This window comes from Miscanthus floridulus, chromosome 15 (genome assembly GCF_019320115.1).
Source record: "Miscanthus floridulus cultivar M001 chromosome 15, ASM1932011v1, whole genome shotgun sequence".
Lineage (NCBI taxonomy): Eukaryota > Viridiplantae > Streptophyta > Magnoliopsida > Poales > Poaceae > Miscanthus > Miscanthus floridulus.
The window spans coordinates 27,300,987-27,372,582 of NC_089594.1; the positions used below are offsets into that span (position 1 = coordinate 27,300,987).

Genomic DNA, 71,596 nt, shown 5'->3' on the forward strand with positions numbered 1-71,596 from the left:
ATACGCGTGGAGAAACATATTGTGTGGATCAAGAGAAATACGCGTACTTGAAACGAATTACAAACGAAAGTGTCGGCGTTTTTGACCGGCAGATACTCGGTTCTTGACGGAACTCGCTTGGTGCGAAGAGCAACACAGTAGGGAGACAAGATTTATCCAGGTTCAGGGCCCACGGGAAGCGAGTAACAGCGCCCTACGTCCAGCAGTTCTACTTGTTTGTATTATGATCTCGTCGGGATGGCAAGATGACAGTTTACAATAGGGCTATGCCTATGAGAACTTTGATAATCCGATGGGATCCTAGCCTACTGGCCCCCGCTATTTATATATAGGATAGCTTGGGGTACAAGACAAAGTAGCCTAAACTATCAGGACTTCTCTTGCCGCTGGGCTTTGTTTCCTTGAATAGGCCGCCGCATCCTGGTTTGACTCCTTTAGCTGAGAGTCGGTAGTAGGAAATCCTCGTAGTCGGGTACCCCAGGTTATATGGCACCGTCATGGCCACCAAGCTTATCTGCCAACGGGACTCGGTAACTTTTCTATTCTCGGGCCTTTTGGATCTAGGTGCTTGGAGTCGGTTCTTGGAGAAAAGAGCCCGTGCTCGCACCGTGATCAAGAGGCCGGTCGGATAGAAGTCAAAGAGTCTCGTAGTTGGGTGATGAGGTGTAAAAGATTTGAAGGCCATACCCGGGGATCGATGTTATATGCCTCGGGATCTTTCGAGATCGGGCATTTTATAGTTATTGACACTTATGTAATTAAGTCTGGTTTTCAGGAACTTTGTGATCGGTCACCTTGAAATCAGGTGCTTGCAATCTAGTTCTCTAGATATGGAAAGGTTTATCCATGGAATTCCACGTGATCGGGCACCTCGCAATCGGGCACTTCGCGATCTGAGGAATTTTTTGGTCGGAAGCTGCTTGTCAGCCCTCGAGCTCTGGTTCGAGCTATGGCAATGGCCGAGCCCCCGAACGTGGTTGAGATGATGCCGATTAAGCCGAAGCAAATGGTCGAGGTGTAGTATCTAGCTCTGGACCAGAGGAAACCAAGGATGAGAACGATCTGACGAAGCCAAGCGAACGGAACAAGACAGGAGAACGAGGACGGGAGGAGCATACCCGCCACCAGCCATCGGCGTCCACTAGCTGGGCACGGATGATTCCTGCCTCCACCTCGATGGTGTCAAGCGTGGCTCGAGTAGCCTCGAGGTCCTCCCGGAGCCACGCAACCTCCCGGGCCAGGACAACGAACAACGGCCTGGGGGACAGGGCCGACGACACTGCGGGTGGTGCGGCGCAAGAAGGACGCCGCCCATGATAGGAGGATGACAAATCGCCCTCCTCGAACAGGCAATGCCTAACCGACCTATCCTCATCTGACTCGTCGCCAGCAGGCCGTCGTCCAGGCTCCATGAGAAAACAGCGAAAGGAAGGAAGAGAAGGCAAAGTGGGCAACCGCTCTGAGGGAGATGGCGGAGAACGGAGGCTTGCGGCGACTTATAAAGGGCTTGGAGGAAGCCCGAACGGCGCCGGCGTCGAGCCCCAGGCAGTAAATGCCCCGTCAGACGTCCAGTCACCTCCCCGCGTCGTGCGATCCCTGAGGGTGGCGCTCTGTCTTGTCCCTCCTTGGCAAGGGACGCCGCCCCTACGCCTCGGTGGAAACGGGAAACTTATGGCGCCCTGCAGCCCGCCAAGGCCCAACGACACCTGGCCTAGCCCAAGCGGCAGCCTCAGCGATCGCCTGGAGCTCCAACGGAGAAGGGACGCCGTAGGCGGGGCCTGGGCCCGATGGCCAAGCGATGGGGCCTCATGGGCGCTCTATCCCGCAAAGCTGAGTCCATCTTGGGAAGGGCCCACAGTTCCCAGGGCAGACCCGGGGGCTGCAAATGCGCATGGGCCTGACACCAAGACTAGACGGCCTGGAAGCCTGTTTGGGCCCGTGCGAAAACAACGGCCTGTCAGCAATTAGCCTAACGATGGCACGCTGGGCCCTAGAACCAGCCTGGCAAGGACAGGCCACGGACATGCCCGACAGGCCTGTCGACGTAGGAGAACGCATAAGGCGGTGGTCACAGGGAAAGTACACCCTCCGAGCCTGGCCCGCGCCGCGCGCGAGGGCTCGAGGGCTAGAGGCCACAGGAGCATTGTGAAATGCGACTGCCATGACCCCAAGCGAGGCCACCGGAGAGAAACCTACAGGGAGGATGATAACTCGCCAGCAGATTACAAGCCCCCAGGCGACTACCCTGAAATCACTCGGGGGCTACTGTCGGGAACAAATAAAACGGCACCAGACAAAGTGGCCCAGACCGCTTGTCTAAAACGGCCCACTGTGGGGGGGGGGGGGGGGGCACAGCCCGAGTCTAGCTATAGGCTTCCACGAAGAGGGTCTAAGGCTTGCCCACAATGGCCCGGGCGGGGTTCCTAGCCTGGCCGACATGGGGGAGGTGAGTCTCATTGCGGCCGACCCCTGAGGGGTGGACGGACCCTGATGCTCGAAGGTCGGGACCGCTCCCCATCACGCCTAACAATGGGCGTAAGAACTCCGATTCGCCCGACTCCCTAGAACGACATGCCATTGTGGTTTGTACCTCAGGCAAATCGGGGGTCGGGAGAGTGGAGTTATGGGCCCAGGTGCGTCCATTTCGCTCCCTCTAGGCCTCGCTAAAGTACGATTCGTACCACAGACCCGTTCCGCCACCAACAACCCAGACCTCCCTAAAATTACCCACAGGAGTACCACGTCGTGTTAAGATGACACGTGTGCTACAGTGTCGCCCGGGTCGGCGCCGCGATGCTCATGTCCTGTACGACGCCCGACCGGGAGACCATGGAGGGCGTCGCAAGACACGCCGCGCGACACGGCGAGACGACATGCAGCGGTCGGACGCGCGGCATGCCGCTTTTGCTAATGGAGTAGCGGCACGACGACGTGAGAGAACGCCCTCTAACCGTGGCGCTCGGGTTAACAAGGCACCACATAGAAGAGAAGCATCGCCGCCACGGAAGCTCCCTCTTCTTCTTTCTCGGCCCTTCACCATGTACCCCAAGGCTCTCCTCTTGAGCTATAAAAGGGAGGCCTTGGGACCCTTCTTGGGCACGTTCTTCTGGACTACCATAGTTCTGAAGCACAACCATCACGCTTACTCACACACACGCGCACACATTGTCAGAATTATTTGCTCTGGCAATACTGTGGCAACGTGGTCGCGAAGATAAAATCAGATGGTAGCACATGAGACAAGGATTTGTACTGGTTCGGGGTACGACGTGTGCTAATCCCTAATCCAATCGCGCTATTGCTGATTTTTTATGTTCGTGTACTTGGTTAAGGGGCTATCGCCTGTCGAAGCCCTCGTGGGCTCCCTCCTATGTGGCCTCTTGGGCCGATAGCGTGGTCATGTCGTATATCCAGACGGTCATGGTACCCCTGGTCCATATATCCGACAGTAGCTCTGTAGGACTTAATGACAAGCTAGCTGCTAGCTGCAATGAGTAGTCATAAGTTGCCTCGGGTGCCGAGGAATCAGTACAGCACATTTGATCAGCCAGTGTGGCCGCTCTCGGGTTCCGAGAGTTGTTCCTCGGGTTCCGAGGGGTGGTCTCAAGCGTCGAGAAGTGTTTATTGCCGTGTTGGCAGTTGGGAGCTTGGTCCCGAACATCTCTCATCGGGAAACGTGGTTTCCTGAGCATGACCTTTGAGATGCAGTGGATGTTATCCGGGTGGTTCACCGTATTCGAGAGCTGGTCTTGATTTATTCTAGCGTGCTTTCGATGTCGCGCGTCATTGAGTCCTAATTACAGAACGATTTATGAGTGCAGGGTAGCTGGTACCGCCTCTATGTACGTCATGATACTATACCAACGAAGTTGACCCGAGTGGGTGGTTCATCATTGAGCGTGTCACGTTTTTCATCCTGACCCGGGCCTCGTTTAGATTGCGAAAAAATTTCAACCCGATGAATAGTACCACTTTCGTCTTATTTGACAAATATTGTCCAATCGTGGACCAACTAGGCTCAAAAGATTCATCTCATGATTTCCAACTAAACTGTGTAATTAGTTATTTTTTTTACCTACATTTAATACTTCATGCAAGCGGCTAAAAATTGATGTGATGGAGAAAGTGAAAAAACTTGGAATTTGGGTGGTATCTAAACAAGGCCCCGTTAAGTAACGAGCCCAAAATTTTCACGATCGCATCAATGGACTAGGCGGGCACTTGTCCCGAGTCCTTAGACCAATCATGCAATGTGCTGAGCCGGGAAGCATCGCGGGCGGATAAACTGACGCATGAGCCATCCATGTGCATTAGCGTATTGTTACCCTTTGAGGTGCTAACGGATAAGACAGGTGAGCGTCTGACTTCACTGGCAGGAAGCAGTAGAGGACTCCCCCCTTGACCATGATGTGGGCACGTCATAAAACTCTTTTCCCAAGTTCCAAGAGTTCGTACTTTGGTTAGGTATCGTTTAGTTGCCTCCTAAAATATCAAATTTTTTAAAATTCTTCGTCAAATCGAATATTTAGATGTATATACGAAGTATTAAATATAAATAAAAAATAAAATTAATTACACAGTTTAGACGAAATCCACGAGACGAATCTTTTAAGCCTAATTACACTATGATTAGACACTAATTACCAAATAACAACAAAACTACTACAGTACCATTTTGCCAAAAAAAAATTCGGCATCTAAACAGGCCCTTACACCAACTCGGCCAACTATTTTTCTGTTTTCCCACGATGGGGCACACGTCCTCTGGAGGTCAAGGTACTTCGATCCCATTCGAGCACCGGCGAATTTATGTACTCCTCGGTCCCAAAACATCTGTTGCTTTTGTTTCTCGTGAAATAACTTTGATAAAATATATATTACAAAATATTAGTATTTATGGTATATAATTAGTATCATTGGAAAGATCTTTGAATCTAGTTTTTTAATAAATTTATTTGGAGATACAAATGTTGTACGTATTTTTTACAAATCGAGTCAAACTTATGACACGAAAATCAAAAACGATAGATAATATGGGACGGAGAGAGTAGCACTTGCGTGCCAGAGGTTTTAGGATTGTACTTGCGACCTCCCCAAGCCCTCTCCTCACTCGGGGCGGCAGAGCCGGTGACAAACTTAGTGCCACCGCATACACCTGCCTGTTAATGGTGAACGGTACCGTGCACTAGGATGGAAACGGATCGGATTCGCATGGAATCGGATCCGAATGTCACCTTTTACCATATTTTAATTCGAATACGAATATGGATTTGGATATTTTCGAATACGAATACAAAACGGATGTCTCGGATTCGGATTTCTATTCGGATATTTACTCAAGTCAACTCAAAATGTATATTGTTAAATTTAACATACATGAATAAAATTTTACTACTAAGTACATCGTTAACCAAAGTGAATTAAATGAAAGTACACTTCTAATAATCTCTAATAGCGAAGTAAACTAAATTATAATGGATAATATTGAATAAAATAATAGATCAAGTGAAGAAATTCAAATAAAATGGTAGAAAACAAATAGCCATTTTACTTTACCATTAGTATTGGAATTATAAAATTATCACACAAGTAGAGATAAAGCATTTGTGTATATAACATAGAAATGGATAGCACATAAAAATAATAAAGTTATCAATAAATATTTAATAATTAAATATATCAATTAGTCAATCAATATTATATTTATATAAATATTTATTATGAAATTATAAATTTATATAAAATAATTTACATCAATAAATAAATAAAGTAAAGTATTAAAATAATTTAAAAGAACTAATATATTAGGATTAAACTAAATTAGAAAAGTACTAAAATTAATTTAATCTTTATGTATCATTAATAATTTAAAATTAATACTAAAGTTATTTATAGATATAGTATTAAATAGGTTCCATGCATTATTAGAAATAATAAAATTAAATAATTGTTCACTTGTTATAGAGAGAAAACTTTTAAGTAGGTTCATGATACCTTATTTTCTTTACGGATACGGATATTGTCGGATATTGTCGAATATGGATCTGGAATCGGATAGAAAAAAACACTGAAAAACGAATTCGGATACATCCACTTTGGCTTCCATTTTAAAACGGATACGAATACGGATATCCATATATACAATTCGAACGAATACGAATGCGGATAATTCGGATATCCATTTCCATATTTCCATCCTTAGTCCGTGCACACGATCAGGGTCCGCATTGTGCGTCGGTTCTTGTTCGAAGTTGGACCGTCGGGTCCCGCACTTAGCGTGGATGGGTTCCTTCTCAATGAAGGTTTGGTTTAGATTAGGGTTAGGAATCAGTATTTAACACTGTAGCACTTTTGTTTGTATTTGATAATTATTGTCTAATCATGATCTAGGCTCAAAAGATTCATCTAATTTACAATCAAACTGTATAATTAGTTTTTTTTATCTACATTTAATACTCCTTGCATGTGTCTAGAGATTTAACGTGACGAAGAGAGAGTAAAAAAACTTACTATCTAAACAAGGCCGAAGTATTGGCATGGGTTTCGGCGGCTCATTTTCCCATGATTCTTGGGAAGCGTCCTTCTTGGAGATCGTGGAACATGGCCGGGCCTTAACTCGCACCACCACTCAGAGAGATTGCGGAGAGCCCAACCGGCATAGCGCGTCCTCCACCTATAAAACAGAGGAGGGAGTCAGAAAGTGTTTGCAATCGAAATCTTTCGTGTGCTCACCTTTGCCGCTTGAAGAAGCGCTTCCTCACTTCCCTCGCCTTCCATGGCCGGAGAGAAGCGTGCGAGGGACGACGGAGAGGATAGGGCCGCCGAAGAGCCTGTGTCCAGGAGGTCCCTCCTCGCCGGGATTATCACCTATACTGTAAGCTTTTGCATTTATGCTTCTTCCAAGTTCTTGTATGGTAGGATCTGATCTGTCAGTTGTCGCAGTGCAATCTCGGCGCATCGTTTCCACCCATGTACCCGGAATTGCTCGCGTCCTGTGCTTGTCCTTCGCCTGGATCAGAGGCCGGGCCATCCATTCCTGCGCGCCGTGGCGAGGATGCAGATGGTGGCGGGAGAGACGTCCTTTCCTATGTACAGGAGTTGGACGTGACCCGCGAGGCTCTCGAGGAAGGTCGCCGGGAGGTGATGGAGCTCCGGGAGAGTATCGCGGCGGCTGAGGCGGCATTTGGGGTTGCAAGCGGTGACGCCGACGGGGCCAAGGCCGCAGCTGCGGCGGCGAAGGTGGAACTCGCTGGTGAGTCGGGATCCATCCCGGGTCAAATCTTGGTAGAAATTATTCGCTTCCATCATTTGACGAAGGGATCGCCAAGGAAGTGGCAGGTTTGAGCCGAGCCAATGAAGACTCGGCGAGGCACCTCGCGGAGGCGGTTGTCCATCGGGACAAGGCGGCTGTGTGGAACCGTACAGCCACACAGCTGGCTGAGGCAAGCGCGGCTCGCTACAGGGTGCTAGAAGTGGCGGCTCGCGCGACCATGGGGCTGATGCACCCATCGGGAGCCAACCTTCATGCCCGTCTTCAGGACCTTCCTCGACGGATGCGGAAGGTCGCCAGGCATGGCGTCCGTCATGGCACCCCTTTGTGGAGGAGATGCCCGAGGACGTGGACGTCGAGCAGGTTATTGCTGGGTTCAGCGGCCACGCCGACGCCATCGTCGGGGTGGTTAGTGTAGAGCAGGTAATAGAGGACGCCCCACGGCAGGGATGAGCTCTGAAAAATGCTTTTGTAAAAGAACTCTCTTTTGTACAATGAATAAATTCTGCAAATCCGGTGAGGATTTTGGTGGTCTTCCTTGGTAGGTGGCCGATGTGTGTGTGTGGGTATTTAATGTACCCCCGGACGCTTTGATAGGTTAGTTTAACGTATCATTGCGTTGAGTACGCCTTTGCACCACATCACATTCGGTATTATTGGTTCCCTGTTTATCCGCGGTTGTTCTGTTTCTGCTTTTCAGATTCACTGATCTGCTAGGGGGAGAGTGTTTGGTTAGGCTGGCTATTCCAAATCTCTTCCTCCCGATCGACTCGGGTAGCCCTCGACAATTCGTAATTCGGACTTGGTGATCCACTTGGGGGAGAGTTTTTGGCCAAGCCGGCTGTGCCAAATCTCTTCCTCCCGATCGATTCGGGTAACCCCCGACAATCCGTAGCGGAGAGTTTTTGGCCCGGCCAGCTGTGCCAAATCTCTTCCTCCTGATTGATTCGGGTAGGCCCAGACAATTCGCAGCATGCGATCTTTCTCATTGTTTTCCTCTTTCTCGTGTTACGAGTAGAGTTGCAAGGCTCTGGGCCTTTAGATTTTTATTGCGGGGTTAGAGTCAGCGAGAATCTGGGCCCTGAGCACACCATAGCGGGATCTCCTCTTTGTACTCTGGTGCCCCTAGCAGGCCAGTTCTGGCATTTATATATCTACTTCTCAGCGTATTTTCCCGATTTGCTCGACTATCAAGCGGGGTCTGGTTACTGCTGACCTCTCACTTTGTTTTTGTGGCTCATGAGCGGATGCGCTCGATGTTAAGCATTTGTGTGCTTCGTGTGGTCGCTGATGTCGCCTTGTCTTACACTGGTACAGAGACGGGCTTTACTCCCGGTGGGGAACCCCCTCTAGTCCCGGTTCCCCACCCGGGAGCAAGCATCCGGGACTAAAGGGGGTCCTTTAGTCCCGGGTCAGGAACCGGGACTAAAGGGGGACCTTTAGTCCCGGTGGGTAACACCAACCGGGACTAAAGGTGCCTCCTGACATGCCACGAGGGTGCCCACCCTTTAGTCCCGGTTGGTAACCCCAACCGGGACTAAAGGTTTTTTTTCCTTTTTTTGTTTCTATTTCTATTTTTCTTTTTTTTCTATTTTCACGCTGCTACCAGGTTTTTTTGTTTCTATTTCTATTTTCCTATTTTTTCCTATTTTTAATTGATGATTCGTTTTGGTTTTTGAATACGCATTCTACGCTGCTAGAATATACGTACGTTTATAATGTTCAACATTTTATATAAACTATAGTACGAAGGACCTTTAGTCAACGATCAGCGGTACAATCCTGTTCAAGTTCGTGCTGCTTGGTTCGAGAGCTGAGCTTTTAAGTTAGCTTTCACTCTTCTGAGCAAGCGAGGTGGTGCTAATAGGTGGGACTGGCCAGCAATTCCAGCATATTGCGTACTGGGCCGGCCCATCGAGGCTCCTGTAAACGCCCGGGACTAAAAGACCTTTAGTCCCGGCTCGTAATACCAGCCGGGACTAATTGATTTGGTTGTGTTCAGTTGCATCGGACCAGCCGGGACTAAAGGTCTTCGTTTTCAGTGTCAGCAATAAATGCAAGCAGGTAAATGCAAGCCAGGACTAAAGCTCGTAAATGCAAGCAGGTACAAGTAAAGCACCGGGACTAAAAGTTCAGTGCTGGTCATCAGCTCGTAAATGCAAGAAGGTACGAGTAAAGCACCGGGACTAAAAGTTTAGTGCTGGTCATCAGCTCATAAAGCACGGCAATAAATGCACTAAAACTTACTTGTTTCAAAAGACTGCTTAGAGCTTTAGAGCTGTCCCTAGTAAAGTGCCGATTGCATTCATAAAGCACGGCAATAAGTGCCGGTTGCATTTATGGTCATCAGCTCATAATGCAAGAAGGTACAAGTAAAGCACCGGGAGTAGAGCTTTAGAGCTTAGAGCTTAGAGCTTAGAGCATGGCAATAAATGTAACCGGGACAGCACGCTGTCAGTCCTGGCTCAAAAGACTGCCGGTTACAGTTTCAAGCTTTAGTCCCGGTTGGTGTTACCAACCGAGACTAAAGGGTCCTTTAGTCCGGGTTGATGTTACCCGGTTGGTATTATCAACCGGGACTAAAGGTTGGAGGACTTTTAGTCCCGGTTGGTGGCTCCAACCGGGAGTAAAGGTCCACCTTTAGTTCCGGTTGGTGTCTCCAACCGGGACTAAAGGTCCACTGCCACTGTGCCGAGCGCAGTAGCTGTTGGGCAGGGACCTTTAGTCCCGGTTGGAGACACCAACCGGGACTAAAGGTTTCTCTAGTCCCGGGCGCAAAAAATGCCGGGACTAAAGCCAAATTTCGAAGTGGATCAAAAGTCGTTTCTCTACTAGTGTTATGCTTTTCGCCATTGCTGGTGCCCTCTGGCCTTAGTGTCAGCTTAGGATCCAAGCCCTTGGGGGTTTAGTCTGTGTTATTACACTACCATTCCCGCTCTGATTCGTCTAGGATTTTGTCGGCTGATCTAGGTCTCACGCGGGCATGTTAACGGCAAAAAGGAAAAACATGCATGTGCTTGACATCAGGTGTCACGATTGAAGCCCCCGAGTGTGTTATCGGATACACACCGGGTGGTGTGACGGAGATGATTGGCTATGCATTCCAGCCCCCGAATGTAACTTATAGCATTAAGTAAAAATGGGAATTGCACATATGACTACATATAAATGGTGACTGCAAATGATGGAGTATAGTATTATGATGATATGATACAGAGCTGGACCTTTAGTTTCCCGAAGTTACGGGCAGTGGCTGCCCTCGATTGTGGTTCGCCAGGATGTGCGTGCTTCCTCGGATCTTGTTTCTATCGATCCACGTTGGAGTCGGGTACGTCATCCTGTTGAGATTGTCCATCTTGTTCCTTCGGTTGAGGTCGCCTGTATCTTCTCCGCGTCCCTGACACGTCGCCTTCAGAGTGGGACGGTGATCGTCCTTGCCGGTCCCTTGTGGTCCGTAGCCTGATTGTGAGGCGAATCAGAGGCGTCCTCGTCGAGGATGCTGACGCCATGGCTTGCTCCTTCGAGTGCCTGACGCTTATCGCTGTTCGGATCGCTGCTGACCGATGCGAGCCGGGAATCCCGGAACATTGATGTGTTTGGTATGACCGAAGGTTTATGCTCATGCGTCGAGATCTAAATCCCACAGATCTCTTTCCTGATGAGGCACGGGGCGGTGCTAGCTGTTCGAGCGTTCGGGGTTTGTAGGCGAGATATGGCCGATCCTCGAGTCCACAGATTTATAATGGGCGTGGCGCCCTTTTCCCGCCGTTGGGGATCGCGAGTTTCACGAGTGGCAGTTTGCTTTGTCATGTTCGACGATGCTTCAGCCATGAGTGGCTCCCGAGTAATCGGGTGATCGCTGGCTTGGAGATCTGAAGGAGTATCCTTCTGGCTCTGGCCAGACTTGTGTTGCTTTGCTCATTCTGTAGGTGTCGGAGTTCGTGACCTAGCTACCTCGTCAGAGACAGCGTCGTAGTCGTTGTCAGGACCTGAGCTCTCAAGCAGATGATCGCAGACATAAAGAAAGCGACGTAAAGCCTCCGGGTCAATGAGACCGGATACATCGACGTCATCCCACTAGTCATGCTGGTGGGGAGGAGAGTCCGCATCGACGTAGATAGTCGAGTCCGGCACTTGCTGTTCCTCCATAGGAGGCGCGGTGGGTTCCACCGTAGTCTGATCGCGACGAGTATCCGTCGTAGTAGTCGATCTCGTCGGAGATCGGGGTGGAGATGAAGGAGGTGTAGGATCATGAGACACATAATCCGTAACCTGGCGGATATGAAACGTGGCGATGTGGCCATGCCCGTATTCCTTACCGGGTTCGGTGAAGGGGTGGGCGTAGCGTTTGAGGTGATTGATGAGGCAGGATCCTCCTGCGTCTACAGCCTCTTCCAGTCCGGCGGCGAAAGCACGGGTCTGAGAAGGTTGTTCTCCCTCCTCGGATGGATCGGGCTCCTGCAAGCACAGATCCCCGAACCAATCGGCAACGAAGTTGAGCTTGCCGACGGTGACCTTCTCGCCCGGCGGTACTCCTCGTGGTTCCTCGCCGAAGTTGAAGACGACTCCCGTCTGAAACACAAGTTAGATCTGTACGCGAAAAGCCCCTACCTGGTGCGCCAACTGTCGGAATTATTTGCTTCGGCAATACCGCGTCAACGTGATCGCAAAGATGGAATCAGATGGTAGTACACGAGACACAAGGATTTATACTGGTTCGGGGCACGGCGTGTGCTAATCCCTAGTCCAGTCACGCTGTTGCTGATCTTTGATGTTCGTGTACTCGATTACAGGGGCTGTTGCTCCTAGCTACGTGGTAGATGTATAGAATGAATGAACAGGTTGGGATCCTGGGCCCGAGGTCCCTGCTCTCCTTTATATAGGCGGAGGGGAGCAGGGTTACAAGGAGGGCGATCGGGTTTGTTGGAGTGTTTCCTATTTTGTTGCGCATAAGGTGCAACCGATTGATCCTAGCTATCGTCCAGATATGCCGATCATGGATGCTGGTAGCGTGCTGTGCTCGTCGCGTTGGTCGCCTACCGAAGCCCTCGTGGGCTCCCTCCTCGGTGGCCTCTTGGGCCGATAGCGTGGTCATGTCGTATATCCAGGCGGTGACGATACCTCTTGGGCCGATAGCGTGGTCATGTAGTTCTCTAGCTCTCGCCCTTGTTTGTAACCTCCCCTTTGCAAACCTAACTAGGGCGGGTAGCACACTGCGCCGCGACTGGAAGTAGGGACGTTCTGCTCAAACCAGTATAATCTTTTGTGCCCACCTTAGCTCAACATCCGAGCCTAAACGCGCAATCACTAAGTTTACTAGATGGCCAGTTGCGAAAACACCGACACTTCTCTTCTTGATGAACGCACCTGGCAATTTGAGACCAAGGAGTTGAGAAGTGGGGCGAGCCTGTTGGCTAGAAGCTTTGCGAAGAGTTTTGTGAAGCTGTGGATGAGACTGATGGGCCTGTAGTCTGTTATCCTTAATGCATCTTGTTTTTTTTTTTGGAGAAGAACGATGTTCACCGAGTTCATCAGCTCGAAGCCTTGGGAGTTCATTTCAAATAGTTTGTTTATGGCAGCCGTGACGTCCACTTTGATAGTTTCCCAGCAAGCTTTGAAAAAAGCTCCAGTGAAACCATCCGGGCTTTTGTCCGACGGCATCGTGTTGATCGTTTCCTGGATTTCCTCCTCTGTGAAGGGCACTTCTAGCTCTCCAAGGTTCCGCGGCGTCTATCCAAGAGACTTGTTTTGAATTATCCTGACCATATCAATGGGAAATTGTCTCTCGGTTACCAGTTTTGTTTCAGCACAAGACCTTCATCGAGAGAATATATGATGAACAACTTTCGACAAATGGAACTCAGATGTTTTACCAAAAACTTAGAAAATCGATGACTGAGTGAACATGAATCGACTATAGGTGGTTATGCTGCTGTATGAAGCAGCTCTTGTTTCTGCTGTAGCTATTGAATTCAGTGCTGAGCCTGAAAATATGGAACATGTGCTAAAGCTAGAATGAGGGATGAAAGAAAAATGTTAACCTAGAAATCATGCCCTGATTTTTTTTAACATTTGCCAGTTACCATCCGGGTAAATAATTGGCGAGGAATTGTCAGGTGGACAAACTTGTGACATCGTGTAACGTTTGCTTCTTATTCTATTTTTTATAAGGAAAAGGGGGACATTGGACACCATCTCGAGTATCTTGTACCATGGCTGATAAGCCGGGTTGATAAATTAGCGATATCAAACACGTGACCAGAGTATCAAACACGTGACAAGTCTCCCGATTGTTCCAATGTGCGCCCCACCAAGAGCTTGCACATCTTTGTCAGAATGGGTTTTGATAACAGTATACGCACTACAAGTCTACAGCCATAGAATTTTACTAAATACTAGGTAAAATCCCCACACGTTGCAGTGAGAATTTGCTGAATAAATAACTAATGTTGTATATCATGTTTAGCTGATACGTATTTCATGTGTGGCAATTTATAATAGTGGAGGTATAATGAGCAATACAAATATAAAAATGAGCTTTTAGTAATGACCCATTTTGTCGGCTAAGTCGTTGTATTATAAGAGTAAATAGAAAATTAGGTAGTTCTGTTCTATACACAGCCAAAGAAAAATCAAGAAAAAGATAAACATAAAAAAGAGTACATAAAAAGCTTCCTTCTTGACATATGTATATTAAGAACTAGGTGAATTCCCCGCGTGTTGCTGCGGGAATCACGGTTAAAATTATACTATTTATATTTACTAATATATGAATGAATAAATATCATAATACATGTTAGTGGATGATTTTTAGCATTTTAATGTAGACAACTATAAATATACATAAGTAAATGGGTGGTTTGCTATGTGAATAGCTTGAATGAAGATATAATGGCATGTGCTAGTGGATGCTGATGTGGACATTTTGCATGAAATGATAGTTACATGTGCTAGATAGTGGGATCTTCTGGTGGATGCTGATGGGGTTTTGCTTTATAAGAGATATAGATTTATTAACACGTACTGATAAGTCAAGCATTAATAATAGAGGCTCATAATGTACTCTCTTTTTTTTTCCAAAAAGAAGTGTATGGATGTAGAAGGCTGAAATCTACTAATAATAAAAAGGCAAAATTTCTGTGATAATTTTGTTTCCGCCGCTTGGCTCGGATCCGTGTCGGTGTCTACGTACAGTCCATGTTTGCCGGTCCTAATGAGATAAGGAGTAGGGAAGAGAAAAGAATAAATATAGGGTTCCAGATGTAAAGATGTCAGAGAGAAAGAAAAGGTAGAAGGGCTTTAATAGTTTTTGAAATAGATCACGGTTCCTGATGCAAAATATCCAGATTTGAGTGGACCTCTCCTGGTGGGCTTTTTATCTACCCGGACTGAATCCTTATAGTTGGGCCGGCTTCATTGTAGGCTGCACCAAGCCCATGCAAAACTTTTTTTTCTTTTGTTTTTAGATCTTATAAAAATCAGAAAAATACCAAACCAGTTTTATTAGCTTTATAAAAATGCGATCTATACATAGATGTTATGAATTTTGTTACGTTGTGACCGAGAATATGCCAAAGACAGACCCGAAATTCGTGAAGGTAGCCGAGAAGTACGAGGAGGATGTCCTCATTGTTGGTGTTCACGAAGCTTTCACTAACTTTCCGCTATCCGGTTCTTGCCTAAGGCAAGCCTCGATACAATTAAGCCCATGTACTCCTACTTTTCAAAACTTATTATTATTATTTTTGTTGGCGTATTAAGTTTTGAGGAAAAAGATATATACCATCGTAGTTTTGATTATAAACAAAACAAATTTTTATTAAAATATGGATTAGTCAATGGTACAAATAATTATTTCATAACCGGAATCTTGGGTAGATTATTGTCTAATGAAATCTAAACAAATGTATTTATCTAATTCCTAATGAGGGCTGCCGTGTGAAACATCAAGAGAGGTCTCCCGTCATAATCATTGGCGGACAGACTAATCCTTTACACATCGACAAAAAAGTTACGGAGATTGATATGAAGCGTCAAAAAAGCTACAAAGGTCGATATTGAGTCATAAGAACACATGGGTAGTATTAAAAAATTAAAGTTATGATATATTTATATCTAAATAATTATATACGCTTTGCAACGGAAGTACAAATATACCAAGGAGTATTTTAATTCGAAAAACATTTAATATGACATTGTTATTTATTGTCAGCATTAACTTATATTTTAGATGTGACGGTCATCCTAAAATAAATTATAAAAGTATAAAACATAAGTAGATATGTACCATTTACGTTATTATTTTGCATAAATGTTTAATAGTTTTTTCCTCCCGTTGTAACGCACGGGCATATTTGCTAGTGATAAGACAAAAAATATGCATGATCACGGCCTTCATATTATTTGGCCAGTTCGTTTGTAGTCTCACCTTGAAAATATGCGAAATCCAAATTAGTTATAATAAGCTAGCGAGCGACGCATGCCGGTGACAATTGTTAATCATTTGCCATGACCCAACCAGAAGCAACCTTATCTCTTTAATAATATTTCCGCGATCCTTTCCTTATCCATTTGGCATTTGCCGTCTTGTTTCCCACGGCCGGGTGCTCCCTCAGATCATGAGCAAACCAGCATCGGTGGAGCACGGCATCTATATGTGGATAGTATGCAGCGGCCATTGGACCGCCTGGTAGCGAAGTTAGTTCTCGCACCGGCGACTACGTATGGCGAGGAGATCGCGTTGGCAAGCCTCTGCGACAGGCAGTGATCTCTCACAAAATGGTGGAGTGGAGTTGATGAGGTTGCTTCCTACGCTCCCCCAGAACCTGATGTCTTCTGCTGCAATGGCGAAGGAGGACCTGGGGCCTGGCGCCGGCGAGCTTGTGCGACAGCTGACAGGGAGGGCGCGTGGCAGGGGATCTCACGGCACGGTGGAGCCGCTGCTGCTTCCTTCCCTCCCTAGGCCTAGAGCCTAATGTCTTCCATTCCGACAGCAACGGAGGACCTGCTGGGTGTGGGCGTATGGCGCACGGCCGAAGGACCTGGGTACGGGCGTATGGTGCACGGACGCTGATAGATGAGGCCCAAGGGGAATTTAAAGGATCTGATAGGAAGGAGAAAACGACGACGCTTGAGCAGCCTGCTGAATGGGCGGCACAATTGGAAGAAGAAACGACAATTATTTGTCACCATGTTCAATGGAATGGAACCGTAAAAGGCCTGTTACTTGATGCTGCGTTTTGCTGTTCGGTTTCTTTTGTATTAGCTGATGACGTGGATTACTGTGGTGTTAGATAGAACTTGCAGTGGGTATGAACTATATATAGGTATAATGCACTGGCGGAGCCACACTAGGGCCATACTGGGCGCCGGCCCCCCCTTGCCCCGGGATAGATTCGCATGCATGCACACTTGAAAGTTGCAACTACCGCACAACATCTACATGCATTCATCTAGGCCACAACTAAACTTGCATTAGCTATTTTTTTTATTCTAGCTTCCATCCTGATGATGCTAGGAGTATATTTCAACGCACTATTACAAAACTTCATTAGCATTTGTGTTTGCCCCCCCCCCCCCCCCCCCCCCCCCCCCCCCCCCCGAATTCTAACCTGGTTCTGCACTGTTCATGTGGATTAAAATCTACAACTCTGGTGGAGCTCAATCTTTGCTAGAGTAAGGACGCGTTTGGGTGGCACTTTTGTGCCCACTCTGTTGCTAGAGCTGGAGCACTCCGGGTGAAGCCATTTTTCGTGGATGCGCATCCATATGAGGAAATGGCTTGTACAACTTGGTGGCCATAAGTGCTTGTCCACACAAGGGTGTTTGGTGCGGTTTCTGGGTGTTTGGTGCGGTTTCGCATGCTCCAACATCGAAGAGGTGTGGAAGCCACACCAAACAAACTAGACATACACTCTGAACTAACCTAACAACAATCACATCGATCGGATATATAGATCAAATAATGAAGTAAATAGTTTCAGAACCAAGTGTAAACTTGAAACAAGATTAATCTATGTACTTAAAAGTAGGATGCAAATTAAATAAAAATGAAAAGACACTGTTACACAAATAAATGCTTTTTACATTTGTCTTCAAATTTTTTGAGGACAGTACAGCTAAAACCATTTCTAAATAGGACGATTACCATGTAGGTTTGCGTATGTGTGTTTATAAGAGTGATTGTACGTGCGTGTTGAGCACCTACTCGTGTATGGGTGTGATTCGCAAAATATTTTGTGTGGTGTGATTGTCTCAGAAAAGGACTTAGAGATACTGGCATTTTCAGGGGCAGCTCCTGCGGGCCCACATGTCAGACTCTCGACATGATCGGAACCTCCCCGAATCCGTTTCCTGGCGCGAGTGGCGAGCGTGCGCAGAAGCCAGCCAAGCGATGCCGCTCCTCTTCCCCGCCACGCCGCCTCTGCCACTGTGCAGCGCCGCGCGCGCCTCACACCGCGCCACGGCCACCTTGTCATCCGCGGCCAGGAGCTCGTCGTCCTCCTCGGCCTCGTTCGACGCGGCCGCCTTCGAGGCCGAGCGGCTCCGCCTGGACGCCGCGGCGCGGGCCGGGATGGAGTCCGCCGCGGCGGCGGCGGAGGCGGACCCGCGGACCTGGAAGTGGGCGATACGGAAGCGGGTGTGGGACGCGCTCGAGGCCGAGGGCGTCGCGCGGGACCCACGCCCCGTCCACCACCGCATCCCCAACTTCGACGGCGCACCCGCCGCTACAGACGCGGTACGCGCGCTCGCCCTCGCCCTCTTGCCCGCCCGCCCGTTCTGCGACCTCCTACCTACGCCGACCAGCCACGGCGCAATCTTCGGCTCTAGTTTGATGTAGGCTCTGATTGGCGGCCCACCTTTCCTGTGGTCTGAAATTATGCCGAGTGCAGATATGCAGATTAGGCTGTTAGTGGTAACCTTATGTGAAATTATGTCAATGCATATTGTGTTTCAGTTACAGCGTTATGTGGAACCCTGCATTGCATTTGACCAAGCCGTTGCTTTGTTTTTAATGGATGTAATTAGATCAGGCACCTAAATGGAGTGTTTGGTTTGTGGGAGTGGGATCACTCCATGCTTCATGACGCGGTGCATCATGAGTTCATCCTATGAATTTTGGTGGAATCAACCCATTCCTCATGCATATGCTAATTATTAGCTGGTGAGGAATGAGATGGTGATGGATCAAACCATTCCATTCCACAAACCAAGCAAAAAAAAACTGAGGAGTAAGAAGAAGATGGACCACCTCATTCCTCAAACCAAACCAAAGTTCGGCTAGGCGGCGACTACTCGGCGACTACGCGCGCCTAGTCGCTGGGCGAAGCCCGTCGCCGCGACTAGGGGCATAGTCGCGCATTGCGGCGCCATTCGTAGAAGGGAGAAAGGGCGGGGGGAAATAGCGGGCGCGCGGGAGAAACAGGAGCGCGCAGAGAGAGCTGGCATGTGCGGGAGAAATACAGCATAGAGAGAGGAGCGCGCGGGAGATCTGGAAGGGGAGACGGTGGCGGCTGTCGATCTGAGAGCACTGACCAGAGAGGAAGGGGAAGCAGAGGAGAGGGAGAGGAAGGGGAAGCAGAGGGGCGGAGGAAAGAGCAGAGCAGCACATTAGGAGGGGAGGGAAGCAGAGCAGGGCATCCGAAGAGGGGCGGAGGGAAGCAGAGCAGCCACTCGTGCCGTCGTGCGGAGGCAGAATAGCAGTTTGGAGCGGCGGCGCTGATGGGGGTCAGGATAGGGACTTCGATGAAGCCACACCAGGAGGGGAAGGAGCACATGGGCTGCCTAGTGGGCTGGGCGAGCCCACTTCTTACTCGGCTCCTTTCTTTTTCTTTTTTCCTTTCCTTTTTTCTTCATTTACTGCTCTAAGCTGCTGTTTATATTTTTTAATTAATTTCTTAAGGCGTTGCCTCGCCTCACGCTTTAATCGCTTAAGCGTAAGGCGGTAGTCTATATATATATATATATATATACATACATAATATATATATATAATTTATGGCTATATTGCCAAAACGCCTAGGAGCGCCTAGGACCGAGTACTCCCGACTAGGCGCTAGGCAATGGGTCAGCGCCTAAATTCCGCCTAGCACCTAGCTGAACTTTGGACACAACGCGCATAAGTATATCTTTTGAGCTGCGTAACATAATCATACAACATCAACAGTTAGCAAGGGAATCATGGACAATATTGTTTTACTAATATAGAATGCTTACGTAAAGATCCCCTGCAATGTGTTTCCTGTAGCGACAACCACTGAATTAACCTGAAACTCTCGCATTTTTTGTGCTGCTACACACACAGGATCTGTAGGCGAAACAATTGCTACTCTGCGAGATAGCATAGTAAGCTCAATGTCCTTTCTATTGCTAATTATTGAAAGAAAATAGTCAGAGAAAATCAATGATATACTTTGTATTCTCTGTAACGATGGTTGACAAAGAAGGTTTGAACATCCTCTCCCTTAGAGTTTCAATGAGAGCAGAAGGAACTGTAACCACAGAAAATTACTAACTTTAAATGATTTGTAACATGATACAACGTAAAAATGGTTTTTAAAATGTAATTACAACAATCAAGATATATAATATTGTTAGACAGAGGGTGCCACAGCCCCAATGGGCCTGTACATCCTATTGGGCCTAGTGCCTATAGATTGATTGATATCTATTAGGCAAGGATCCCTGCTGGTTCTGTTTCTATAAACCTAGGTCATCCTTGCCTATATATGTGTAACCTCATATCCCTGATAATCAATCTACTATCTTGTGTCTAATCTCACAAATATAAACATTTAATAGTAGAGCAGAATATGATATACCTAGCGCATTGGTATGATATGAAGTTCACTTGGATTAGAATGATAAGGCGTTAGCATGATTACTATTTCATAAAATATACCTTATAGATTAAATCAATTTACTCATATGACCCAAATGGTTTTTGAATTGAGAATTTTGAGATATTATATGTAATGCAGAAACCTGAAAAGTTGCCTCCTAATTGACGTTCGACCCCTTCAACAGCAGCTGCTATTGCACTTCCTTGTTCTGCAGCCTTTTCCAGTCTTGATATTGCGTCATAAAGGCATTTTGCAATGTCCAGCATAGCAATAACCTCACCATTCTCTACAACAGGAAGGTGTCTAAATTTCCCTAAAATATGAGAGAACAAATTGGAAAAGCTGATGTTAGTGAAGAAGGAAGCACATATCAAACTAAGTGTTGACTAAGGGTTTCTGTGCAAGGACATGAGAACAACCAGCTTACACAGTATATACACATATATTATCATTGAAATCATGACAGAAACTCAGCAACGTGACAAACAAATCCTAGAAATTTAACCATACCAATGAAGAAATATTCATTTGCTACTGAGATATTGAGGACTGTGATACAATACAGCTCCCAAAAAATTGTACTCCCTCCAGGTTGGTAAACGAAGTCGTTTTGGACAGTGACACGGTCTCCAAAGCATAACTTTGACTTCTTATTTTTATTAAAGTATTTATTGAAAAGTGGTATATGTATATGTTTGTGAAAGTATTTTTCAAGGCAAATCTATTCATGTGGTTTTCACATTTTCAAACTCAACAACTTAAAAGTTATACATGATTTATATTCCCAATGTTTGACCCAAACTTTGTCCAAAACGACTTCTTTTACCAACCTGGAGGGAGTATTGTCATTGCACTTACAAAACTAGCAAGTTCAGCTGGATTGACAATGACTTATTAAATTGTATACATCACATGATACAATACAATTTTTTTTTTCTTTTCCAACACAAGATTACGTTTAAGACAGGAAAAAAAAGCATAGTGTTACAGCAAAATATATGAGTTACACAAGAACTTCAGGAAGTAGCCTATACTGTTACGAAAAATCTACACGGATGGTTAGTGCAGTACAGTACATATATCAGAGAACAGCCCATGGCACAGTTTAGTGAAAATCACAAGCTGGCTTTCCCTACTTTGTTCCCATATTGTCCGTACAAACATTTACTTAATAAACTCTATCAAAGGAAAAGCCAGAATCACTAGACATACCTTGAACCATCTTCTGCAAAGCCTCAATGGCAGGCGTGTCAGACATCACATAAATAGGATTCCGTGTCATGATCTTGGAAATGATGGTTTGCTCCACCCTAAGCCCCTCAGCAATCACCCTTGTAGCTATATCCTGCACCCCAATTTGAAATACAAACAAAAATGAACAAGTCATATTGAAAGCAGCAAAAATAGGCCATCGTCTGCTTGGTTAAAAAGCAAATTACAACTTACAAGGTTATTTACTTCAAATTACTGAGTAGAAATTATAGAACATAAAGATAATGTTCTAGTCTTCTAGATGCCTAACAAAAGTGCAGTGCAAACCATCATCATATAACCTGGACTGCTTCGATAGTTTTAGGCATAAACCAACTACTAAACAAGTACAACAGCACCCTTCTGTCCCTCTTCCATTTACGCAAAGGGAAAAATATGCATTGGTAAAAGAAAATTCCAATGAGTCGTCCAAGTTTGGTAAAAGAAAAGGCTGATCAAAATCTCCAAATAAAATGGAATTTTTGCTTTGAATGAAACTGGCAATTGCTAAGCTCCAAACCAAGAATGTAATCCAAACACAGATTTTCCCCAGGAAGATATGTACTATGTAGCATCTTGGACTCCTGTTACATCAAATTCAAAAAATCCCACCCATTTCCTCAGCTCTCGATCGCTATAAAAGCACACTGGAACACATGTAACCATCAAACTGAACCAGAAAATTACGAAAAAGAGGAAGTCACCTTGTCGGTGACTATGCCGGAGAGGAGGCCATGGGGGTCGGTGAGCAGCACGGCGTCGACCCGCCTCGCAGCCATCCGCCGGCACGCATCCGACACCGTCGCCCCCTCCGGTATCGTCAGTGCCTTAGACAGCCGCAACTTCTTCACTGTCCTCTCCCCCCTGGGCAAGCAAGCCCAAACCAATTTAAAAGAATCCAACCTTTGGCGGTCCCGGCTCGAACCGAGGTGACGAAATGGAAGGAGAAGATTGCCCAAAGCTTGCCGCGCGCTTACGTGAGCTGGTGGGGGGAGGCGGGCTTGGATGCGGCCTTCCCGTTCCCATTCCCGTTGGCGGCGGCGGCGGCGGCGGCCGAGGGGTCGTCAGACTTGCGAGAAGAAGCTGATGGCGGGCGGCTCCTAGTGCGGCGGCCAGGCGGCGCCGCGGAAGCGGCTGAGCTCATGGCGAAATTTGCGGCGGAGCTCCTGGGGGCTAGGGAGTAGGGACGCGGCGGCGGCCGGCGAGGCAGGAGCAGAAGGTGCGGTGGTGATTCTGCTCCGTTTCAACTGGCGGTCTCTGGTGCTCCTTCGATAGCGTGTGGGAGTTTTGCGTTTCAGCCTTACCAATGGTTTTGGTGTCTCCGTGCTTTGTCTTGTTTTCACTATTTTCGTCTAATTTAATTGAAACTCGGTTTTCATGAGATAAGATTGAGAAGAAACATTGGGCCTGTTTGCTGGAGACCCTGGCAAAGCTGCCTGGTCCAGGCAGCACATCCAGGCCATCGATTTTGTTGTCTGCCTGGGGTCTAGATTGCTACCTGGCCGCAGTTGCCTGGCGCCACCATCCAAACACACTCTGCAATGCTTGAACATAATATTTTAACGTCATGTTATGTTAACCATAATTAGATATGTTTTTTTTTTCATAAAGTGTTCTGAGGGATAGCACAAATTTGTACTTAGCGAGGCAAAATGGAGGAGGAAGAAAGATAAGGCAGTGACACACTTTAAATTATACTAGTATATTCCAAGGTATGGTGAATTCTTGTCTTTAAAAATGGTGTTTTGAAACCTTTAAAGTTTATAAGGTGCCAAGATAGAGAACTTTATCTACAAGGGCGATGTGGTTTTGTAGTAGTTTTCTAAGTTGAAAATCTCTCTGCTAGCACAATACGAGTAAGCAATAGTGTTTTTTTACGGAGGAAAACCCTGTTTTTTATAAAGCCAATAATAAATAATAGTGTTATTCACTAGAAAGAATGTTCTAATAAAATGGTTGTTACTAACACTAACACCAACCCAAGTCATTTGTAGATTTGTCGTCTCAAAATAGTCTAGGGCTCTAGGCATACGTTTTAAGTACCAAATGGGCCAAGGTAAGAAGTTGGTTTTCGTTTAAATACTTTATAGCACAGACGGCATCCTTTGTGTTTGAGAGTTGTGAATGGAAAGGGCGAATCCAGGTATCTCGGTCAAACAGCGATAGCGCGACAGATACAGGGCCTAATCGAAACATTTGCCAACCAACCACTACTAACAAAAAAAAAATAATTGCGCAGGCAAACAGCCATTAAACGCGCCATTGATTCCCAAAAGCCTCGTGAACCACGTGCTCCGCACGGAAGCAACGGCCGTGCCCCCTTCCCACCGTCCGTCCCACAACGCCGCGTGGGCCCCGCCGCCCAGGCTCGCGCGTCCACTCACGTGACGGTGCTATTGCTTTTGCTTGCTGTGTCAGTCAGCAAGCGACAGGCAGGAGAGGATGGGACAAAAAAACCTTCACGGCCAAGCGACGACACGACAAGGGAGCAGGAGGAGCACGGGGCGATCCACTCGCCGTCGCACGATGATGGGTCGAGCTTGAGTTCGGATGGAGAGACATCAGGTCAGCCGCCTGGCGGCGGAGGCGGATAATCTACTGCGTTGCTGTTTGCTCCTTTATTTAAACCCGTCTTCAACTTTGCTCGAATGTCGATTTCACTCGCAAAATCGATAAAACAGATTCTTTTTTTTAAAAAAAAATCTCCTCCAACTTTCAACCGCGAGAGAGGTCAATCGGTCTACGTCAACAATTCAGGGTCCAATACATTTAATAAAGAAAATCGGTAAATACATTTTTTTTCTCCAAATAAAATCCATTGTTTTAAAAAACTATGCAATTAAAAATCATAAATTTAAATGTTCTTTAGAAAAATTGTTTTAGCTCGAAAAAATATGAAACAAGTTTAAGATCTTCTCTAAGATAAGGCTCTTCTTTCTTTGTGTTTTTTTAGTACATGCTCTCTTTTTTGTTATAATTATTAACCTAGACTATATAGGAGTTTAAGTGACTTTGATAATAAGCTCACTCCACAAAGTCTTATGTGACCACCTCATGCTTGATCTTTTTTAGTATCCACAGAGTGTTACAATTTTGTGCTAATACTCTCTTCGCTCTGAATATATCAATTCATAAAGTTGTCTTAAATCAAAATTAATTGATGAGTTCCTTACACAAGCTATAACAAAGTTTTGTTCATATGATTACATAGGTTGGCGCGGCTCACTATGGGGCGAAGGAGAGGTAAGATGGCGATGGGGACAGAGGACGGGGGCGGCGTTCCTCAGGGTGGCATGGTGCTCCTTGAGGTGACGGGGATGAAGACGGCGGTGCTCGTGGCTGGCGGGAAGGGGGCAGGGCTCCTCAAGGCGATGGGAATGAAGACGGTGGTGCCAATGGCTGATAGGGATGGAGAAGTTGGTAGTGCTCAATAGTGACAAATAATGGAGTGGGATGAAGTGTAGGTGGCTAGGAGATAATGCTAGAGGCGGGGAGATGATTTTTTTGTAATATAGAGAGGCACTTCACCGACAGATGACAACTAAGCCCGGCAGTGATCCAAGATTATTACCTTCGGTTTGATTTTGACATGGCAGTGATAATAGAGCATTATTGTCGGGTTGTGAACCGGCAGTGACCTTGCATCTGTCCAGATCTTTGGATGCACCTACCCAGAGTGCATGCATGAATCGTAAAACATCTGATCCAACTACCGTCCACCATAACCATATAGTAAATAGGGCACGCCAATTGCGGTGAAGTATAAGGTAGAGAGTACAATGGCCATTGTTATAAGCTTCCTCCTTAGAAGACATGCGAAGAATCCTTCTGTCTCTAGCATAGGAGCGACTGCGTCGAAGGTGCGAGAAGAATGCTTGTGAAGATAAGGCCATGTCGAAACCAAAGCGTGCTGGGAGCGACGCATCGCAAGAACTGCCCCAGTTGGTTGTTGGTCTGCTCTGTAGTTTTGGATGGTTGTCGGGTTGTCCTTGACCCAACAGAAAATTTATTTTAATCTTTGTTTCTCATGAAAAATTTAAGGTTTTGTTACATAAATCCCTATTTATTAAAGTCATTTAAAAAAATTATAGCAAGCATATACACCTAAAATAGGCTTCCATTCAAATTTTTAATTTTTTGGCTTCTTTTTGGTGTTATTAAAATTAGTTGGTGGTAATCTGGACACAAAAAGGTAAAATTATCCTTGTACAACATTTGATTTTTTTTTCATCTATCTCCATAACAAATGATTTTTTAAGGAATCCATAACAAATGATTGAATAGACCATATGGTCTTAAATATAACTATTATGTAATTTTTTAAATTTTATTGGGGTACATGCAGTTTAATTTTGAATTTCTTTTGATAGGCACACACACAGAAGTTAATTTGAACTATAAAAACATAGTGTATTATTGCAAAAGTTTCTAAAACTCACGGATATCACATATGTCGTCTATTGCATGTGAAGAAACTTATAGGGTAGATAAAACAAAAGTTTTATATGATAAGAAAGACCTTCAGATTACATATATAATAACAAAGATCCTACAAGAAAGAGGTACAACAGTATTTCCCCACTAGGCCAGTGTTAGCATCGAAGTCTACGAATTCATTATAACATAGCGACCCCACGAACATTTTTCGAGCACCCGGGTGAGGTCTCAGGGGTGCGCAAGAGCATGTTGGAGCGACAGACGAGTCATTAGGGCTACGAGCCGTGATGACCCAGTGTCCATATGGCTCAGATGTCACACTGCCCAACAACTAACCAGATCACGCTAGCATTGCTCCTAGCGCACCTTGGCTTCGGCGTTCCTCTATCTTCATGAACATTCTTCTAGTATCTCTCGTACACGATCTTGACTACAAAGAGAAGATATTTGTGGAAGGCTTTCACCAGAAAGAGAGTTCCTCTCCAACATAGAGCACATATTGAGACTACCAATACTGCAGCAATGAGCTATTATTGTTAATGGATTCATGTGAAACTGCAAGCATGGGACCTTAACTGTTCGTGGGGTGGGGGATCTATATGTGTTTGAATGGATGTTGAAACAACGATGGTAGCTGAACGAGCATGGAGAATAAGTAATAGCCTGATAGGTAGTTAGGTGGATCCCTAACACTGTCAGGTCAATCCAAAACCCGACAGTAATATGTCATTATATCGCTGCCGGGTCGTCATGATCTAGTATTGACATATCACTGCCAGGTTATAGCTCCACTGGACAGTAATAGGTGTCTTCACTATTAGGTCTCTAGGATCCGCAATCATTTGCTGAATTCTAGTTCTATGACCCGACGTGAAGCGGGATCACTGTTGGCTTCATCGTATCCGGTAGTGATGAGCCGTCATGGATTGTCCGTTAGTAGTGCAAGATGATAGAAGATACATGGGAGGAGACAAAGACCCTTATCAGATTGTATCACAACTTTCCTATGCCTCTCTCTCTTTTTTTTTTACAGTGAACCAGTAATATGGCATGCCATGTAGCTGTGTCTCACAAACGACCGACTATAGCAAAAAAATTGGCGATACAAAAAGGTGCCACCTACGAAGTTCATAACAGCGTGCAAGCACATAGTCACATCAGCAACTCTTCGGAGTACCAGTTCATATAAAGGCATTTCCAGCCTTCGTACCCTCTTGTTTGTGCTTGTCCATATTCAGGTGCATCGATTCACACACATGTAGATCCGGGCTACAGCACCGGTCTTGACTTTGGAATCCATGCATCTATATATAAGAGAAAAAATATAACTAAAAATTCAAACTCATTCATTTCTAATCAATTCCAGCACCTTTTCTCCAGTCTAGCATCACCTTATTTGTTGCTTTTCTGGGTCTACCACTGTGTCCATATTATTCTTACGTGCACGTATACAAGTGAGGCGATCATTCATTAGAATCATGTGCATCTTGTGTCGATTTGATATAATCCATTCTGATCTTCTTCAGTGTCACCACCGCATTGCTCATTGCCGTCCTGTGCTCAGGCGACTCAGACGAGCAGAGCAAGCCCAACTGAAACACTGCCACAAGAAAGCCATCCAGATTACTGGAACAACAAGAGCCATCATGACCATGTAGTAGGCCATCATCCACCACGTCAACAAGATGTCTGGGAAATGCTTGATGGACCCACTGCCTGATGCTCAATCCTCCCACAAACATACCGTCGGTGGGCCTCTTCCCTGTGAACACTTCAAGGGGCATGATCCCGTAGCTGAACACGTCGCTCATCCGTGATGCCTTTCCAAGAGAACCGTACTCTGCAAATCAAGAAATCACAGGTATATATAAAAGTTGTAGCACGATTAATTAACAAAAATGATTTAATTAGTAGAGTACAACAACAGCAACAAGTACCTGGTGCCATGTACCCAACTGTTCCAGGCATGCTTGCAGAGATCATGGAGCTATCACCACCAAGCAGCAACCTCGCAATCCCAAAATCCGCCACATGTGCAGTCATGTGCTCATCAAATAGCACGTTGCTAGGCTTCAAATCGCAGTGTAGAACCACCTCACAGTGCTCATGGTGTAGATACTCCATTGCCATCGACACATCAAGCATGATGTTCAGCCTCTCGAGAAACCCCAAATGCATTCATCCTTCAGAGTGCAGGAGCGCCTCTAAGCTCCCATTGGGCATGTACTGAAGCACCAGGGCCCTGAAGTCTAGGTTAGAACAAGTGTTGAGTATTTTTATCAGGTTGCGATGCCGAGCCATCCGAAGCACACGGCACTCGGCATCGAAGCTTGTAATGGCTTGATCCAAATGCATGTGTATAACTTTTACGGCAACCACCAAACCATCACTCAGCTGGCCTTTATAAACTTTCCCAAAGCTTCCAGAGCCCAACATGTTGCCATCACTGAAATTTTCAGTGGCACGAACCAGCTCATGGTAGGAGACTAACGGATGGTTATTGATCATGACATCAGCCATACCAGCAGAACTCCCTTGACGATGCTTCCTGGCTTTCTTGGTCACCATTACACATAGGCACGAAGCGAGAGCTCCAACAGCTATGGCAATTGCAGTTGGAAGCAAATATTTTAGCAAGTGACGGTTGCGTCTGGGAGATTTGGTTCGGCATGGTGGAAACCCTAAGCGGGAAGCGCCGCCACATAGTCCGGAGTTCCCCACCAAGGACTCTAGTGTGATGTTTGAGAATACACCTCTTTCTGGTATATGACCTTGCAGCTTATTGTAGGACAAATTTAAGCTAGAGAGGATGGAAAAATTGGCCAAGTACTCCGGGATGGTGCCAGAAATATTGTTATGGGACAGGTCCAGAGTATGTAAGCTAGTTAGTTTGTTCAATGAGTTGGGAATCGTGCCATTGAATGAATTGACTGATAGGTTCAAGTACATTATCATCTGAATTTTCCCTATTGAATCTGGGAGACTTCCCCCAAAGGCGATTGATTGAGAGATCACTACTGGAAACAGAGACTTTGCCGAGTGCAAAATTCTTTGTCGAGTGTCAAAAATCGGGCACTCGGCAAAGACCTTCTTTGCCGAGTACTGCACTCGGCAAAGAATTGCACTCGGCAAAGAGTTCTTTGCCGAGTGCCGGGCACTCGGTAAACACGGGCACTCGGCAAAGGACTTCTTTGCCGAGTGCCAGACTCTCGGCAAAATGTCTACACTCGGCATAGGCTGCCCGCGAAACGGCGTTCGGTCACGGCCTTCTTTGCCGAGCGCCTACTGTTAGGCACTCGGCAAAGATTTGAATTTTTTTTTAAAAAAAATTCTTTGCCGAGTGTCCCAGATCTGGCACTCGGCAAAGATTTAATTTTTTTTTAAAAAAAATTCTTTACCGAGCGTCTCAGATCTGACGCTCGGCAAATAAATTTTTTTTTTAAAAAAATACTTTGCCAAGTGCTAGATCCGAAACACTCGGCAAAAATTTTTTTTTTAAAAAAATAAATCTTTGCCGAGTGCCTCCTCATCCGGCACTCGGCAAAGGGGGCGGGTAGGGCACTTAGACACAGCCCCGCGCCGCGCGCCGCACAGACAGACAGAGCCGAGCCCCCGCGCCGCCGCTCCAGGCCGTCCCCGCGCCGCCGTCCGCCAAGGCCGGCCCGCCCCCGCGCCGCGCGCCGCCCTTCCCTTCCCCGTGCGTCGCCCGCGCTGCCCCTCCCTCTCTTCCCCGGCCACCCCTCCCTCTCTTCCACGGCGCCGGCCCCTCCCTCTCTTCCCCGGCGGCGCCTCCCTCTCCTCCCACGCTGCCGCCTCTCCCTTTCTCTTCCCCTCCCGCGACCACACGAGGAGCGTCCCTCTGCCGCGGCGTTCGCATGGCCTCGTCGGACGGCTCTGCCGGGGCACCGCCCAGCGCTACCGTCGATGTGCCCGGCACCGCGCCCCCCGTCCTCGTCGTGGGCGCCCCGGGACTCCCCGAGGCGGACTTCAGGTCAGTTCCCCTTCTCCAGTTCTCTCTGATGGAAAGCTCGCTCATGCGATTTGCTGGCCGCGGGCTCTGATAAGCGCAGGAATGCGGTGGAGTCGTCGCTGTTCAAGCAGTGGCTGCGGAACCTGCAGTCGGAGAAGGGCGTCCTCACCTACGGGAGGCTGAGCCTCACGCGGGTCCTCATCCAGGTGATGTGCATTTGTGCAGCTGGCTCGGTCGAATTGATTGATTGTATGACATTGCTCAATTTGCTCTCGTTTGCGTCTGGATTTGCGATGCAGGGGGTTGACACGTTCGGGAAACGGGTGGGCTTTCTCAAGTTCAAAGCTGACATCGTGGACGAGGAAACCAAAACCAAGGTGATTGGTTGGAATGTTCCTGCTGGTATTGTTGTACATTTGATTGGATCCTAGAATGGTCATTTAGGACTAACAATGATGGTCTACGGAGTCCAAATTTCTCATCAGAGTTTGATTGATAGTGATGTGAGGTGTTTCTCCTAGTAAACATATGCATATGTGATTGTACTTTTCCTGTCTTTTCCCCTTTACAATTGATAATGTATTGCTGTACTGGTGAGGAGCTAATGAATAGAGATAGATGGGTGCAGCAAATGAGTAGAATAGATGGGTGCTTAGGGTGGATGTGGCCCAGCCTTTGCTTATGCTGAATATATAGGCTGAAGCACACTTTAGAAGTGTATTTTCAATTTTGTGATGACTTTGCTTTTCAGCCTTGACTATGGCACTGAATGTTACGTGTACCATGATAGTCTGAAGTATGTTTTCCATTGTGTGCTTATTAAAATCTTTGTGTGATATACTGATATCTTTCCTGCATCCGCTGATGATTTTTTCGCCTTTAAATCGATTTGCGGGGTCTCTACTCTCTAGCACTAGCAGGATGATGGTTTAGTTCTTACCATCTTTTGACAGTATATATAGGTTCCAGGAATTGTCTTTGCAAGAGGGCCCGCGGTTGCTGTGTTGATTATTTTGGAGTCTAAGGGGGAAACATATGCTGTGCTTACTGAGCAGGTATAGTGTATCATGATTTAGAGCACATGGTTTGATTCAGTAAGCAAATTCACCTATTGACTGCCATCAAAATTGTAGGTTAGAGTTCCTGTTGGAAAATTCCTGTTGGAGCTGCCAGCTGGGATGCTAGATGATGAAAAAGGTGATTTTGTTGGCACTGCAGTCCGTGAGGTTAGTATCTTGGCTTCTGAATACAGCATGAACTGAAATTAGCCAGCCTTGCATTGATCCTGTTTTTGCCTGGTTTTGATTCAGAATTTCAGATTGCACAAGCCGTAATGCATTTCTGTTGTGGTCAGAATTTTAGATGAATCTGTTAAGTACCAATTGTTGTATACAATATTCTTGTGGCGCTTATCCTCAATTGCTGTCCGGTGGAAGAAGAGACTGGTATAAAGCTGAATATAGAGGACATGGTTGATCTTACGGCACTGCTGGACCCTGCTACCGGAGGTCGAATATGCTGCCATCACCGGTAACTGGCCAACATTTCCCTTAGTTTGCTACTGTCTTCCAAAACTTCTGTTCACCTGGTTAAACTTAATCACTATTTCCACGGCGCCAGCCCCTCCCTCTCTTCTGCTGCGCAGGTCGACCAGAGCGAGGCAGCACAACGTTCGGATCGGTGGACCTGAATGGGCTAGGTAGACAGAGAATGCAACTTCCCTGGAACCTGTCCAGTGTTCACGTTCTCATGGTGCAAAGAAAAAGCAAAGCTGCTGGATATGCCGAGAATTTTTTTTTCTTGGAAAAATAGGTTTGCCGAGTGTAATTCTAAAAACACTCGGCAAAGAATTTTTTTTTTAAAAAAAATTCAAACTTTGCCGAGCGCCGGCCAGGGGGCACTCGGCAAAGAATTTTTAGAAAAAAATAAAACATCTTTGCCGAGGGCCAGATAGAGGGCACTCGGCAAATAATTTTTTTTTAAAAAAATAAAAAATCTTTGCCGAGTGCTGTGACCATGGCACTTGGCAAAGAATTTTTTTTTAAAAAAAAAATTCAAACTTTGCCGAGTGCCGGCCAGAGGGCACTCGGCAAAGAATTTTTTTTAAAAAAAAAATTCAAACTTTGCCGAGCGCCGGACAGGGGCACTCGGCAAATATTTTTTTTAAAAAAAAAAAAAATCTTTGCCGAGTGCCTGAAGGGTTGGCACTCGGCAAAGAATTTTTTTAAAAAAAATAAAAAATCTTTGCCGAGTGCCTGCAGGGTTGGCACTCGGCAAAGTGACCGTCAACGGGGCCGGCGCTGTAACGGTCGCTTTTCTTTGCCGAGTGTCCCCGAGGCACTCGGCAAAGCCTTTGCCGAGTGCCCGATAAAAGACACTCGGCAAAGAGGGCTTTGCCGATCAATTTTTTGCCGTGTGTTCTTTGCCGAGTGCCGCACTCGGCAAAGGCTTTGCTGAGTGCAATTTGGCCTTTGCCGTGCACTCGGCAAAGAACCTAAATCCAGTAGTGGATCAATGGAATCAATCTGCTTCAAATACCCTATATCAACCGGTAATGTACCACTCAACAAGTTTTGAGATAGATCTAGCTAGAGTAGGCTATCAAGATGGAATAAGCTCAGCGGTACAGTCGATGTTAACTGGTTATCAGATGAGACTAGGTACTCTAACTTGGTGAGGTTACCAATGTCCTTGGGCATGGAGCCAGAGAATTCGTTGCTTTGAAGGTATACCATCACTACGTTAGCTAGCATTCCAATATTTGAGGGGATGGAGCCAGAGAATCTATTCCCACTTAGTTGGAGCAATTGGAGACTATTCATTGTCATGATTGGCTCTGGAATGGAACTATGGAATCGATTGACCGAAAGATCTAGATCAAGCAAAGAAGTTAAATTCGAAATGGCAGCTGGAAACTCACCAGTCAACTTGTTGTCACATGCAATGAAGTATTGCAACTTGGTTGATAGGTTCCCCACATAACCTGGAAGGCTCCCGGTGAAATAATTCCCCTGAATTTCAAGGTCCAACAGATTTCTGCAGTTGGAAAGAGCAGACAAGAACTCTAGATCCCCTTGCAGGCGGTTAAATGAGAGAATGAGGGTCGTCAAAGAGTTCATGTCACCCACGGTTGCTGGTACTGATCCAGCCAACCGGTTCCCGTCCAAAAGCAGGAATGCTAATCCAGGCATGTTGCCGACGGAAGCAGAGATAGGACCTGTCAGCCGGTTGTCGGAGAGATGCAGCTCGTAGAGCTGGCTCAGTTGTCCTAGCTCCTGTGGGATGGATCCTGTCAGGTTGCACAGCGCCAGGTCAAGGAAACCTAGCTTGGTGAGGTTGCCAAGTGCAGCAGGGATTGGATCAGCAACGAGGCGATTAGAGCCAAAAGAGATGAGTTGGAGATCTGTCAGATCGGCCAGCCATGGTGGTATGACATCCTCGAACAAATTTTCAGGTACTGCAAGAACCTGAAGGTACCGACACGCTGCTAGCCCAGTTGGAATTTTACTTTTGAAACTATTAGACGAGACTGAGAACCACTGCAGAAGTGGCAGGTTGAAACTTTGGTTGCCCGGGGTTGGTCCGGTCAAGCCGTTCGCGCCTAGAGCAACAAGACTCAGTGTAGAAATGTTGTAGATGCCTGGCGGCACCGGCCCCGTAAGATTGTTCACTTGCAGGTTCAGGTATTGGAGCATTGGTAAGGAACCGATGCAACCAGGTATCGGCCCTGAAAGGCTGTTGTTGCCGATGTTGAGATAAGTTAGCAAATGTGTGTTGTTGAATAGATGAACCGGAATTGGGCCAGTGAGACCATTCCGACGGAGATTGATGCTGCCAAGGCTGTGCAGCCCCTGCAGCTCTGTCGGAATTGGACCGGACAGCTGGTTGAACTCGAGATCGAGAATTTGGAGCCTCGTGAGGTTTCCTACAGTGTCCGGGATGCCACCAGACAGAGCATTGTAGCCAAGATCAAGGAGCTTGAGGCGACGCAGCCTTCCGATCTCGCCCGGGATTGCACCGGCGAGGCTGGTGTTGGTGAGGTTGAGCACGGAGAGGAAAGAGAGGTTACCGAGGTGAGGGCTGAGCACTCCCTGGAGGGCAACACCCGGCAACTCCACGGCGGTCACGCGCCGCCGGCGCCTGCCGCACGAGACACCAACCCAGTAGCAGAACGGCGTGCCGGTGGTCCAGTTCCTGCCAAGGACGTCGAGAGGATCCGAGAGCTGGGCCTTGAAAGCCAGCAGTGCAGCGACGTCGGAGGTGCTCCCGCTCAGATGACCTGGAGATGGAGATGCAGCAGCACCATGCACAGCGGGCAAGGCGATCAACAGAACGATGGGTATGCAAGCTAGAAACCCAAGCGCCATGGTTTTGGGACTTCAGTTCTGGCCTGGGTGCCAAGCACCGGCAACAAGGCCAAGCGAGCTTTAATTTACTTCACTCAAGGCCATGTACCTGAATGCAAAAGCAACTGCTGCTTTCAATGGCGAAGACTACTGGTCAGCAAGTGTGCATGAAACACTGACTCGAACAATAAACAGTTTCACCTTTGACAACAGAGGCCACCACAGCAAACACTAGTCAAAAAGAGTAGATTGTAGCTACTGTGGCATGCACTTACTACATGATATGGAGATCAAAGTTGGCTTGGGGAAATGCGTATCCCATTTCCACGGGCATAATAAATTAATGATATGAGATGGCAGGCAGCGGCGGGGCCAGGATCTCGCAGTAGGGTATTCCATGTGAAAAAAAAATTACAATGCAAATATGCACAAGTGCTAGATTTCTCCTACAATCGGGCTGTTCGGCTGATGCTTTTTGTGGCTGATAAGCCGGCTGATGCTATTTTGTTGCGAGAGAATGTACCATGACGGATAAAACCGGGCTGATATGCTAGTGGTATCACACTTCTTTTTCATGTACATTACAATTTACAAACAGAATGCAAAAAAAATAAAATTATTTCTAGAATTTCATCACGAAACTAAACAAAGTAGCATGCAGTAGCATGGACAAAAAAAATTGTTTAAATTGCAGCACACACATAGGCACATAGTGCTTTTCTCTAAATTTGGTCAATTAAGATTGTGATTCATTCTAAATTAGAGAAGAAAACGGGATCTTCACCGGGTGCAAGGATCTCGAGGGACTTGTGCCTGGCTTCCTTCAACGCTTGGTCGCCGGCCGCCTGCGAGAGTCGACCGCCAAGGGGCCGAGTCGAGGGAGCCGGCCGCTGCAGTCCGTGATGCGCTGCTCGGCTGCTGCTGGCTACCGGCCGCAGCACCGCAGTCCGCAGCAGCATCCGTCCTTCCGGATGCAGATGTGCCGCCGCTCAGGCCACTGCCGCCGCTAGCTTGGGATGCTGCAGTACGAGAGGTGCTGAACAAGCTGGCAAGAAGCAAAGGGAACAACGCCGGCAACTGGGGCTGTTTCTTGTGGCCTCGTGGGCTGCTCATCCATGGACCGTGGGCTTTTGGTCCAAGACAATGGGATGTACATGTATACTATGTATATTTTTTCAGATTCTAAAAAAATTGTATATTTATTTTCGAGTTAAATGCATGGATGGTCCATCAACTTGCGCTCTAGTTTCACTTAGGTCTATCAACTCTGAAAGTGAGTTTTTAGGCCCATAATCTTTGTTAGTGGCGCATTCCTAACCCATACCCCCTTTGTTTCAATTTTTTAACTGACGTGGCACCTCCGGGTCCAGGTGCACGCCGCACACACGCATGCGGGTGCATGCATGGCTCTCGGCGCACACTGTTTAGCCGCAGCTGTTGGTCGGAATTCACCTAGTCTCCTTGCACACTGTTTAGCCGCAGCTGCTGCACCCGGAGTCGGCGTCCGCCACCTCGGCCGCGGTTGCCGCGCTCCTCGCCGACCTCGGCTCGCCCACGTCGCACACACGTAGGTCTCCCCCGCGCAGCTGTACGGCAGTGAGCGCCGGCGCTCGTCATCCTGCTCCCTCTCTCTCCAATCCTTCATGTTGATTCACCGCCGCTGCCGAGCACTTGGGATACGGCGCGTTGCTTTGTCTAGCCAGTGGCCACACCCTGCACCGGGCTCGTCGTGTCGGGCATCTGCCGGAGGAGACAGCCGCGAGAAAGAGCTACTACACCAGGAGCAGCTCCTCCTCCCAGATGCGGAGGAGGGCAGAGTGCTGATGTGCCACACAGGAGCGGCTGCAGCGGGCGGCCAGACTCGCGAGTAGGAGCGGCATCGTCGTCTCTCACCTGGATCGGCTAGAGCTCACCGGCACTTCGCCATGCTGCCCATCGGCCGTCCGCGCCAAGCCCTGCTCTGCGCTCAACACCCTCCGCGCTCGCATCCCACCACGGAGGCCTCCGCTCACGCTCCTCCAACTCCCTAGTCGCACCGCTCCAAGATCTCGTGTCGGTTGCCGCCACGAGCGACGCGCCGTGCCACGACGGCCGCTCCATGTGGGGCGACTGGGCGAGCGTCATGGCCACGCGTCGCTGGGCAGCCATGGCGGCCACGGCGTCTCGCCCCCACCGGCGAGCGCCATGCCGGGCCACCATGCTGGCCACACCATCACGAGCGAGCGCTGCTCTGTCTTGGGCTCAATCATTCTTGCCTTCTTCTCCGGCCAACAAGGGCGGCTCGACAGACACGGCACGGCGGCGCTTGGGACGAGCGAGGTGGTGCGCTCTGGTACAGGCAGTAGCGGAGACCCTCATGCCGTTCGTCTTCTTTCTGCTGGTGGTGAGCAGTAGCGCGTCTAGGTGTTGCCGCCGCCGCGAGCAGGAACGGCCGCGCCGGCGGTGTGGCACGAGCGGCTGTGGGGCCGCCCGGCAGCGTGGTAGTGCGCGACGTCGGCGGCGGGAATCGGCGTGGGCATATGGATGTTGACGTGGCATTTGGAGACGGCCTCGTTCCCGAAACAGACGATGCCGGTGGCTTCGTGGCCATTGAACCGGACGTCGTCGCTGCACCCGAAGACGAAGCTGTCAAAGCGAGCATGCGCACGATGATATCGGCATGGCGCTGGACTCGGGCTTCAAGCCCCGAGAAGCTGCGGCAGTTGAGGGCAGCACCAAAAATTCTCTCGTTCCACTTTATTGCGTTGTGTTTGTGTTCGTCGAGTTCTCCATCCGTGAGCTCGCCGGCGACGTCGAATTCTAGACCGGGGCATCGCTCGGTTCCAACACCCACGGAGTACTGCGCCAGCGGGCCGGACCCGTACCAGCAAGCCACCGTCGGATGATAGACTCGTCTCGTCCGGAGCAAGAGCAAGGAGACTAGGTGAATTCCGACCAACAGCTGTGGCTAAACAGTGTGCGCCGAGAGCCATACATGTAGCTGCATGCGTGTGTGCGGCGTCCACCTAGACCAGAGGTGCCACGTCAGTTAAAAAATTGAATATGGGTTATGAATGCGCCACTAACCAGGATTATGGACCCAAAAACCCACTTTCAGAGTTGATGAACCACCCATGCATTTAACTCTTTATTTTCATTACTAGCAAAATCTTGGGTATTGCATGGAATACAGGGGAATACCCCTGGCATTGCCCATGATGGAAGGTGGGCCACATGATTATATATGAGGACCATAACAGAATCTTAGAGCAACTTCAAGAGCCTCTATGTACCCTTTCTTATTGATAGAAATAGAGATTTTGATGAAAAATATCCTTAGAAAGTATAATGTATACTTGTTTTTATCTGAAAGGATCAAGATGCCCAAGAGGGGGGGGGGTTGAATTGGGCTAATTCTAAATTTTTTCGCAATAAACAAGTCCTATGGTTAGCCCAATTAACCCCTTGTGCCTAGAGAAGTGTTTCTATTGATTTAACGCACAAAAGTGTAGCAACCTAGTTCCAATCCTACTCTAGCATGGCAATTCTAGGAATGTAAATGACAAGAATTGAATTGCTCAAAGTAAATGCTCAAAGTAAAGAGAGAAGAGGAAACGCGGCGATGTTTTGCCGAGGTATTGGAGAGTCGCCACTCCCCACTAGTCCTCATTGGAGCACCCGCGCAAGGGTGTAGCTCCCCCTTGATCCGCGCAAGGATCAAGTGCTCTCTACGGGTTGATTCTTCGACACTCCGTCGCGGTGAATCACCCACAACCGCTCACAATGTGAGTTGGGTCATCCACAAGCTCGGCCGGATGATCACCAAGCTCCCAATCAAGCTCCCAATCACCACCAAGCCGTCTAGGTGATGGTGATCACCAAGAGTAACAAGCACGAACTCTCACTTGACCACGACAAGCCTAATGAGAAGGGTGGATGCACACTTTGCTACTCTTGATCTCACTAATGAAGGCTCTCTTTGGGATTCTCAAATCTCAATCACCTCACTAGGACCTTGCTCTTCTTAGCACTCACAAACGTGTTTCTCAGCTGTTGGAATGAGCAAAAGTGACTCCACACACGAGTGGAGCTTCTATTTATAACAAGGGCTGAAAAACGAACCGTTATATGCCTCTGCGGGGTGACCGGACGCTCCGGTCAGATCAACCCGCACACCAGTGTTTAAGTGTTGATCGGACGCTGGCAGGGTCCGATCACCACTGACCGGACACGTCCGGTCATAAATATCCCTTACTGGAACCTTACTGGAGTCGACCGGACGCTGGCCCTCAGCGTCCGGTCACTCGACCACTCAGCGTCCGGTCGCACCAAACATAATCTCCTTGGTCAAATGAACTGACCGGACCCTACGGCCAGCGTTCGGTCGCACCAGAGCCAGCGTCCGGTCAGTGTTTGACCCTCCATTCACTTCCAACTCTCGATCATATGTGAATGAAGTTTGCTCCATTGGATCTAAGGGCTATTTTGGAGCTACCTAGCACTAGACTTAGCAAGTGTGCACCACACCTAACTCACTAGACTCACCTAGGTCAAGCTACCCATCCATACCCCCCTTAATAGTACGGCCAAAGGAAAAACAAAGTCCTAAACTACTCTAAGTGTCTCTCCAACTCCAATCAACACTTAGAACTAGTCATCCTTAACCTTGTCGTCATCCTTTGAAAACCGAAATGATTTCCATCGTAGGGGCATGACATCCATGATTGCCCAATTGATCTTCATTACCATGACCTAACTTATTTGCCTCTGCAAAACACACGTTAGTCATAGTAATCTTGTATTGTCATTAATCACCGAAACCCAACTAGGGGCCTAGATGCTTTTAATCTCCCCCTTTTTGGTGATTGATGACAATACCACCTCGAGTATGTGAAAGAGTTGAGGTTTTTATCATGCTTGGATCATATAAGCTTTTGTCAATAAGAACAAAGGTGTTAGTCAAGCTTATATGAACCAAGCCAGCATGATGTACTCAAAAGATATGAAATAAACATGAGTACAAGTAATAAAGCTCATTTGCATCGGAGTATAGACGTGGAAGCAAGACAAATGAGCATAACACAAGTGATATGACATATAAATAGTTATGAGATAGCACACATGTCATATATCACAATCACGTAGATATCACTATCACATAGGTATAGTTTAATGCATAAAGGTAAACGCACGAATGCATAATAGTAATAGTGTATCACACAAATAAAACTCCCAAATGTATATAACAGACTAATAGCTAGCTAGGCTCCCCCTAAAAGTCGCTCCCCCTGAATCTACATAGTCAAACCCTCTCCCCCTTTGGCGTCAAACACCAAAACCTAAGGGTCGGTCGGTGGGGATGCAGTGGACGAGTCGGGCGCTGAAGTACAAGGAGCAAGCTAGAACTGGGCGCCATCATCATCTGACCTTAAGCTCTGTACTGACTGACCCTCTATGGCTAGAAGCGTTGCTGAAGCGGTCTGGGTCTGAGCTGGGGCAGGTGCTGCCTATGATGCTACTAGTATGTCTGTCGTAAGATCTAAAGATGCGATAGAAGAAGGGAGCCTCTGAGTAGTCATGGCGACGGGAGCTGCTATAGAAGGACCTAGGGCATGCATATGTGGCAGTGTAGGCATCCTTGTCAACTTGCTAAAAGATGCTCCAAGACTCCTGGAGACTGACGTGTCAGGCACAAATAGCGAGGATGACTAATCCGGTGTGAAGCCCGTCTAAAATGGTGTGAACTGCAGGGCTACCACTGGCAAGGATAACCACTGGGACACCTATACTATGGGAGAAGCAAACTAAGCTAGAGGCTATCCCTGACTCTGAAGCCCACTAGGTTGTATCGCTAGAGTCATCGAAGTGGTACCATGCTAACCAAGCTGGGGCGAAGGCTATGGCGGTGGGGCCCCAATGACTGTCACTACATGCTGCATGAATCCCAAAAGCTGCTGCTACGTGAGTAACTGCTGCTGATGCATCTGCTGTTGTTGCTGCTAGAGGACCTGCTGCTGTCGCTGGAACTCATCCTGACGAGCCTGAAACTATGCAAAGTTGGCAGCGGTCTCCTGAGCCTATCTAGCCTAATCCTGCTGCATCCGCTCAAGAATAGCAATCAAAGCGAGGTCTGTCTGTGGTGCTGGTGGAGCAGAGCTGGAACTACCGGCCTCTGCATGATGTCTGCGTGGAGGCATCTGAGGAATAGACAGATAGTCATCATCTGAACTGTCACTAGACTCGCTCCTCTCCTGCTGAGCCTCAAGCTGCTCCTCCTCAATAGCTGCTATGCCTCTAATGATCTCATCCTACTGAGCTACAGACTCTGGTATATCAGGATGATGGTGAGGCTGACTAGGTGCCTGTGGCGTGCTATGCCTGGTCCTTTGTGCCATGTTATAAGTAGGAAACTTGGTGGTGGCACCTCTGTACTCTGCAACCATCTCTGGTGACCTAACTATCAGTGCCTTGAGGATAATGAAAGTGATCTAGTGAGCATAGGGTAGCTACTTGCGACCCTTGAAGCCCTCAGCTATCGTGTCCTCCATCTCAGACAGAAGAAGATCCCAAATATCAAACACTGTCTGCTGCATCAGGGCGTTGAGGAGCCATAGCTAGATACGAGTCGAGAGGAACACTGTCTGCTGCATCAGGGCGTTGAGGAGCCATAGCTAGATACAAGTCAAGTCCTCTCGGTATCCCATTCTAGGAAGCAGTGTCCTCCTCATAATAGCCTCTAGTACTCGAGCAGTCGAAGTAAGATCACTGGGGTTCATGCGTGAGCCCTCGCCAAAAGGCTCCTTGAAGTAGTGTCGCACAAGATCTATAGGGGGCACCAAACCACCATGAGGACGCCTAGGAGGCTGTCTGTCCATAACAGACCTCATGTAACCTGACAGGCTGCTCTTGTAGCCTCAGTATCTCCCTGACCCTCTGACTCGTCAGTCTGTAATCTCTGCCTCGGAATGCAAAGTGAATAAAGGTATGATATGGGTCAACAAAGAGAGAAGCATAGAACTGATGAACCCACGATGGAACATACAATCCTATTAGTCCAATCAAATCTGTCAACCCCAGCAGATATGCAAGGTAGGGGTGAATATGCTCTCCAAGCTCGGCCGGATGATCACCAAGCTCCCAATCACCACCAAACCATCTAGGTGATGGCGATCACCAAGAGTAACAAGCATGAACTCTCACTTGACCATGACAAGCCTAATGAGAAGGGTGGATGCACACTTTGCTACTCTTGATCTCACTAATGAAGGCTCTCTTTGGGATTCTCAAATCTCAATCACCTCACTAGGACCTTGCTATTCTTGGCACTCACAAACGTGTTTCTCAGCTATTGGAATGAGCAAAAGTGACTCCACACACGAGTAGAGCTTCTATTTATAACAAGGGCTGAAAAACGAACCGTTATGTGCCTCTGCGGGGTGACCGGACGCTCTGGTCATGTTGATCAGATGCTCCAGTCAGTTCAACCCGCACACCAGTGTTTAAGTGTTGACCGGACGCTGGTAGGGTCTGATCACCACTGACCGGACGCGTCCGGTCACAAATATCCCTTACTGGAACCTTACTGGAGTCGACCAGACGCTGGCCCTCAGCGTCTGGTCACTTGACCACTCAGCGTCCGGTCGCACCAGACGCAATCTCCTTGGTCAAATGAACTGACCGGACCCTACGGCCAGCGTCTGGTCGCACCGGAGCCAGCGTCCGATCAGTGTTTGACCCTCCATTCACTTCTAACTCTTGATCATATGTGAATGCAGTTTGCTCCATTGGATCTAAGGGCTATTTTGGAGCTACCTAGCGCTAGACTTAGCAAGTGTGCACCACACGTAACTCACTAGACTCACCTAGGTCAAGCTACCCATCCATACCCCCCTTAATAGTACGGCCAAAGAAAAAACAAAGTCCTAAACTACTCTAAGTCTCTTCAACTCCAATCGACACTTAGAACTAGTCATCCTTAACCTTGTTGTCCATCCTTTGAAAACCGAAATGATTTCCATCGTAGGGGCATGACATCCATGATTGCCCAATCGATCTTCATTACCATGACCTAACTTAATTGCCTCTGCAAAATACACGTTAGTCATAGTAATCTTGTATTGTCATTAATCACCGAAACCCAACTAGGGGCCTAGATGCTTTCATTATCTTTTGGCTTTCTATTTTTCAAAATGGGTGGAATAAAGTACTCTTTCATAGTTTTTTCAAGAGAGAGAGAGATAGAAAGTATAATGTATACTTGTTCAACCACACCTTTCAGCTTTTCACAGCTCATAGCCCACAACCGTTTTTCTATAGCTCACAGCCCACACCCCACAGCAGCTTTTCGCCACAGCCACAGCTCAACCAAACGGACCCTTAGTCGATCAATTTGTAGGATTGAGACCATGACGTTCCTCTATTTTTGCCACATCAACTACTACTAGGACGAAAGGCGCGCTCCGCTGCGCCCGTAAAAAAAATGTTCCCGTAACCACATGTTGTCTCTATCATGGTGTACGTGTACCATAATGACCTAGTGAGGTTTTCTAAAAATGAACCTAATACCAATAACATAATAGTCCTGGTAATAGATAGAGGTATAGATTAGTGGTGGGCAAGCAAACAATTAAGGGTGGAAATATTATATTGACTGAAATGATGTCCCAGGGACTACGAATTCCATGGTCAAGGCAATATGCCAAGGAATTCGTAGCCCATAACTAAAACATAGTACAATAGTTTGGAGTACGCATATATGGCATATATATGCATGCACTCTATCACATATACAGACACCAAATGGTCTTCCAATATGTGACGAAAGGCAATATGACATATGGATGCAGACTCACAAGGGCACTGCTGAGTTGGGCATGATGAAGAACCTGAGAAAAATGTTGCCACAAGGGTTACATATTAGATTAGATCAGGAAATCCTCTATGGTCCTACACATGGGTACCAATTCTGAGTAGCAGTCTTACAGGGGTCAGTGGCAAATTCAGTAGCAGGTATGTTCAGTGCAGGACATGAAGGTCATGTTAGGGGCATCAATTTAAAAGGCATGGACACGCATCCAATGAAAAAATTCACTTGAAAGAAATACATATAAATATATAATAACTCATATGAAAAATGGAACTCATATTTATCCTTGTGCAAGCTAAACACGTGCAAAGATTCTGCTTCCCTGATATGCTGCGAGGCTATTGATACAGTACCGTGTTCCAAGTTTATTAATGCATTGATATGCTGCTTATATTTACAATCTTAAAAAAGAACAATGCATATGCTATACAAATTCATACATAAGAAAGGAAAGTTCTTATGTGCAACTAAGGTTACCTATGTAGCTATCCACTGGTATCTCTGTCTCGATCGAACCTACAGAAACATATAAAATCCATAGAGCGTGAAAATGAAACAGTTTATCGCCTTCAAAGCGCACAGGCTGGCTAGTGGATTGCTGTCACAATGGCAATGGACAGGGAACTGGTGGCACATATTATAGAACTCTAAATCTATAGAGCAAAGTAAAAATGAGGTAAAATGCAGAGGGAAATAGCGCAAAGGCATGTTTAGAATGCCTCAAATGGTATGAACCTGATAGATGATGCCTATTCTTGAGTTGAAGCTCCAACTGTCTTTCATAGAGTTGTGATCTGGGTTGGCAAGAACACACGAGGTCCACCGTCACAAGCAATTACCGCACTGACCGGTATTTTCAAGTAATTTTTTCTGCTATTCTATCGAAGGAAACCAACTGTGTGGTACATGGATCCGCTTCGTTTGCCGGGACTATATGTTCCGCTGCAACGATGGAAAGGCGATACATACCTATTCAGTAAGAGGAACAGCGAAATGAAAGAAGCGACAGGAATTACTATCTGTGTGTACGGAAAATTTATGTGATGAAAAAGGTGACATGGATCCTCCACCTGTGCCTACTACCAGAGCATTTTTGTCCACCACACTTGAAAATTGAGATAAACATGCAACCTGACTAATAAAAAGGAAACCGACTGGTTCACAAGATGCCTTGTCCATATATATAGTATTCAACATTCAAGTTGGGAGCCCTTTGCTGCCAAAGGGCAATCAGAACAGTGTGTCCGCAGTATTATAATCAAGGGAATAACAATAAAAGAAGTTCTGCAGGAAATATACCATATGATTTTTTTGAACAATATACCTTTGATCAACAAGATGCACATTGCAAAGTGGGTTTGGTCCTGCCTTGATCTTTTTGAGTCTTACATGAGTAGAACTCATCACAACACCAATTGTATCTGCAGATACAACTTATATATGAAGCAACCAAAAGACAAATAGTTGTCAGGTAGAGCTTCAACATCGACATAGTTGGATATACACATAGAAAATTACAACTAAAGTAAACTAAAATTTGTAGAAGTATGTAGCAGAGTAAAGCAATAAGCATACTTATGTAAATGAGGCACCATGGTTTTGATCCTATATACCTTTGTATGGGCAATGAAGCTTATATCAGATAAGGGTGCTCAATAGTTGAGTTCTATGTGTGAGCAATGACAGCCTGAAAAAATTCGAAGCATGGTATAGAGTCCCTTCTTTTAGCTGGGGCCTGGACACTGTTATGTATGCTTCCATTGTTGTATTATGTGAGATTAGTAGTGCCAAGAAATCAGACGACCTCAATAGATATAACATAATGAACACTTGGGCATTTCTCAGAAGTATCCTAAGTCCTGACAGCTAAATAGTTACCGATTGCATTGACAACAAAGAGAAATTTCTTTGGTCATGCATGCATAGCGTAACATGGTTTCCAAACAAAAGAAGCAAAGAGAAGGACCTTAACAGTGTGCCTTTGAGAATAAGGTGACTTACTTGAAACTGCTATTGAGGTTCACTAAGTCTGTCTGCAATAGCCTTGAGCTGCAATGGGAGAAAAAACTTGTTTTGGGATGATTGATGTGTTCGCATTAGGAATTCTGTGTGTGCCAATGCAGACCAGCAAAGTCCTGTCAAAACACATTGGTGAGTAACTCGGCATCCCTTCAGCACCAATGTTGAAACTAAAAGCATGGTGCAGCAAATTAGATAGTACTAAACGAACCAGGGTAGGTGTTGGTTGAGGCAACGAAGCAAACACATGGTGCGCGCTACGGTCACGTTTTGTGAGCAGCTCCCACAGGGAGGGCACTGCTCATGGACAGCGTCGGGCAGACAAGATACTCGATCTGAAACACAAAGAGCAAGAAATATATACACCAATCCAAGAACAGATATATACATCAGTTGAAGAAGAAATCAAGGTAAATCACTTGGTCCTAAAGCTCCGAACTCCCAAGGCCGTGGACGAATGAAGGCACAGTTAGGCAGAGCCACAGAGGGATGGGGATGCACAACTTCTATATCGTCCTGGTTGGTAGGTAGTGCCAGAAACGAATGTGCAAGCCACCGACGCCAGGGAATGTGGCGTGAGAGAGATGACGACGCGGTGCAACAGGCAAGCGGAGGAGTCGAGGAGCGTGCGTGACCCGTCCTCTGGCCGCCACTCCCACCCCCACCTGACGTTGCGCACACCGGAGGCGTGAGCCGACCTGCGGAGCACCGATGCCCCTGCCCTTGATCGTTGTGCGCATCTAACCTACATCTCGCCGTGTCTTCCAAGCTCGACCGCGTACCGTGCTGGTGGTCATATCTAGATGCGGGAGGAGGCGGCAGCGGCGGTTGGAGCAGGTGGGGCGACGGGTGCGGTGGAGCGGAGCGGCTGCTGAATCGAGCAGAGTTGGCAAGGGTGGACGGAGGGAGCAAGGAGAGTCGACGGATTCCATGCATCCGAATCTGATTTGTTTATCACAGACTAGCAAACCTTTTTAGAGCACGTGAAAGGGAAGCTTTTCATTACGCGTCGAGGGATCAACTATGTTCTTGGCTTCTTTTATGATCGTACCAAACTTGATTTTAGCGGAAGGAAGATTGAGGATACCGGAGCGATATTATAAGGTGTTGCTAGGATTATGCTACTCAATTTATGGGAAGTAAGTTGGATGGAAAGATTATTGATTTCTTCTTGTCCAAAATGGAAGATTGGAATTTTTGTAGTGCAAAGGTGATCACTTTCTATAACATGCAACCAGATCGGTACTGTTTCAGGGAATATTCATGCACCCACGTGACGGTGCACCGGGTCATCGCAACTTCTCATTCTCTCACTCGCTAGTCGCCACTCGCCCACCGGCCACCGGATGCAGGATGAGCGGCAACTTCGTGCTTGTGCATGTGTGGGGCCCCGTCCAAGAAACGGAACACACAGGTATATATGGTGGTATATATGGCCACCGGGCCGGCCCGACACCCGTGCCAGCACGGCCCGATAGCCAACGGGCCATGCCTCATAGGCCCATGGGCCTGACCTTTGGCCCAGGCACAGCCCTATGGGTCAATTTCCGTGCCAAGCCAGCCCGCGAAGCACGGCTAGAATCACAGGCCGTGCCAGCCCGCGGCCTATTACTCTTTGCATTCATAATTTCATAAATAGATAACAGTTCATAGTTTCATAATTCATACATTCACAATTCATATCAATATATCATCACAGTTTCTTACATTCACAAACTTGTCTGATACAGTCACATTTTCATATATTCACAGAATCGAAGTCGAAATGTCCGATATATTCACAGATCACAGTTTCATACATTCACCGATTCACAGAATCAAAGTCCAAAGTCGACAGACAACAGAAATAACCAAAATGAGTTGTTTAGTGTAATGCTGCCGTATTAAAAACCTTTCTAGGTAAAACTCACCCTTGTGAGAAACCCTAGAAAGGAAAAAAAGAGTGTAGCCAGCTCTTAATTAACCATTGTTCAAATGATAGACAAGTCTTTTACAGTCACTAAGTCACACACACCCTTTCACAGTCATAGATCACACACACTCAGGAGGCAAGTCTCAACCTCAGTACCTCACTAAGTACCAGGAGCACCACCAGCAGGTCCATCTTCATCGAGGTACAAGTTCTGGAATGAGTCTTCAAGTTCTTGGTTGTCAACAACATGCTGTTCCCTTTTTTCTCCTAACTCCTAGTCCTTTAAGCAGGCCAACATGTCCACAGTCTCATGTGACAAGTGCCGCCGCCGTTCCTCAATTATCCTACCTGTCAAACTGAAACAAGACTCTAAAGAGACAGTAGATATAGGAACTGATAGGATATCTCTAGCCATTATAGATAGGATTGGAAAGGTTAGCTTGTGGTCATGCCACCACAGAAGTAGGTCAAAATCATCCTCATAAGAAGTGACATTGTCACTGTCTAAGTAAGCTGATAGCTCAGAAATAGTAGAAGTAGATGAAGATGAAGTGGCAGGGAGAGGGGAAGGACCAACAACACCTGATCCACGACCAAAGATTCTTCCCTAGGTCTACTTTTTCTTACCTGTATGATGTGATGGTTGTGCAACCCTTTGAGACCTAGCTGCACCAAACTTGCTCTCATATTTGTTAAACAGTTTATACAATTTAGTTTTGACATCAGCATAGTATGAACTATACTCAGAACTAGTGTATTCACTAAGTAATTGCAGCACATTAAAGAAACCTCTTATCTTAGCTCTAGGATCTAGAATGAATGCATATGAATATAACAGAGGTATGTCCTGCCAATATTTAAGGAACTTAAGCTTCATAGGTAATACAATATCTCTTAGATTATGTTCTTTTTCACATGCATGCAAATGAGAAGCAATTTCTAGGATATGGTGCAGAACAAGTGGACTTGTAGGATAATAAACACCAGACAGTACAACAGTGGAGTCATACAAGAGTTCCAGGAACTCCAGTTTCTTCTCAGCAAAATACCAATAATTTGTAGTCAACAATTGTGAACCATAATGAGAATTAATAAACATAGAAAAGACATTCTTGTATGGAACCAAGTGTTTAAGCATCAGGTAAGTAGAATTCCATCTAACATCCATATCCAAGCCAAACTTTCTAGGTCTAACACCCTTAGCATTACACTATTCCTTGAACAATACAATTCTTTGATTAGAGGAATTTAAGAAGTTAATTGCAGTTCTAAAATTTTCAGTGTAAGGTTTCAACCTCTTTAATCCAAATTTTACAATGAGATTAATGATATGACAAGCACAATGTTGATGTACAAGACTGTACTTATGGTTACTAGGATCCAAAGGATCAGGTGAAGGATCAGGACCCAAGTAACAAGCAAATAGAGGTGTCAAAGTGTTCATAGCCCTAGCATTAGAAGAAGCATTGTCTAGAGTGACAGAGAAAATCTCATCAATCAGACAATACTCCTCAACCACAGCAGCAATTCTTTCAGCAATGTTTTCACCATAATGTTTAACCTCAATCAGCCTAAGACCAATAACCCTTTTCTGTAACTCCCAATCAGCATTCACATAGTGAGCAACAACACTAATATAGTCCTCAGCATTACCAGACCAAATGTCTAAAGTCAAAGCAATAGAAGAAGCAGCAGGCAACACAAAATTCTTAAGCTTATCACGACGTTCAGTAAACAGCTTACCAAAATCTCTAGTGGTGGTCTGTCTAGAAATCTTGGCAAACCTAGGGTTATGAGCAAGAACAATATAATCCTCCCATGCCTTTGACTCACCTATACCTAATGGATGGTCAAGCCTAGCAATCAACCTACACAACTCAGCGCGAGCAACAACAGGATTGTAGTCCTAGTTATGATCAGATCCATTAGGATTGTAAGAAAGCCTAGACTAAACCCTAGCAGCATGATCAACCTTTTTCCTACAAGATTTCTGATGCCTAATTAAATGGCCAATGCCAACAGAAGATCTAGCAGACAATCTTCTCTTACACATTTTATAGATAGCAGCAGTTCGAACCTTTTGACCATTCACAGGCTCATAGATCTCATCAAAATCAACCTAGACACCAGATTTACGCTTACCAAGGCATGAGGTACCATCTATGTTATTGGAGCCGACCGGTGTCCCTATCATCGTCGCTGACAGTGTCGGCTCTGCCCCTCCACCACCGTCGCCACCGTCCAGATCGATCGGAGCAGAGCCGCTTCCGACATCGACACCCAACAACGCAGCAGCGTCATCACAGATGTCATCGTCGTCCTCTAGGAGCAGCCCTGCCGCGATTAGGTCATCATTGCCAGTGAGTGGATAGACAACATCATCGTCATCCGCCATGGCGACCTTGACCGTGGATGGCTTATCTCCAGCACCATTCCTCAATGGTGCGTGCGGTCGCCGTGCCCGGTGAAACAACCTCGATTTCCGCAAAGGGAAATCCACAGAGTCAAAGTGTAATAAGACCGTTGTAGATCATATTACCCAAATTCCAATCGAATATCACATCCATACAATGATAATATCAGAGTACAAATAGTGTGGAATTACATAATTTATTACATCGCCGCATTGGCGGAATCAAAAGTAGCATTCATTCAGAACAGCTTGAAGATAGGATCGCCAAACTTGAGCATAGGAATGAACCCCTCAACCGTCAAACTCCTCGAAGCTATACTCTACAGCAGAACCTGTGTGCCAAAATTTATCAGTACGATTTGTACTGGCCACTCCCAACCCTATGAGCATTGCTTTATGGTAATTGGATGCAAGTCGGATATATTCAAAGGAACCTATAAGACTGGGGTTTCCTATGTAGTTAGCATATCAAGTTCATAATAATAGTTGGTCAAGTTTTAACACCATTCACACACATTTCACCCTCTTTTCCACTCCTGAGCCAGGTTTTGATCCTAGGATCGATATACCACCATATCCGCACCATCACCATACCACACCCATACCATCGCTCAGTCGACAGGCCAACTCCCTCTCGGCACTTGTCTCATGGCTTGTAGCCCCTGGCTATGTCCGAACACTCACCCCCAGGGGAGAAAAGAGAAGGACTCATCTCACTATCTAGTTTAAGAGAAACCCAGGAAAGGTCCATAGCCAACAAGTCGGCACATGTATCGATCGATCAACCATACACTCTGTAGAGGTTTTATATAACCACAAGATCCGCCTTCCTCGCTGACCATCGTCAACTGGGCTAATTCTAGCCGCTTGCTAGCCTAGGATAATGCCACTCTACCATTTAGCCCTGGTACACCCCAAGTCCAGTCTGGGGTGGCTGAAACTGTGAGTTACGAGCCGGGTCCACAAGGTCTCCATGAAGTCTCAGAAGGGTGTGGGGGAAATCCACCGCACCCCGTACCTCCTTACACTATCCGCTAACAACCTAGCAGTAGTGGCAATATCCTACCAAGTAGTCCGGTCGTCCCGCACCATATAGGGTGAGTGGTACGTAAGGCTTCTCGGTGAATCTGAGTACTAGTAAGTCCTTAGGGATGACCAAGCCAGAATGTCTTCATCAGGGTTTCCATTTATCGTGCCACCACAACACCTCCACCCTGGGCTCCTCCCATCACTGGTTCACACCCAGGGCCACCTTATATAACATTTACCCACCACAGGTATCCATTCTAGGGGTGCCCAGGTAGCACCCCACGGCAAGACTTGCCCCAGGCTCGTCGTATACTCCAACTTGGTCGACACAACCCTCACCCTCCACGCACCCAAGTCACACACGCAACACTCTTCCCATGGTCCAGATAACACCAGTTTCCACCGCGCCTCCATATAGTGCAAGCGTAGTAGAAGTAGTAAACATTGAAATATATTAGCAAGTGTGTGACTAGCCTAACAGTAGGGTGAGCAGGGGTAAGGTTGCGTCAAGGTAAAGGCCATCAAGAAAGCATACTACCATGCAAGTCCTACCATAATGTGATCATGACAATAAAGTAAGCGCTAGCATTTCTATATTAGCCATGCGTAATAGGTGCTACGAGATTGGGTGGGATGTGGCATCTTCAGTGTAGTCGTCTCCGTTCTCCTCATGGTACTCTCAGTCCTCGTCCGTCAGATTCTCCTCCGAGTCTACAAACGACCGCAATATAGTCGTGTTAGCGACGTCTATAGAATAGCACAAAGAAGCAATGAAAATTCAAAAGTGCCAAATGCACACAAACATGGGTTCATTGCGTAGAGCTTGATTTTAGATGAGTTTTGGTCCTGGTTTCGTATTTTTCTGAGGTCATATGAATTAGTTATGAATTTTCGAAGTTTAAATCTTTTTCTAAAAATGGAAAAGGTGGAATTAATCCTGGGCTGACACGTGTCATGCTGTAATTGGGCCACGTAGCTTGCTGACGTCAGCATCATGGTTCCGAGCTGATAGGTGGGGTCTAGCTAACATCAGCATGACATCATCAACGTCATGCTCACCGACAGGTGGGGCCAGAGGCTATTGAGTCACTGACAGGTGGGTCCGGTCAAAGTCAACAACGAGTCAAAAGTCAATGTCTTTGGTCAACGGTTAGGGTCACTGACGTGTGGGGCCAAGGCTGCTAACGTCATCTGCTGATGTCAGCGTGACATCAGCATGACGTCACCTTAGCTGTGCTGGCTTCTGACATGTGGGTCCCACGTGACGTCACCATGACGTCAGCATCTGACGTGTGGGTCCAGGGTGCCTGTGTGACTGACAGGTGGGGCCAGGTCAACGATTAGTGTTGACCAGTCAATGATCAATACGGGCCGGGTCCGAACTGGGCTGGTTGGGCTTCGGGTTGGGCCGGTCTGGGCCGGGCCGAACACGTGGCATGCTGTGACGCAGCCACATCACGGCCGTGGGCTCGTATTGGGCTGTGGTCCATGGCTGCGGTCTACGGTGGACCAATTGCTGCTGGTCCATGGACCACAGACTGGTCTATGGTGGATCGAGTTCTCCCGTCTCTTCTCCTTGGCTCGGCTCACGTGCACTGATTCTACGCACAGGTGGCCGGTCAGGGGTGTTCCCCTGTTTCTTACCGCGGCGGTGCTCCTACCGGCGGCGAGCACGCGGTGAGCCCCCATGGTGGCTCTGGTGTCCGATTGGGGAGGGGAAAAGCTTCCCCGGGCCATGGCGACTGCGTCTGAGGGGTCAAGGTGGCGGCTAGAGCTTTCCAAGGTGCTGGCCACGATGAGCGGTGGCTCGGCAGTGCTTGCCGATGGTGAAGTCGTGTGTGCGGCCTTCCGGGTGGCTCGGCTTGAGCGGGTATAGGCTACTGCGAGTCCATGGGGGCACGGTGAAGTGTCCAGGGCTCAAGGTGGGGCTTCGGCGTTCCCATGTGGCCGGCAGGGATTTCTCGGCGGCCACGGCGCCATGGAGACGACGGCAAGGCGTGCAGGTGATCAATTGGGCTCCAGCGGGGTGGTCACGGCGTGGTCACAGATGTGTGCGTGGGTGCGGGTGTTCCCAGCGGCCGGCGATGGCCTTGGCCTACACACTCTTGGTGTGGAGTGCCATGGCCGGTGTGACAGAGTCCGGCGACAAGCTGAGGGTTCGGAAGGAGGGCTCACCGTGGGTGCTGTGGAAGAGAGGATAGCGGCGCCATGACGAGTTATGGCCCTGTAGCTCCATAAGCCGTGCAGTGCCGACCCGTGGTGGTGCTCCAAACTCCGGCGTGCTCCTGGTTCTTCCCTGGCAGCGGCTTCGGTGCTTCCCTTCCCCCTTCTTCCCCTTCTCCCTCTTCTCTCTTGGTTCGGGTGTGCTGAGGTTGGCCACCGAGGTGGTGGTGGGCGACGGGACGAGCGCTAGGGCTCTCGGCTAAGGCTCTTATAGCCGAGCGGGGGTCGGCGAGCCCGGTGACCGGCGGTCGGGAATTCAAGGGTGATCGGGGCATGAGCTTGCATCCAACGGTATGCGCGGGGTTGCGTGGGCGCGGCGCAAGGGGGAGACAGGACCATGCCTTGGGCATGACCCCTGGCCCACCCTGCCATTTCTGTCGGAGCTCCGTCGCGCGGCGGTTTGACCGTGGCGTGGGGAAGAAGCACAGTAGCGCTGACGTGCGGGGTCCAGTAGGCAGCAGCTACAAGCAGAGATGGGGAGATGCGCGGGCATGGGCAATGTGCGGCTGTCATGTGGGGCCAAGGTGGCAGCGACCGCGAGCGAGGCTGACGGGCGCGCGGGCGACGCTAGGCCACAAGCTGGGCCACGCGAGCCGAGCGGTGGGCTGGCTGCAGCGCGTTGGTAGGGCTAGCCTATGGCTAGCTGGGCCAGTCGCTGATCGTGCGGGTTGGGCCGATCAGCTGGCTGGGAGGCCTTCTTCTCTTCTTCCTTTTCCATTTTTCATTTCTTTTCCATTTGTTTGAATTCAAATTTGGTTTGAAATTTGATTTCACAACTGAGGTGACTTGTTCATTGGAGTTTAGGGAATTTTGTTTTTAATAATAACTTTATGGTTTATTATTTTATTGGAGTTGTTTAGCAATCATAACTCAAATGGAAATTCAAATCACATTTTGAATTTAACAATGTATGCAACATTATATTTGTTGGAAATTAATAAACACAGATATCTAATGACATGCCATTCTTATATGTTGACTGAGGTTAGGTTAAACCTAATGCATCTCTTAGGTTGAGTTTCTATACATGGCACTCATCATCACATGGGATTCTTGAGAAAAATTTTGTAGCTGGTATTTTTTTGGTGTATAGATTTTTGGGTTGTTACAGTCCTACCCCCTTAATAGAATCTCGTCCCCGAGATTAAAGCATAATGTACTCTTTGAAGAGGTAAGGATATCGTAGCCGAAGGTCAGACTCTTTCTCCCATGTTGCTTCTCTCTCTGTGTGATTGCTCCATTGGATCTTGCACATATGGATAGTCTTGCTTCGGGTCTCTTTGGTATCTCTGCCCAAAATTCTGATAGGATGTTCTTTATACTCGAGTGTGTCTTGAATGTCAAGTGTATCCGTTGGAACTACTTCATCAGGCACTCTCAAACACTTGCGTAGCTGTGAGACATGGAATACAGAGTGTACACCCATCAATTCCTTGGGTAGCTCAAGTTTGTAGGCGAGCTTCCCAACTCTCTTGCAAATCTTGTATGGGCCAACAAATCTAGGGGCAAGCTTCCCTTTTACATGGAATCTGACAGTCCCACGTAGCGGGGATACCTTGAGATAGACGAAGTCTCCCACATTAAACTCAAGTCTTCTTCTCCTTTTGTCAGCATAGCTCTTGTATCAACTTTGAGCAATTCTCAAATTCTCTCTTACTTGAGCAACTCCTTCTTCGGCATCTTGAATCTTAGCAGAGTCAAAGAACGATCTTTCTCCCGGTTGAGACCACATCAGAGGTGTCTTACAAGGTCTACCATACAGAGCTTCAAATAGTGACATCTTGATACTAGCTTGGTAGCTGTTGTTGTAAGAGAACTCTGCATAGGGTAAGCACTTCTCCCAATCAGAGCCGTAGTTCAGTACACTAGCGCGAAGCATGTCTTCTAAGATCTAATTTACTTGTTCTGTCTGTCCATCCGTCTATGGGTGGTAAGCGGTACTGAAATCAAGTTTAGTTCTAATAGACTTGTGCAGAGCTTCCCAGAATCGGGACACAAACTGAGGACCACGATCAGATACAATACTAGAGGGAGCTCCGTGCAATCTGAGAATATGCTCAATATATAGATCTGCTAATTTTTCTGCATTGGTCTTGGTCTTCACTGGTACGAAGTGAGCAATCTTGGTTAAATGATCAACAATCACCCATATGGAGTCATTGCCTTTCTATGAATGGGGCAATCCAATTATGAAATCCATGGATATGCTCTCCCATTTCCACTCGGGAACGTCAAGAGGCTTTAGCAATCCTGTAGGCCTTTGATGTTCAGCCTTGACTCTGTTGCAGGTGTCACAACATGCCACATGTCCTGCAATGTCTGTCTTCATGCCTTTCCACCAAAAGTGTTTCTTCAAGTCTTGATACATCTTTGAATTCCCAGGGTGTATACAATACTTAGAATTGTGGGCTTCTGACAGAATTTCCTCTCGTAAGGCTGGATCCGAAGGTACACAAATTCTGTCCTTGAACCAAATGGTTCCTTGTTCATCTTCATGGTGGTTTGTCTTGTATCCTAGTTTCATCAGACCACGGAGATATTCGATCTCTTCACAATTTTTCTGAGCTTGATAGATGCGATCTGTGAGATCATACTGTATGCGGAGCTCATTCAGCAAGCCATGCGGTAGTATCTCTAGTTGGAAATCATCAATCTCTTCTTTGAGCTCAGGTGGTACGGATTCAGTGATCAAGGCGTGACAGTAACTCTTACGACTAAGAGCATCTATGACAACGTTAGCTTTTCCTGGATGATAGTGAATTTCCAGGTCATAGTCCTTGATCAACTCTAGCCATCGGCGTTGCCTCATATTTAGGTCTTCCTGAGTGAAGAAGTACTTCAAGCTCTTGTGATCGGTGTAGATGTCACACTTGTTGCCTATCAAGTAGTGTCTCTAGATCTTTAAGGCATGCACCACTGCTGCTAACTCAAGATCATGAGTAGGGTATCGGTTCTCGTGTTCTTTCAACTATCGAGAAGCATAAGCTATCACTCTTCCATCTTGCATCAATACACAACCAAGTCCTTGACGAGATGCATCACAATAGACCACAAAATCTTTATTGATATCAGGCAATGCTAGCACAGGAGTTGTGGTAAGCTTCTGTTTTAATTCCTGGAAGCTTTGTTCGCACTCGGGCGTCCATTCAAACTCCTTTGTCTTCTTCAGAAGATTGGTCATTGGACGGGCTATCTTGGAGAAGTTTTCGATGAATCGGCGATAATATCCAGCCAATCCCAAGAAGCTTCTGACTTCTGTCACATTACGAGATTGATCCCACTCTTTTACAACTTCAATCTTGGCTGGGTCAACTGCGACACCTTCAGCTGATAGTACATGGCCTAGGAAGGCAACTTCCTGTAGCCAAAACTCACATTTGCTGAACTTTGCGTAGAGCTGATGTTGGGCTAATTTCTCGAGCATAGTTCTCATATGATGTTCATGTTCTTCGGCGGTGGGTGAATAGACAAGGATGTCGTCGATGAATACCACCACGAACTTATCCAGTTCTTCCATGAAAACCTTATTCATCATGTTCATGAAGTATGCAGAAGCATTCGTGAGTCCAAAGGACACCACAGTGAACTCAAACTGCCCATACCTAGTCACAAAAGCTGTCTTTGGGATATCACTTTCTCGAATCTTCATCTGATGATAGCCGGATCTGAGATCAATCTTGGAGAAATACTTGGCACCTCAAAGCTGATCAAGCAGATCATCAATTCTTGGCAGGGGGTACTTGTTCTTGATGGTGACTGTGTTCAAGTTCTGGTAATCAATGCACATTCTCATTGAGCCATCCTTCTTCTTAACAAACAGAACAGGAGATCCCAGGGTGAAGCACTGGGTCTGATATGTCCCTTCGAGATGAGCTCATCAAGCTATTTCTTGAGCTCGGCCAGTTCATCTACTAACATGCGATAGGGTCTCTTGGCAATGGGTCCTGTTCCTGGCAAAAGATCAATGATGAACTCTACATCACGGTCTGGTGGCATACCCGGTAATTCTTTAGGGAATACATCAGGATAGTCTCTGACCACAGGCACATCATGAACTGTCTTTTCCTCTTCTTGTGATTCTGAACTTGCTTTAAGAGCACATAGGATAGAGGTGGATTTTCCAGACTGGGGTTCACATCTAACGACTTGGCCTGATGGGTGGGTCGCTTGGACATATCTAGGTGAACATGATATGATACCTCGGTGAATGGTTAACCAATCCATGCCTAAGATGACATCTAGGTTTGTGGAAGGTAACAGGGTTAGGTCGGCTTTAAAGGTAAGACCCTCAATAGTAAGACTCACTCCCTTATAGATGTGGGTGCATTTTAGGTCTCCTAAAGGTGAGCTAGTGATGATAGGCTTTTCACGTGGGGTTATAGGCAGGTCATGCTCTCGTGCAAACTTGGATGATATGTATGAACAAGTTGCTCTAGAATCAAATAGAACTGATGTAGCATAGCCATTAACTAAAAACATACCGTACACAACGTCAGGGGCAGTCTGTGCTTCCTCAACGTCCAGATGGTTGAGACGTCCATGGGTAGCAGATCCCTTGAACTGAGACTTCTGAGCAGCTGAGTTCTGAGGACATTCAGCGGCTTTGTGACCTGGTTGGCCACAAGCGAAGTAGGTGAAAGGCGCACTGCCTATAGGGGTTAGCACAGGTGCCTTCCAGTTTCCAGTGCCTGGTGTGGAGCGGTTCTATGCTAGGCATTCATTCGCTGAGCGGGAACAGTTGAAACAATCCTGAGTGTTGCGGTCCTGAGCATAACGGTCCTTGGTGTAATGATCCTAAGTAGGGTGAGAGTATTTGGCGGTGTAGCCTCCACTTCCCTTTCTCGATCTAGGGTCGTCATCCCTATTGTGGCGTGAGCGTTCCCTAGATGGTGCATCTCTATGGAACCTCTTGCGATCACGGCCACGGAAGGACTCCTCAGGCTTACGCTTTCTCTCCCTATACTTTTCTCTAGCTTCAGCACGGTCTTTCTCAATCTGGATGCAGCGATCCACTAGAGCACGCAGTGTGTTACTCTCAATACCGCCAAACTTCAGCTTGATGTGTGGGTTAAGTCCCTTGCGGTAATAGTACAACTTTTCCTTCTCAGAGTTCACAACATAGGATGGTGCATAGCGTAGAAGGTTGGTGAAACAAGTAGTGTACTCAGTCACCTTGTCCTTTCCCATCTTGATGTTGCGGAACTCCTCGGCTTTGGCCTCCATGATACCCTTGGGAATGTGATACTCAGTAAATGCTTCGGTGAACTCATCCCATGAGATATTGGCAGTGTCCTCATGGGAATCACTGAAACTATCCCACCAGGCACGTGCTGCTCCTGTGAGCTGGTGTACGGCAGCTCCAACACACTCATCGTCGGTGAAAGTGGTGAGGTCAAGCTTCTTCTCCATCTCCTTGAGCCAGTCATCGGCTACAAGCGGGTCAGGATTGGTGCCATCATAGGTAGGTGGCCTTAGCTTCAGGAATCCTTCTAGCTTCCTTTGGAAGTCATTCTACTGACCTCCCTGGCAATGGTTTGCTCCTTCAACAAGAGGTGCAAGAAGCTGGGTCTGCTATGCCATCACTTCTGCCAGGGTCGGTGGTGGTGGTGGTGGAATGTTCTCCTCAGGTGGCAGCGTATTCTCCCGGTGGAAGGGTATCCCTCCACGTCCACGACCACGGTTGTTGCCACCACGTCCCCCATTGGGTTCAACTGGTTCAGGGGTGGGCGCACATCCTCGATTCATTAGGCGATTAGAAAGGCTGTTCGGCATTTGCAACACAGATCATAGAGGGTTTAGTGCTTGTGCCAAATGTGCTTATAATTCAATATGATTACATGATTTTTATGATTTAAAGAAAAACATTTATACTATCCAACACTCATTACAAAGAAGCAATAAAATTCATAAAGATCCGAAACATTCATTACATGGGTTTTATTACATAGCATCATCTCCAGTAGCTACACTTGAAGACGTGCGAGAATTGTACTACGCATAGTGTCTCATAATACATCTCATAAGGGGTACATCATGGGGTACAACTCATGGAAGCTACTAACATGACTTATGACCATGCAGGGTCATATACTCTAACTTGTACACCGCAACTAGGATACGACTATTCTCGATCTCGATCTCCTCGTCAGACTTGTGAAGTCGGGACACGTACTTCAAGGCCTCGGCGAGCTCCTCAGTAGGATTGTCTCTAGGTAGGGTAGGGCAGGCATCTAGGTTGAGGCGAGTCGGGGCTAACTCAAACCCCTCTATCCTAGGCTTTGTCTTGCTGCGAACCTCCTTGGGTAGCTGATCCCACATACCCTTCATCTCCCTGAGGCGCTTCCTGTCAGACTTCTGCCAAGCCTGCCATGTCCTCTCACACTTGTCCTGTAGGTACTTGGTTTGCCTGAGTGCCTCGATCAGGTGACCCTGGTTGCGAACAGCCTTCTTCCTGAACTCCTCTAGCTCCTGAGTTAGGGTCTTGTTCTGAGATTGGATCTTCAGCATATCAATCCCCTTGGATCTCTCTCTGTCTCCTCTGCGGCTGAACTCGGCCTTCTTGTCATCCAACTCACTCTGTAACTCCAAGACCTTGCTGTCAAGATAGCAGTTCCTATTGCCTAGGTCGGCTGCTTTGTCCTGTAAGTCAGCGACCTTATCTCTGTGGACTTCCTCATGATGGTTGAGCTCATCCTGTAGCTTGGCAATTGTCTCCAGTAGACTAGCTCGCTCCTGTGCTCCCTACGAGTCTCGCTCCTGGTACTCCCACCAGAGGGCTTGGTCCTGACGTCTCCTCTGCTCTAGCTGGGTCACGTACCTGTCCTGCTCTAGTAGGTGAATGGCTAAGACACGAAGGCATCTATCCTCCTCGGCAAGGATAACTCTGCCTGCTGCAAAACTCTGCTCACTGGGGGTAAGGCTAAGGTCGAGGGCCTGGGGAAGTAGACGGAACTCTGTCGTCTTCAGGTGCTCGTAGTGGTCCCTCATCACTCTGCGAAGTGCCTTGTGTGAGATAGCTCGTAGTCCCTCCTCGACTGTGTCCTCTATAGTCAACTCGGTGAAAGCTAGGACAGAAGGTAAGGTAGTGCTAGCTGGGAACTCCACTGAGGTGACAATCGGTCCTTCGATTCCTCCTTCCTTAGCTGGCTTCCCGGTGCAGGTGACCTTGACAAGCTTGTCGGGGACACCTAACGTGACGAGAACTCGGCAGAGAGTCTATGCAAAACCCCCCAAGCTCACATAGGTCGAAGGTAAGCTTGGCATGGTCCAAATGTAGCGGTCCTAGAGGTGGCCATTCGACGTTCGTTGCCATCTGCATGTTTTAAGGAACATGTGTTAGCAGGTCAATAAATAGATAAGCCTTGCATAAAAGTAAATGCAGGGTCGGTATATAACCGAAAGAAGGGTTGTCCACATCCTATTCTATCATCCATTTCCAAGGGTTTTGTCCTATGGTCAAGTATGTCACTGATATCAACTGAAACAACCCCGATTTCCACGAAGGGAAATCCACAGAGTCAAAGTGTAATAAGACCATTGTAGATCATATTACCCAAGTTCCAGTCAAATATCACATCCATACAATGATAATATCAGAGTACAAATAGTGTGGAATTACATAATTTATTACATCGCCGCATTGGCGGAATCAAAAGTAGCATTCATTCAGAATAGCTTGAAGATAGGATCACCAAACTCGAGCGTAGGAACGAACCCCTCAACCGTCAAACTCCTCGGAGCTATACTCCACAACAGAACCTGTGTGCCAAAATTTATCAGTACGATTTGTACTGGCCACTCCCAACCCTATGAGCATTGCTTTATGGTAATTGGATGCAAGTCGGATATATTCAAAGGAACCTATAAGGCTAGGGTTTCCTATGTAGTTAGCATATCAAGTTCATAATAATAGTTGGTCAAGTTTTAACACCATTCACACACATTTCACCCTCTTTTCCACTCCTGAGCCAGGTTTCGATCCTGGGATCGATATACCACCATATCCACACCATCACCATACCACACCCGTACCATCACTCAGTCAACAGGCCAACTCCCTCTCGGCACTTGTCTCATGGCTCGTAGCCCCTGGCTATGTCCGAACACTCACCCCTAGGGGAGAAAAGAGAAGGACTCATCTCACTATCTAGTTTAAGCGAAACCTAGGAAAGGTCCATAGCTGACAAGTCGGCACATATATCGATCGATCAACCATACACTCTGCAGAGGTTTTACATAACCACAAGATCCGCCTTCCTCGCTGACCGTCGTCAACTGGGCTGATTCCGGCCGCTTGCTAGCCTAGGATAATGCCACTCTACCATTTAGCCCTGGTACACCCCAAGTCCAGTCTAGGGTGGCTGAAACTGTGAGTCATGAGCCGGGTCCACAAGGTCTCCATGAAGTCTCGGAAGGGTGTGGGGGAAATCCACCGCACCTCGTACCTCCTTACACTGTCCGCTAACAACCTAGCAGTAGTGGCAATATCCTACCAAGTAGTCCGGCCATCCCACACCATATAGGGCGAGTGGTACGTAAGGCTTCCCGGTGAATCTAAGTACTAGTAAGTCCTTAGGGATGACCAAGCCAGAATGTCTTCATCAGGGTTTCCATTTACCGTGCCTCCACAACACCTCCACCCTGGGCTCCTCCCATCACTGGTTCACACCCAGGGCCACCTTATATAACATTTACCCACCATAGGTATCCATTCCAGGGGTGCCCAGGTAGCACCCCACGGCAAGACTTGCCCCAGGCTCGTCGTATACTCCAACTTGGTTGACACAACCCTCACCCTCCATGCACCCAAGTCACACACGCAACACTCTTCCCATGGTCTAGATAACACCAGTTTCCACCGCGCCTCCATATAGTGCAAGCGTAGTAGAAGTAGTAAACATTGAAATATATTAGCAAGCGTGTGACTAGCCTAACAGCAGGGTGAGCGGGGGTAAGGTTACGTCAAGGTAAAGGCCATCAAGAAAGCATACTACCATGCAAGTCCTACCATAATGTGATCATGACAATAAAGTAAGCGCTAGGATTTCTATATTAGCCATGCGTAATAGGTGCTATGAGATTGGGTGGGATGTGGCACCTTCAGTGTAGTCGTCTCTGTTCTCCTCATGGTACTCTTGGTCCTCGTCTGTCAGATTCTCCTCCGAGTCTGCAAACGACCGCAATATAGTCACATTAGCGACGTCTATAGAATAACACAAAGAAGCAATAAAAATTCAAAAGTGCCAAATGCACACAAACATGGGTTCATTGCGTAGAGCTTGATTTTAGATGAGTTTTGGTCCTAGTTTCGTATTTTTCTGAGGTCATATGAATTAGTTATGAATTTTTGAAGTTTAAATCTATTTCTGAAAATGGAAAAGGCGGAATTAATCCTGGGCTGACACGTGTCATGCTGTAATTGGGCCACGTGGCTTGCTGACGTCAGCATGACGTTAGCATCACGGTTCCGAGCTGACAGGTGGGGTCTAGCTGGCGTCAGCATGACGGCAGCATGACGTCAGCATGACGTCATCAACGTCATGCTCACCGACAGGTGGGGCCAGAGGCTATTGAGTCACTGACAGGTGGGTCCGGTCAAAGTCAATGACGAGTCAATAGTCAACGTCTTTGGTCAACGGTCAGGGTCACTGACGTGTGGGGCCAGGGCTGCTGATGTCATCTGCTGATGTCAGCGTGATGTCACCTTAGCTATGCTGGCTTCTGACATGTGGGTCCCACGTGACGTCACCATGATGTCAGCATCTGACATGTGGGTCTAGGGTGCCTGTGTCACTGACAGGTGGTGCCAGGTCAACGGTCATCGTTGACCAGTCAACGGTCAATACGGGCCGGGTCCGAACTGGGCCGGTTGGGCTTTGGGTTGGGCCGGTCTGGGCCGGGCCAAACATGTGGCATGTTGTGACGCGGCCACATCACGCCCGTGGGCTCGTATTGGGCTATGGTCCATGGCTGCGGTCTACGGTGGACCAATTGCTGCTGGTCCATGGACCACAGATTGGTCTATGGTGGACCGAGTTCTCCCGTCTCTTCTCCTTGGCTCAGCTCACATGCACTGAGTCTACGCATGGGTGGCCGGTGAGGGGTGTTCCCCTGTTTCTTACCGCGGCGGTGCTCCTACCGGCGGCAAGCTCACGGTGAGCCCCCGCGGTGGCTCTGTGTCCGATTGGGGAGGGGAAAAGCTTCCCCGGGCCATGGCGACTACGTCTAAGGGGTCAAGGTGGCGGCTAGAGCTTTCCAAGGTGCTAGCCACGGTGAGCGGTGGCTCGGCAGTGCTTGCCGATGGTGAAGTCACACGTGCAGCCTTCCGGGTGGCTCGGCTTGAGCGGGTATAGGCTACTGCGAGTCTGTGGGGGCACGGTGAAGTGTCCAAGGCTCAAGGCGGGGCTTCGGCGTTCCCATGTGGCCGACAGGGATTTCCCGGCGGCCACGGCACCATGGAGATGACGGCAAGGCGCACGGGTGATCAACGGGGCTCTAGTGGGGTGGTCATGGTGTGGTCACAGACGTGTGCGTTGGTGCGGGTGTTCCCAGCGGCCGGCGACGGCCTTGGCCTACATGCTCCTAGTGTGGAGCGCCATGGCCGGTGTGACAGAGTCCGGCGGCAAGCTAAGGGTTCGGAAGGAGGGCTCACCATGGGTGCTATGGAAGAGAGGATAGCGGTCCCATGACGAGTTGCGACCGTGTAGCTCCAGAAGCCGTGTAGTGCTGACCCGTGGCGGTGCTCCAAACTCTGGCGTGCTCCTAGTTCTTCCCCGGCAGCGGCTTTGGTGCTTCCCTTCCCCCTTCTTCCCCTTCTCCCTCTTCTCTCTTGGTTCAGGTGTGCTAAGGTTGGCCACCGAGGTGGCGGCGGGCGACGGGACGAGCGCTAGGGCTCTCGGCCGAGGCTCTTATAGCCGAGTGGGGGTCGGCGAGCCCAGTGATCGGCGGTTGGGAATTCAAGGGTGATCGGGGCATGAGCTTGCATCCAACGGTGTGCGTGGGGTTGCGTGGGCGCGGCGCAAGGGGGAGATAGGACCATGCCCCGGGCATGACCCCTGGCCCACCCTGCCATTTCTGTCGGAGCTCTATTGCGCGGTGGTTTGAGCGCGGCGTGGGGAAGAAGCACAGTAGCGCTGACGTGCGGGGTCCAGCAGACAGCGGCTACAAGCGGAGACGGGGAGACGCGCGGGCATGGGCAATGTGTGGCTGTCACATGGGGCCAAGGTGGTAGCAACCACGAGCGAGGCTGACGGGCGCGCGGGCGACGCTGGGCCGCAAGCTGGGCCACGTGAGCCGAGCGACGGGCTAGCTGCAGCGCGTTGGCGGGGCTGGCTGGTGGCTGGCTAGGCCAGTCGCTGGTCGTGCGGGTTGGGCCGATCAGCTGGCTGGGAGGCCTTCTTCTCTTCTTCCTTTTCCATTTTTCATTTCTTTTCCATTTGTTTGAATTCAAATTTGGTTTGAAATTTGATTTCACAACTAAGGTGACTTGTTCATTGGAGTTTAGGGAATTTTGTTTTTAATAATAACTTTATGGTTTATTATTTTATTGGAGTTGTTTAGCAATCATAACTCAAATGGAAATTCAAATCACATTTTGAATTTAACAATGTATGCAACATTATATTTGTTGGAAATTAATAAACACAGATATCTAATGACATGCCATGCTTATATGTTGACTGAGGTTAGGTTAAACCTAATGCATCTCTTAGGTTGGGTTTCTATACATAGCACTCATCATCACATGGGATTCTTGAGAAAAATTTTGTAGCTAGTATTTTTTTGGTGTATAGATTTTTGGGTTGTTACACCCGGTGTATGCCATAGGAAGAGGACGATGAGGCATCGGCAACCGACCTGCACGGAGGAGAAAAATAGAGTCAAAGAGATAGAGCCATAGAGGTATAGATCTAGAGTCAGTGGAAGAGACACAAGAAGTGGAGAAGACAAATCTAGGGTTACGGTTAGGGTTAGGGTTAGGGTTAGCGGAGTACCTGCATAACCGGGGCCCGGTGCCGAAGATGATGAGGGACACCTAGAGGAGAGAGACTGATTAGAAACGATGGCGAACGGTGGAGGTGGGACAGACGGGAACACGGCCATGAACTCACATAGTTCACCGAGAGTGAGAGAAGAGAGATGGAGAAGGGAGGAGAGAGGGAGATGGGAGGAGAGGCGGATCGAGGACACCGGAGTCGGGGACGACGGACGAGATCAGTAGATCACGAGAGAGAGCTCAGATTCACCAGATCATGGATGCGGCCGATGCGGGCAAGAGAGGGAGCAGAGATTGTGCCGTGGTGAGCTGGCGAGCGAGTGGGGATTAGGGTTAGGGTTGGGAGCGTACTATGGAGCCGGCCGCCGATGAGGCCAAGGCGACTAGGCGAGTAGGGCTCGGCTGCGCCGCAGCGAGTGAGTGGGGAACTGGGGATTAGGGTTAGGGTTTGGAGCGGAGAGCGGAGCGGACGAGGAGGCGAGGCGACTGCTGACTATGGAGCAGGCGAGGAGGGAGAGTGGAGAGGTGAGGACCGAGGAGGCAAAGCGACCGGGGGACTGCGGAGCCGCTTATATGCGGGGTGGGGCGCGGGGCAGCGGGGGGCACTGGCAGGCTGGGCCATCATCGGGTCGGCTGCTCTGTAGTAGGCTGTGCCATGCTGGCCCACGTGCCTAGGGTCAGGCCTAGGAACGGCCTGCTACTATGGGCTGAGCCAGCTTGGGCCTGCTAGCCTCTGTGTCAGGCTGTGCTTAGGCCAGGCCAAAAAACCAGGCCTTGGGCCGGGCCAACAGGCTTGGGCTGCATGGCCAACTATGCACACATGTGCCATCCCCATCCAGGTATGCTATTGCTTGCGATGTCAGTCACAACAAGCGACAGGAGAGGATGGGACAAAAATCTTCACGACAAGGGAGCAGGGCTTCAGGAATCAGGAGCACGAGGCGATCCACCCGCAGTACTGGACGATCACAAGCCCGAATCGTCAGGCCAGCAGTGGCTTGAGGCCACTAGCAGTCTGCCACCTTTAAACCCGAGCATTGGCCAGGACAAGCCTTCCCCGGCTCTCTACACCAGGACCTAGAGTCCTTAGCGGGTTTTTGAAAAAATAAATAAAAAACCTGTCTTCGGCTTTGCTCAAAAGCTCGATTTTTTTTATCTCTTCAACTTCAGTCACAAGAGAAGTAGATTGGACTACATCGATAATTTGATAGCCGACTTTACTTAATAAAGAAAGTATGGATACATTTTTTCTATCCAAACAAAATCCAAATACATTTTTCGGAAAAGTTATGCAACTAAAACCCTAATTTTTAGAAATTTTGTTTTAGCTCAGAGAAATATGAAACAAGTTTAAGATCTTTTCTTAATTAAATCTTACTCTATCTTGTGGTTGGTCTGGTTTAGAATTATGTTATCTTTATTATATGGTCTTTTGGTGTATTTTTCTAGTGCATGCTCTTGTTTTATGTTATAATTGGAGTATAATAATGACCTAGACTATGTAAAACTACCCACAGCGTTGGGTTTTAGCGACGCTGAAGGTAGGAGAGAGAAGGATCAGGCATCGGGTCATACCATTGTAGAGTGCGATGCCAAGTTGAAAAAGTCAGGCCCCAAAGCATGTAGATGCCTCGATGCTTGCTGAATATAGAAATAATTTCGTAGCCAGCCACTAGAGAGCAGATTGAGACACTGATGTTCTGACAAAACAGCCCACATCCGCATGCGCATCGATGCTGATGTTGTAGGCTTTTAAGTGTTCCCAGCATCGGTGAATGTGGCATAGGAATATTTTGTTTGACCATCGATCACGCTGTGGGCAGTATAAAAGCTGGCTCGCTGGTCAGTTTCTGGGCTGATAAGTTTGGTTTGTGCTGATTTAATGTGAGAAGAAAACACTGTATAAGGAAAATGGACCCTAGGCTTATTTATTTTGGATTTTGGTGTTTGATGACCAACCCAACCAAGTTGGACTAATGAATTTGCAAGTGATTGTTTTGTAGTTCAATAGGGTGCAAGACGTGACTTGGACGAAGGTGACATGATGATCCAATGATCAACACCATAAGCAAGACCCTAGGAGCACAAGTGAAGACCCAAGATATTAAGTAAAGTCCAAGCACAAAGATAGGAACCAAGCCGTACGCAAGATCATAAAGAAACGAGCTCACAATGGTGACCGGACACTGGAAGGTGATCGACCATACACTTCGATCAGTGACTCGACTACAGTAGGCGTCAGCAGCAGCAACCGGACGCTGAAGAAGCAAAACGACCGAACGCACCGATGGCACTGTTCATCATTCTGGCAACACATTTAGCACTTACCGGACGTTGGCGGCAAATCGACCGGACGTAGGACTGCAGCGTCCGATCGAGTACAGAAAGGTTCCGGAGCGGTGAAATTGCGACCGGACACGTCCGGTGGCATGTGACTGGACCCTGGCAGCGTCCGATCAGTTGATCGCAGCTCTAACGGTCGGGACGACCGAACGCGTTCGGTCAGGACGTGATCAGCGTCCAGTCAGTAGCCGAAAAGCGAGATTTCGTCCCTAACGGCTACTTTCTCAGTGGAGCTAAGGAAACATATCAAGGGTGTTGATACACCATTTTAGTGATCTCCACTTACATAGTGCTTAGTGATTAGCGTAGGTACTTTGTGAAGTGCTTAGGTTGATTAGACCACCGCTTATGTGATTGCTCTAGGTTTAGGCCTAGTGTTTAGTAAGATTTGCATATTTCTTACCACTCGGTGCTTGCGCGCATCATTGTTGTACATCGAAGGGGCTTATAGTCTTGTGAGATCACACCAACCGCGTTTGTGGTGTGGCCGCCACCGTGTACCGGAGGGAACAAGGCACGCGACGTTTTGGCCGGAAGCTTGATAGTGAAGACGGCGGGGAGCATCCAGGAGAGGCTTGCCAGAAGGCACTTCGAAGACCCACTTACACGTGGGGAAGGCTTGAGGCTATCCACGGAGTTACCCCCTTACGAGGGATTCGTTGCGAGGGGCTCCAACGAGGACTAGGGGAAGCTTGCGTGCTTCTCGATACCTCGGTAAAAATACCGTAGTCATCGATGGGAGTTTGCATATCTCTACCTTGCTCTTTATCTTCTGCATTTACATTGATTGTATTACTTCTTTTACGGTAGAGATAGCAACACACTAGTAAAACTATAGTTGCATATTTAGATAGTTTATCTATTGCATAGGTTTTGCTAGGGTTAGAAAAGGAGGCCATAATTTAAAAGTAGATTTTTAAGTCGCCTAATTTACCCCTCCTCTTAGGCGTCACGGTCCCCTACACTCTGTATTATGGCTGATAAGCCCTGGCTAAAACCAACAAGCTAACAGGTTATAAGACTTCATGTGACTTTGAGGACACCACAACTCCACGAAGTGACATGTAACGACCTCATACTTGATCTTATTTAGTATGAACACATGCATCACTTGTACAAGCATGCTCGCATCACTAATAGAAATATCTACTTCTATGATGAATAGATTTAGTCACTGAAAGGATCAAATTTGTCATAATTTCAGTTTTATGACGAATTTATGATGAAAAATGATTCGTCATAGAAGTCGCGTCATTCTTACACATCTATGACGAATCTAACAAAATCATCATAGAAGTGTCTTGATCTGTGACAAAAAACAGATCGTCATAGAACTGTTTTGGCATAAGTGGCAGGGGGCTGCCACACTGGTGGGCTCTTTCGTTGGAGATGCTTTCCACATGTACATGCTATAGGTGATGTGTACATGCTATAGCCTGTTGCATTGGAGATGGTTCGGGTACGTGTCACCTTCTTATTGCACAACATGGCCATCTCTGGTTCTTGCACGTATCAGGTTCTTACTAGACCATGTGTTGAGTCCCTGTTATTCCACATGTCAGTTTTCTATTGGCACACATGTCATGTTGTGGTTGGATCATGTGTCACTTCTTCGTTGGACCATGTTTCGTATTTTTATTGGTCCACGTGGCCGTTTCTTATTCGACCACATGTCATAGCGTTGTCCGTCCATGTTTCATATTTTTATTCGACCACGTGGCTTCACAACTTCCTTCCATGTGTCGGATTTTAATAGCCCACGTGTCGAGTCCTGGCTATTGCACATGTCATGCACTAGTTCATCCATGTGTCATATTTTTATTTGTTTACGTGGCATGTTCTATTTCTACCGCGTGGAGTACAATTAATTCATCATAGAAGTAATTTGAGATCACTACTGCATAGATTGACTACATAACCATGTCAGCAGCGAACCACTGATAGAGTATCACAACATCAAATCGGCATACAAATCCACACATCAAACTGACACATGAGTCCACACATCAAACCACAAATGTTCACTGCATCAAGCCATAGGAGTTGAAGACGAAGAATTACCAGAAGAGCTGATGCGCATGCATAGCTCATGGAGATTGTTGTACTCCTTCTGTTGCCGTTTCTTTTATTCCTCAATCTCCCTTTCAGTCTTTTCTAGCTTCCTCTTTAGTTCATCCACTTGATCAACGAGGGCAGTGGAACTTTCCTGTTTAGCATCAAGCTGTTCCCGAAGCATTCTCTCCATTGATGTTTGTTCTGGTGGAGCTTGTTTAGATATCAGCATTCTTCAAAAAAGGTTGTTGCCACTTCCCTAGGAAGGGTCTATAACACCCTAGGTGTTAGGCTTGCATAATTGCACTTGCATTTCATAAACATGAGCATCATTCATCCATGCATGAGCTTTGATTGTTTGGAACATGCTTTTGAAACATTGCAACATATGTTTATATTCCATGTGTGTTTGTTTTATGAAATGGATAGTGCGCAACACTCAAGTGCAACATGTTCAACTCACTCTTGAAATATGTCACTTACTTTAGTGAAACCTGGTTAGTTAGTACTATGCAACAAACTCATGAAATATGAAGCATGGCTTTGAAACATAAGTAACAATTCACTTGTTTTCCCTTGTTTCAATGCATGTGATGCTTGATTTTTGGTATGATCAAGGTGTGGTGTGGTTAATTATCACCTAAAACACCTTAACTACACTTAGGGTACATAGTGGAGCACTGTTCATGTTAACTAAATTGACTAATTATGCCACTAAGTGAGGTTTGACCAAATTGGAAACCCTGGAACCAATTTGTTTGACCTTTTAAAAGTGTTACTTAGAAGCTTTGCATGTCTAAGCAACCTAAAGAAAAGTTGTAGCAAATAAAGTGTGGAACAAACTTTGTTTAGAGGTCAAGTCATAAAAATGTGTGGAATAGTCCCAAACATGGCCCACAAGTCAGATTTGGGTGCTGATTCAGCACTTATAATTTTTCTAAGTCTTGCATTGAGTTTTAGTTTTCATGTACCCTAGTTTAGAGCTCTATAGTTGGCTAACCGAACCGAATCATCCTAAGGTCATGTAAGCAGACTTGTAGATCACTTCTAGCTATGCAACTTTTGTTACTATGCCTTTCACTGGATCGGGCTTGTTTGTGAATTAGGGAGCTCCAAAAATCAGGTTTCAGTCAGCCTTTGGAGTTCTGATGGCATTCGGCTTCAGGCCGTCATGGCTGACCGGCGTCAGGCCAAACTCACCAAGTGGTGGCCGTACACTGGCACTGCCCCTGCTCATTAGGTCGTTGCTGCCATGATGATGCCACGTGCCTACTAGCTCACTTACTTGCTTCGTCGTGTCCATTTTGCCTCGTCAGTCGCTCTGAAGCACAGTGCCGTGCCTCCACCATTGCTGCCGATCGCATCACTGTCGCACAGCTCCTCTGCTAGCCAGTCGCTGAGCAATTACTCATGCGTGTAGAAGCGCCTTGCACTGCTCTACTCGCTCGAGTCCTTTGCAGTCTTGTTCATGGCCAGGTGAGGGCCCAGTGGCCAATCCTGACCGGAGCGTGAGCTCTCCGTGGACCTTGCTGACCAGCGCTCTTCCATGCTCCCTTTCCTCCACATTGTCTTCCCCGTGCCTTGTAGTTCCTATAACCCTGCCTCTCCTAACCATGACTGCTCGAACGTCGCCGGTGTGAGTCTCGCTAGAGTGAGCTCCACCGCCGCGCGGACCTCTCTATGGCTAGGGGTTCCTTGAGCATCTCCTAACCCTAGAGTAGCATAGATAGTTTCACATGAGCACCGTGATGCTGTAGAGCCTCTCGTCTGGTCCAGCAGTGGCCGGAGATGGCCGACGCACCGCCATGCCTCCATGGTCGGCGATGAGCCACCTTCCGTGCGCCTCTATGCTAACCACCGGTATGAGTCGATGCGGGAGAGTGAGGTAACACCTTGGTGGCGTCGGTTTCGCCGGAGGAGTCGCCACCAGCTAGATAGCACCGATTCCGCGCCATGCTCTATTTCGGTGCCGATGACATGCAGGCCCGGCTGACCGGTGGGCCCCGGCTGTCAGTGACTGTGGAATAGAAAGATAGCTCATTTGTTCAGTTTTGAATGCAACTTTGTAAAATTCATATCTCTAGTTTGGTGAATCCAAATTAGGTGGTTCCAATTTTGTTAGAATCTTTGTGAAGTGTAGTATTTAGTAAAAAATATAACATGAACACTTGTAGTAAAGTTTCTGAAAGAAGTAAATTGCAACTTAAAATGTGTTTTTAAATGAATGCAAACTTGTTTAATTCATATCTAAAGTTCCAGTGCTCCAAAAATTATGAAATTTGTATGGTGAGCTATTCTTGATGAGTAGAAGCTATGATAAAAATTTGAGAGTCAGTGCGTGAATGGTTTTTGAGTTATTAATTTCCCTTTTATAATTAGGTGATCCTTGTGCGAATTTTAATAATTAATCTATGAATCTAATGCTCATGAAATTTATTGGAAGTTGTCCTAGTACCTTAAGGATGCTAAAAAAATATAAAATCTGTTGCTTGACACTGTTCACTAGGGTTTCCTATTTATGATATTTTAAGCCCTGCTGGCTTGTTATTTTTGTGTAGGATGTTATACTTGTTGGAATGATGTGAAATTTATACAGTGGCCTATTGGAGATATGTATAAGCTACTGTAATGTTTGTGGAATTTTCTGTA

At 47.4% G+C, this 71,596-nt stretch overlaps 2 protein-coding genes, 1 long non-coding RNA gene and 1 pseudogene across 6 annotated transcripts; 2 read left to right on the plus strand and 2 right to left on the minus strand.

Annotated features, from left to right (window-relative positions):
- The first annotated feature begins 6,739 nt into the window (after window positions 1–6,739).
- LOC136506518 (uncharacterized) lies at window positions 6,740–7,804 on the plus strand. Its single transcript, XR_010771631.1, has 2 exons — window positions 6,740–6,874; window positions 6,943–7,804. It is a non-coding gene; the product is annotated as an uncharacterized lncRNA (long non-coding RNA).
- Window positions 7,805–19,397: 11,593 nt separating this feature from the next.
- LOC136506687 (CBS domain-containing protein CBSCBSPB3-like) lies at window positions 19,398–22,672 on the minus strand. The gene is made up of 6 exons (XM_066501588.1): window positions 22,341–22,672; window positions 22,068–22,227; window positions 21,325–21,457; window positions 20,255–20,425; window positions 19,683–19,761; window positions 19,398–19,600 (listed from the first exon to the last, which is right to left on the minus strand). Exons 1-6 carry the CDS (start codon window positions 22,505–22,507, stop codon window positions 19,483–19,485), a joined length of 828 nt encoding a protein of 275 aa, XP_066357685.1. The 5' UTR covers window positions 22,508–22,672; the 3' UTR covers window positions 19,398–19,482.
- Window positions 22,673–27,263: 4,591 nt separating this feature from the next.
- On the minus strand, window positions 27,264–35,123 carry LOC136507262 (probable LRR receptor-like serine/threonine-protein kinase At3g47570; annotated as a pseudogene).
- On the plus strand, window positions 29,433–31,560 carry LOC136508467 (nudix hydrolase 14, chloroplastic-like). 4 transcript variants are annotated; one of them, XM_066503147.1, is made up of 7 exons: window positions 29,433–29,791; window positions 29,871–29,976; window positions 30,070–30,147; window positions 30,733–30,825; window positions 30,904–30,996; window positions 31,089–31,300; window positions 31,391–31,560. In XM_066503147.1, the coding sequence occupies exons 1-6, from the start codon at window positions 29,676–29,678 to the stop codon at window positions 31,134–31,136; spliced, it is 534 nt and encodes a 177-aa protein (XP_066359244.1). In that variant the 5' UTR covers window positions 29,433–29,675; the 3' UTR covers window positions 31,137–31,300; window positions 31,391–31,560. The 4 variants fall into 4 exon arrangements, with proteins under 4 accessions (XP_066359244.1, XP_066359241.1, XP_066359242.1 ...); XM_066503144.1 differs by having other exon boundaries at window positions 29,547–29,791; window positions 31,081–31,300; XM_066503145.1 differs by having other exon boundaries at window positions 29,547–29,791; window positions 31,207–31,300.
- Window positions 35,124–71,596: the final 36,473 nt, after the last annotated feature.

Excerpts from the sequence above, each read along its gene's own strand:
- LOC136506687 (XM_066501588.1), bottom strand. The coding sequence starts at position 22,507 with ATGAGCTCAGCCGCTTCCGCGGCGCCGCCTGGCCGCCGCACTAGGAGC. Across the intron at positions 22,228-22,340 it reads GCCTCCCCCCACCAGCTCAC|GGGGGAGAGGACAGTGAAGA; the intron begins GTAAGCGCGCGG and ends TTGCTTGCCCAG. Across the intron at positions 21,458-22,067 it reads CCGGCATAGTCACCGACAAG|GATATAGCTACAAGGGTGAT; the intron begins GTGACTTCCTCT and ends ATTGGGGTGCAG.
- LOC136508467 (XM_066503147.1), top strand. The coding sequence starts at position 29,676 with ATGGCCTCGTCGGACGGCTCTGCCGGGGCACCGCCCAGCGCTACCGTC. Across the intron at positions 30,148-30,732 it reads ACGAGGAAACCAAAACCAAG|GTTCCAGGAATTGTCTTTGC; the intron begins GTGATTGGTTGG and ends CAGTATATATAG. Across the intron at positions 30,997-31,088 it reads TTGGCACTGCAGTCCGTGAG|ATTGCACAAGCCGTAATGCA; the intron begins GTTAGTATCTTG and ends TCAGAATTTCAG.